The 72089-nt window shown below is 40.9% G+C and overlaps 2 pseudogenes; both read right to left on the minus strand.

Annotated features, from left to right (window-relative positions):
• Nucleotides 1–22675: 22675 nt before the first annotated feature.
• LOC146548558 (Ig kappa-b4 chain C region pseudogene) lies at nucleotides 22676–24730 on the minus strand (annotated as a pseudogene).
• Nucleotides 24731–40422: 15692 nt separating this feature from the next.
• Nucleotides 40423–44903, minus strand: LOC146548559 (Ig kappa-b4 chain C region pseudogene; annotated as a pseudogene).
• Nucleotides 44904–72089: the final 27186 nt, after the last annotated feature.

Here is a 72089-nt window from a genome sequence, read left to right on the forward strand (position 1 = left end):
GCATGAAATGGGATGTACCAGAAAACATCACTTTGTTGCAAAGGGAGGATGAAACGTTGAAAGTTTTCTTTGCTAATGTGACTGAAGGGGGAACTGGGAAATGGGGAGGGAAAGAGAAGTTCATTGTTGACAAAAATGTGTTGTATGCAGTTGACGGTGACCACCAATGGCTTGTGATACCTTCTAGTTGTAGACCCCTCATTATGCAATTAGCACATACCTCCCCTGGGCAGGTCATCTGGGTCGCCAAAAAACCTATATGTGAGTTAGCTCACGTTTCTTTTGGCCATCAATGTACACAGACATACAAAAATATTGCCGTACATGCCCTACCTGCCAGAAAACTTGTCCAGCTCGCAAGTCAGACAGGGCCCTGCCACAGCCACTTCCGGTCATCTCCACCCCCTTCCGTAGGATAGCTATGGACATTGTGGGTCCTCTGGTAAAAAGTAGTCGGGGTCATCAGTACATTTTGGTGGTGTGTGATTATGCGACTCGTTTCCCAGAAGCGTTCCCCCTGCGTGCGTTCATGGCACCCAATGTTCTGCGTGCACTAGTACAGCTGTTCTCCCGGGTGGGGATACCAGATGAGATTTTGACCGACCAAGGGACTAACTTTACCTCTAGGTTGATGCAGCTCTTCCACAACCAGCTAGGCATCTCTGCCATCAGGACGTCACCCTACCATACACAGACAGATGGGTTAGTGGAGAGGTTCAACCAAACTCTGAAGAGGATGCTGCAGAAGTTTGTGTCAGACACTGGGAAAGACTGCGACCAGTGGCTACCCTTCCTGCTGTTTGTGTACAGAGAAGTTCCCCAGGCTTCCACTGGTTTCTCACCATTCGAGCTACTCTATGGTTGGGATGTGCAGGGGCCATTGGATCTCCTCCGGAAGGGTTGGGAGTCTCCTGCTTCTGCTCCAAATGATAAAGGAGTGGTGCAATTTGTGCTGGAAATGAGAGATCGGTTGGGGAGATACCATGGAGAGGTCAACCTGCGAGACGCTCAACGAAGCCAGAAGACCTGGTATGACCAACAGGCCCGGCAACGTGAATTTCAACCTGGTCAAAAGGTGTTGTTACTTCTCCCGTCAGCCAACAGTAAACTTCTGGCGAAATGGCAAGGGCCATACACAGTTCTTCGCAGAATGGGGCCAGTGACCTATGAGATTCATCATCCTGAAAAGAGGAAACTGAAGCAGACTTACCATGTGAATCTCCTGAAAGAATGGGAAGAGCGTGCCCACCAGGCCCCTGCGAAAGCTCTGATGGCAAGAGAAGTGCCAAGAGAAGGGAAGACAGAACCCGAGCAGGGAGCCGATCCGATGTCTCCGGTGCTGACTCATCTTACCCCACAGCAGGCTGCTGAGCTATTCCAAGTCCTTTGGGAGACTCCATCTCTGTGTTCAGTTAACCCCGGCAGGACCACCCTTGTCGAACATGTGATACGCCTAAAGGATGGACATCCCATCCTCCAACGTCCATACCGGGTTCCACAGCACCTAGTGGATAAACTGCGACAGGAGGTGGAGAAGATGCTTGCTATCACTTGGGGTGATAGAGCCGTCCTGCTCAGAGTGGTGTAGCCCGGTGGTCATCATCTTCAAAGATGGCTCCCTACGCATCTGCATTGATTTCTGGAAGCTTAATTCCATTTCAGAGTTTGATGCCTACCCCATGCCTCGAACCGAGGATTTGCTGGAGAAGATCGGAGCGGCCAGGTACATCACCACCTTGGATCTTTGCAAAGGTTACTGGCAAGTGCCACTGGAGGAGTCTTCTCGACCGTACACCGCCTTCAGGACACCTGCCGGCCTGTTCCAGTTCACGGTGATGCCATTTGGCCTACATGGGGCACCGGCCACCTTCCAAAGGCTGATGGACAAATTACTACAGGGGTGTGACCCCTATAGTGCCGCCTACCTGGATGATGTAATGATCTTCAGCAACACCTAGGAAGAGCATCTGCAGCACCTGTCCGAAGTCCTGAGAAGAATCCATAAGGCAGGGTTGACCCTCAACCCCTCTAAATTCGAGTGGGCACGGCAGGAGACCCGCTACCTTGGCTACCAAGTGGGCAGAGGTGAGGTGCGCCCGCAGATGGATAAAATGGAAGCTATCCAGAACTGCCCTCGGCCTCGCACCAAAAAGGAAGTCCGGTCTTTCCTGGGGCTGGTTGGCTGGTACCGAAGATTTGTGCCCCAGTTTGCAACTATTGCGGCCCCTCTTACTGCTTTGACCAGCAAGGACCAACGGAATCCTGTCACATGGACAGCGGAATGTGAACAAGCCTTCAAAGGGCTGAAAACCTGCCTGTGTACGACCCCAGTTCTCAGGAGCCCAGACTTCAGGAAGAGATTTCTGGTCCAGGTGGATGCCTCCAAAAGTGGCCTGGGAGCAGTGCTGGCCCAAGGGGACCCTGGAGAAGAGCATCCGGTCCTATACCTAAGCCGCAAGCTGCTACCACGGGAGACCAACTACTCAACGGTGGAGAAGGAGGCCTTGGCCATTAAGTGGGCACTGGAGAAACTCAGGTATTATTTACTTGGAAGGGAGTTTGAGTTGGAAACTGATCATCGAGCGCTCACCTGGATCCATTCCATGAAGGACCATAACAGCCGACTGACACGCTGGTACCTTTCACTGCAGACTTTCAGATTCACCATCCGTCACAGACCAGGCAAGCTCAGTGTAGTGGCAGATTATCTCTCCAGGTTGCCGCACAACGCCAACCTCTGGGTGGAAGGGGATGATGTGACGGAGTTACACCATCCCGGGCCGCAGACAGCTGATCTGGGCGAATACACGCACCACCACCATTAGTTTCTACAATTACTGCGCGTCTTTTCGTCGACCGGGCAGATAAACAAAAAGGGGTGAGAGGTATATTTTGAGCAGCGCAGAGGGTGGCCAACATATTTTCCCACTTACCTTTAATAAAGCCGGTCGCGGAGACTCGCTGTGATCGCCGATTATACGGGGGTTATGCAAGCCGATGGTATGGTGTTCCGGGGTTCAAATAGTGGGTTCGCGCGCGCTTGAAAGGTCACGTGAACTGCATTATTTTTTTTGTTATTGTGAAACACTGTAGGCTTCCTGGAATTGGCCATAAATGTCTGTATATACATATATGTATTGTAGGAATACAGCTGGAAATAAGCTGAGGGGGAAAGATTGTTTGGTGAAAGAAATAATAAAGAGATGACTATTATGCCTAGTGGGAGGGGCCATGGGGTATAAAAGAAGGCTGTCAGGGCCTACCTGGGTTCTTTCAGTGAGATGTTACAGAGAGGGTAACATGCAGACTGTGTTTTGTATATAGATGTTTGTTTTGTGTTGACTTAAGTTAGTTTCCTATTTTCTTTGTAAATAATCTTTTGTGCACCTGGGAGGCCGGCAGAATAAATTATCCACACTGAATGCTTCCTGACTACGCCTGCATTTGTTCGGGAGAAGTTTAGGAGAGGACCCCGCGACACCTGTGCTCTTTTTAATCCAGCTGCTGAGGGATCCATTGCCTTTCATAGCCTCACACAGCTCCCTTGTCACTGTTTCCTCCTCATGTCCTTACAAGACATGTTTGGACATGTTGCAGAATCAATATATGTTATTAGTGCTTATTTTCTGATTATATTGTTTTTTGTACTTTTTAATAAAGTCTTTTATAAAGCAAGGCCAGCTGTGAGAGAGAATTAGGTCAGAGGGTGACAGGTCGCCTTAGCAACCGAGGCTTCAGTAAGGGGAAGTTACGAAACAGGAAGTTTAGTGCAGAGCTGCAGAGGCATATTAATAAAATACAGGAAACCAGACAGAAAAAGCGGAACTAGTAACACAGAAGGAGATGTTTTTATCGAAACTATGTGTGACGTGGAAAGGACCAAAATAACACCTATATGAGACACATTGTTGGCTTCTAGAGATTTTGCAACTGGCTTTTGGGCTGTGTGGGGTCTCTCTCTTCTGGAAGATGATTGAATAAAGAATTATAAATGTTTGGACCACTCCTGAGTTGGGTTTTCTCTGTTCTATCATGGGGATGAAAAAATCAGGTTTAATAGACAGTAATATATGATGCGTAATAATTTAAAAAATCCATACACATAAAACACACACACACACATACGGTGACATTTTATACCTTCTCCAGAATACTGTATATACTACGGCCACAAGTTTTCATCATGATGCTGATCCAGAATCCTTCCCTTATTATTTAATTCTAGTGCTATAAGTGTCATGGTCCTGGGTCATGTGACCCAGTGCTTTGTGTTAATTATTATTATCTTATGCTTTAGGTTATTCTGGTTATGTCTTTTGCTATGATTTCTAGTTCCTAGGTTTGGTTCCCATGCTCCCTCTGTTCCAGTTCAGTCAGGTCTCTGTGTAAAGCCCGTGGCTGTGTCCCAATTCAGGGTCTGCACGCTTGAAGTACGTGCACTACGGTGCGTACTATGAGTACGAGAAGTGCGGAAGTGAGAGGCTTGTGAAATGGGACGGTCTAGCCTGCGTCGCGCTGTTCAGGTTGCCTAGCAACCATGATACTAACCGCGAGAAACATTTCATACAGCTTTGTGTGACAGAAATGAAGGAGAAAAAATGTCTTGTTGGTCATTCATTTTTGTCATGACATCACTTTGATTAGTTGAGTATCTGAGGACTGGAATATATATATATATATATATATATATATATATATATATATATATATATATATATATATATATATATGTGTGTGTGTGTGTGTGTGTATATATATATACATATATTACAGCAGTGAGCTTGAACTTGAAAGATTCAAGTTGCAGTTATTTATATTTCCTATCACCTTAAATCTTCACTCAAAAGTGTATATACAGATGTATTATACATAAGAGACAAATATTGTTCGTTTAATATGTTGGCATTATTAAATTTGGCTCAATGCTTACATACATGTGTAAAAAGAAAATGTACGAGCTGTGAAAACTGTGTCTGATAGAATGAAGAGTAGATTGATATATGAAATATTCCTTTATTGGGTGAGAAAATCAGACCATGTCATAACTGCTTTAAGTCATACAGAATAGATATTAGAGCCTTAAACAGCCTGACTTCTGCTAAATGGGTCAAACTGGGCAGAAAGTAAACAAACACATAACATCCTTATAGAATATGATGTAACACTATAGATCAACTTAGCTCAGAATATATAGAGCATATAAACAAGTACAGCAATATGATGCAACAAACACAGCAGCTACTGATCCAAAATACTCAAAGCTTCATAGAACTGAAACAAACATTTATTTTTACATACTTTAGGTTTCTGAACATTAAACTTGTTGCTGCCTTTCACAGTGTGTAACTTGAAGGCCTGAGTACTTTCTCCCACACTGAAAACACTGGGATGATGAAATTATTTGAACATTACCTAATAAGACTGATTCAGGACAGACAGTTAGTTATGTTAAACTTTCCTAGCAGTCCTTCACAAACAGGGAACAGTCTGACTATTCTCTCCATCTGTCAGCAGACAGGGTCAAAAAAATCGGATTTGATGAGCTTTCGCCTGCAGTGTGAACGTAGCCTTAGTTCTATCTTCGCCATCCTCACTTTTTTTGTGTGTTTTCACCTGTTGGAATAAAAGCTCACTCGCATCACAGCCTGTGCCTGAATCTTGGGTCCTTCATTCATAACACCATGCAGCTTGCCTCAGAAACCGTGACAATGAGAATAAAATGAGACTAAAAAGTAAGTAATAGTAATAAATATAAAATAATGTATTTGTGATGATTCAATTTTTTTGACTATCCACTCTGTGCATAAGAAATGTTTAAACTGTAGAGATACAAACATTTTGCTGCTGTAAGATCAGCATTTTGTCATGTTTGAAATATTAATCTAATATAATGTGTTTCTGGCACTTTTCCCCCTGCAACTTTGTGTCTTTGTCTCATTTTCTCTGTATCTCTTTGTACAACTTTATAGTGACAAAAAAAGGCTATTCTATTCTAACTTGCATGTTTCTGTCAGTCAGATGATTTCCATAGAGAGGCACTTTGCATCAGCAGCACCATGCTCCAGTGCTCTGGGAGAGTTTATAGTCCTGAGAGTTGAACACTGGGTGACTGACAGCTGTCCTTCATCACAACAGAAGCCACAGAAATCCTCCTCATCAAAAACATGACTTTGATCTGCGTCCTCATCTGGACTCTCCTCTGCTGCTGCTTCACAGGTAAAGTCCAGAGAATCAAACTCCTCTCCTCTATCAACATCTGTCCCTCTGAAATGAAGCCCACAAAACCATGAAGCTGCTTTATGTTTTTGTCTCTGTGTCCTCAGAGTCCAGAGGACAGATCACAGTGACTCAGCCTGGAGCAGTGAGCTCTGCTGTGGGAGCAACTGTGAGCATCAAGTGTACGACCAGTCAGAATGTTTATAACAACAACCATTTAGCCTGGTACCAACAGAAAGATGGAGGAGTTCCTAAACTGCTCATTTATGTTGCTAGCACTCGAGTATCAGGGATTCCAGCTCGTTTTACAGGCAGTGGATCAAACTCTGACTTCACTCTGACCATCAGTGGAGTCCAGGCTGAAGATGCAGCAGTTTATTACTGTCAGAGTGTTCACTATCCTAACAGTCAGTGGGTGTTCACACAGTGAAAAACAGTCGTACAAAAACCTCCCTCAGTCAGACTGAACAGAAACTGAAGTGACTGCTGCAGCTGGAAGATACTGCAGAGACTGATACAGTTCACTGAGGACACACACACACACACACACGCACACACACACACACACACACACTGTATATCTCTTCAACAAATACCATCATTTTTTGCTCTCATCTCTCATCTTGCAAAAATTATTTCTCTGAAATGAAGCTCCCAAAACCATGATGTGTACGATTATGATAAAGAAAGCTGAGCAGTGTATTGAAAAAAGCTTGGCTATGACCTTTGAGCTCAGCTTGAAAATAGATCTGTGAAGGTTCGCAGTCAGTTATTGTGTGGATGCTTTAAGCATGGGAAACTTCTGCAATTCTGCTAAAATTTGCTTGTTTTTGAAACTTAACTACTTCCTCATATTTTCACATAGAACAACCATTCAAACTTTAAAATGTTCTCAAATTATTGGGCTATTCAGGTATAAATCAGCTTTTTCAAATCTTTTACCGTTTTACTTTTATGCCTCTTAAAGTTTTCAGTTGCAAAATTGTGATTTTTCACAAAATACATACGTTGTTACGGTTGCTATGCACTTGGCTTCCAGTGTGCCACTGAAGGTTTTGCAGTCTTCTCTTCATGTCCGAACAACTTCTTGCTACTTGCTCAATTTTCACTCAACTTCCACAAATTATACATCAAAACGTAGGTATTCTTGCTGGCTTTCCGAAAATGTCACTATCATTGTTGTGGGACTTATAGAATTTTGGCAAATCTCCTCAGACCAACACAAAGTCGCAAAACTCTCCATAGAAAGTCAATGGAGAGCTTGTTCAAAATCACCGCTTGATTTCTGTAATGAGAGGCATATTCGAATCGTCATACCTCCTTAACAAAGCAAAGTTAAGACATGAGGCTTGTCCCAGTATATCTTCAGACACTCCTGACGCTCACAATTCAAGAATTATTTTCTCACCTATTACCGTTCTGAAATGAGTTAGACTTGTTTGAGGGTAGGAAATTTGTCCTTTGCTCAGATTTCTTCAGATTTCAAACTCTGGAAATGAACCACTTTTTTCTCTCGTCATATCTTTTTAATGGATTTCAACAGATACCTGAAAATTTCTTGATTGTTCACCAAAGCCTGCTGTCTCTTACGGTGAAAGAATGATATTGATACTCCAAATAGATTTAGAGTTAGAAAGCGTTGTTTGAGGGCAAGTCAAGGCAGTTTTTGCTTTGCTCTACTCAGTTATGGTGCATTAGAAGTCAAATATCTTTAATAATTCATATTTTAATGATAAATTGTCAACACTTTAAGATTCCCCCATCTCTTCTGAACAAAACGGTGTAAGAATGACCGTTCTAGCCCCTACGGTATATTATAATCATACTATTTCCATATATTACTGCCAGGTCCCCAGGCAGCCAATCCTCTGTGAGGCCTGAGACATTCAAATTTACATATCAGGGCCTCCACGGCTTCCCAGCCAGCCAATCATATATGTGGGCTGAGGCATTCAAATTTGCATGTTGGGGCCTTCGTGGCTTCTAAACCAACCCGTCATCCATGTCATATATCTCTAAAAATTCATATTTTAATGATAAATTGTCAACACTTGACGATTCCCCCATCTCTTCTGAACAAAACGGTGTAAAAATGACCGTTCTAGCCCCTACGGTTAGGAAATTATGGTCATTTGTTTGAGGGGAATCCTCACTATGAGAAATAGACTACAAAAATCCTATCTCTGTGCTGCGTGTGTGCACCTGTTTTGGCGGGAAAAGTACACAGCCTCTCTGATTGGTGGATTCAAATTTATCAGCTCCCAGGCTGCTTGACTGACCTAGAAACTTGCTTCTCTCCCTGTGTGTGTGTGTGTGTGTGTGTGTGTGAGAGAGAGAGAGACAGAGAGAGAGAGGGACAGAGAGAGAGAGACAGAGACAGAGAGAGAGAGACAGAGAGAGAGAAAGACCCTCTTTAGGGCAGCATCTCATTGTTTGACTTGCATAGACCCTGTGTGTGTGTCTCTCTCTTTACATTTCTGTATTTATTTATTTGCATTTCTTTTTTTCCCCACAGTTGAACAATAATTAGTTTTGAGACAGCTTAACCATGTTGTGTTTTTTTCTCAGCTTGTCATTTTAGTTTTCCAGTATTTTCACTTAAGTTATAACTATTCTGCTCAATCATAGTATTTGTTCTAAATCATTGTTATTATGCTATATTGTAGTATTTCTGCTAAATCATACTATTTCTACTATATTATATTTTTCTTTCTAAATATAGCATTTCTGCTATCTTATAATATTTGTGCTAAACCAGAGTATTTGTGCTGAATCATAGTATTGCTGCCAAATGATAGTATTTCTGCCAAATTATAGTATTTGTGCTAAAACATAGTATTAATTTAAAATTACAATATTCATAGTTCATCACAGTGTCTCTGGTAAATCACAGTATTTCTGCTATGTTGTACTATTTTTCTAAATCATAGTGTTTCTGTAATGTTTAAGTATTTTTGGCTAAATATATTCTTTCTGTTATCTTATACTATTTCTCCTAAATTCTTATATTTTTGAGAAGTTGTCATGTTTCTGGTAAGTTACAATATTTCTGCTAAGTTCTGCTATGCTATTGTATTAAAGTATTATGTTTCCTCTAAGATATTGCAGTTCTGCTAAGTTATTACATTTTAGCAAAGTTCCTTTGCTTCTGCAAAGTTTTTACAATTTCTGAAACTTTTCAACTTTTTCAGCTAGTTTTTGCATACAGCTTCAGCTTTAAAGCATCCACACTGCATTTTCGCAGGAAATGCAAATTTTTCTAGTTAATACTAGTCTTCTATCTGGGTGTTGTTGGGTCTGTGTTTCCACAAGCCCCGCTGGTTTAGAGACTAATTCATCATGAAGAAAACGAGACAGTCAGCGATCGATCGATTTATTTGCAATGGAGGCCTCGTCGGTGTCTACCACAAAATGACCCCAACGACGGCCTCCGCTTGCTATTGGGAAAACAGTTCACACAATACAATAGTACCTCCCCTCGTAAAACCCCCTTGGTTACAAAGACAAGGCACTGTATGTATGTGTGTGTGTGTATGTGTGTATCAAGATATGGCCCTGTGAACGTCTCCTTAAAAGCTGGTGCCAGGAGTCCAGCGGTCCACCTAAACAAAAGGCTCTTATACTTAAACAGATACAGAGTAGGTGTCCTCCCATACTATATAAAGAAGGTACGACCTCACTCATGACCTTAGGATGTGTGTGCATGCCAGAACACTCTGGAATAGTCTTTGCAGACTACCAAGGATCAGACCTCTATCATTATACAATTGATACCTCTAAGCATATATGATTATATGATAGAGCCCTTTTTTATGGCCTCTATCAACCCTCATCGCCTCACTTCAGGCATTCTTCCTGTGGGGGGAATACTTATGACTCCTCTATTGTCCTTTTTATCTCTGCAGAAAACCTTTCTCGGAAAGGGTATTGGATCCAGTTGTTTTACTGCTGTTATGATCCCACCTGTTGAATCACTTTAGCAGTCTTGTAGAAGTGGTCATGATGCAAATGACAACAACAATGACACAAAGGAAGACCCTCTTCAGATTGTCAAAGTATGCTTAGCACAGTGACACAGCATTAGGTGATGTTCATAGGAAATTGCCGTCGGTCATTCCCCATCACCACCCTAGCTTCTGGTTTATGTGCTGCTCACAGAATCATGATGCCATCATTGAACTCGACTGTGCTGTCGATTGGAGCTTGGCACGCTCCCCTCACCCTCAGATGCCCGTCTGTAGTATTTTTTCTCTCTTACTTTCTTTGCTAAATGTACCTGTATATTGTTTATATGATCTAAATATATTAACAATGAACAATTTCTTTTTGTTCTCAGATCAAATAAAACAATTCCATCTCAAATACTTTTTTTCCACATAATGAAAGTATTTGTGTAGAAATTAAAACTCTTTGCAAGTAAATTATTGTTTTATCATATATCCTGCGTAATTTAAAATACGAAAATATTAAAACCATACTAAATATAGAAGAATGTATTAAAACTATCACAGTAAAGCTCCTGTTAAGTAAAGGTGGTATGAATAATTTGTTTTACAGAGACGAGTAAAACTTTGATTTTCAAGTCCTTTCACTCTAATTACCACTGGAGCAAAGGTAAGGTAGAAAATTTAAATGTAATGCAGGGCTGTAGAGTGCAACCAATTTGGTCGCAAGTGCGATTAAAAATAATCTCAAGTCGCAGCGGTACGACCAACTATTCGAGTAAAAAATAAATAAATAAAATACTCTCTGCAACTCTGAAACTCTCCCTGTGGTCAACAACCGACACACATTATGCTCCTATCGTGGTCTAAACCAATCAGAGATAATCAGGGGTGGGACCTCTCTGATTGGTCGTAGTTCAGATATTCATGTAGTCCGTCTGTACGTTTGAAAGTACAGGCAGATAGAGAGAGGTGAGTAGCTTGAATAAAGCGACATTGATTCATTAAATCCTAAATCGAGTTTTAAACATAAATATATTCTCCCAGAAACGCCGGAATCTCAGGTTAAAGATCACAAAAGTATTTTATCAACCACCAAACAGTAAATGAGAGCAGGTAAACGGATTCCACACAAAGACACACAGCGTAAACACACAGAGGGACCCGACGCATCAGAATCAGCTTTCTCTGCTTTCTCACACGACGGCACGTAGACGGACACGCCATCGGGCTGAAAGCCGACAGCTCACTGATTCTGATGCGTCGGGTCCGCGCTGTTTACGTCTTTTTTGTGCTGATTCTGAGCTGCAAGTTTTGTCTCTCTCCAAGCAAAATTGACTGAACCAGCAGCAAAAGAAGCAACAAACTATTCACATCTGATAAACATCGTCATGAATTCCCTCTTACTTTACTGTTTTGTTTCCACCAAGATAAAAATCACACTTCATGCACAGCTCTCTCTCTCTCTGTATTCAAGAACAGTTTCCCGTCTCAAATCTCTGTTTTCTGCATTATTCCTTTGCTTATTACCCACCAGTCTACCGTTGTTTACAGCGCTGTCAGCCTCTGTGTTTTTTTCTTTTTTTCTTTTACGTCAATGACCTCGGACAAGAAAGCCTATTTTCTGCTGTTCAATACTGAAGAAATGTAAACTTTTTAAAATTATGCAAAATTGCAAAATAGTTTTAAGATTATCTGCTATAAAAAGCCAGGCCAGGAATATCTCCTTCATGTTTCTGTTTTTTATTCTCAGTTACTTTTACACATGGACATTGTTAGGATTGATATTTTTTATATTGTCATTTGTGCTAAAATATATAGATATATAACCATTGCCTTTATGTGTCCTAATATGGCTATCATTATGAAGAAAAAGCCAGACAGTCAAAGGGGCTTTCTTTTGTTTACATTTACATCATGTACACTTATATAAGTTGGTTGGAGTTTTGAGCCATGGGTGGACATGACTCAAAAATGGGGGAGAAGATCATAAACAACTTGATCCAATTTCCTTTAAAAAACTTTTTCTGCAGTGACAACAGGAAAGGAGAGGAGTTGTAAATGCAGATGATTCACCAGGTGACTCGATCACCCCACAGGGTGTCTACAGTGAGAAGATTTGGGGGTTTGAAAGGGGTCATAAAGAGGAGTGTTGACCAGGCTACAGCTTTGAAGATAGCTGGAAGCCACATGGACAAACCAAAAACCAACGGATGTGTTTGAATGCCTATGTCTGCATACATTTGGATTGTAGTGCATATTCTTTTGAGAACGTTGATTCTTGTTTTTGACTGTTGACATTCATTTGTTTCCTTGCAGGATGTAGTTTACTGTGTGTGAGATGAATGAGAAGTAGGACAATTGTTAAGCACGTTTCGTACATGTATTAACTGTGAACTTTTGCAGCAGTAGGAAGTGAATGATGTGAGGAGCTGTGTGTGAATGAAGCCTATACTGAACTGTCAAACACAAGGGTGCATAAGTGGAAATTTATGTACAAAGTTGACAAAAAGGGGGGACTGTTGGAGTCAAATTGTTAAATGTTGTCATTGTGTTACTTAAATGTGTAAGACTTAGTTCAAGCAGCATGGTCAAAGACATTCCTTTGTCTCTGACCACCTCTCCAGCCTGTTTGTTGGTGGGGGAGGCTGTAGTGTTTCATTATAGGGACATCCTATGTGAGGGTTCTGTTTTCTTGGTTAGTAAGCTTCCTGCTTTTATGACCCTTTTGATAAGCAGGAGGTCACACAAACGCACCACCAAACAAGCATACACACTCACATACACACAAACACACATACTCACACACACACACACACACACACACACACACACACACACACACACACACACACGCAGTGTTTTAACCCTTTGTGACCATAGGGGGGTTTTACAACGAGTGGTGTTTGTGTTCTCAGAATAAAAAGCTGCAAGGAAGGCTGTTTATTTGATGCTGGCTAGCAGACAGGTGAGGAGCGTTTAGCTCCAAGAGCCTGGTTCCAACCAGCCTGCCTTGCTAGCAAGTAAAATTGCTGTTCATCTTGCTTCCTTGTCGTTAACAGGAATAAGTTTCTAAACCAGCGGGGCCTGTGGAAGCGCAGAGCAGCGATCGCGGCGAAGCTGCTCCTCCGGCACCGATGCCAGAGGCGGCGGGATTCCTCCAGATCGCTCGCTAACACTGTGGAGCATCAGCAGTGAGTCACGGATGTTAAAAAGCGTCTGTCGCTCATACACCAACAGGGAGTGGGTTTTCAAAGCTAGCAGGGACACCACTAAGAACATAATACACAAACATTGCAGAACCGAGAGAAAGACGGCGTGCCATAACACTCGGTTCCATCTCTGCATTCTTATGGCCAAAGAGTGCCAAAGCACTTTAAGCACAAGAACAAGATTGTTAGTTAATCATTTACAAGTCAATATTGTCTGTATGGACAGCAATTTCCCCCCAAAAAAGGGCACATGTAAAACCGCGGTGTTAAGCGATGCGGTTGAAAAAGTGGCGCACCAGTGCAACCAAGGCAAAAAGTTATTCTAGAGCCCTGTAATGTTAAAGATAATTAGAACATGAAGCCACTGCTTAGCTTAACTGAAAACAATTCTGGGATTTGTTTTTTGAACTTTAGCATCACAGTTGAACAAATGAAAGACCAGGAGAATAACAAAGTGAAAGATGAAACATCGACCAAATCATTTTAACAATGTTCAAGTTTGAAAATATACAGCTTAATAAAAACAGGATGACTTTATTTGCACAACAATGTGAGTTGATAAGAAGGTTCGTTTTGGTATAGAGGAGTTTATTTGTTTTGGATGTGAGCAATGCCAAAACAAGAAAATAGGTCCTTATGTTCCCCAATCTTCCCAAACAGAAAATGAAAAGTAAACCAAAGACGAGTTTCTAAGCAATGCTCTTAACCAGGAAACAAGTGTTTCAACAAAAATGGCCTTTCACTCCTTAACTGCTGCAAGGTTTACATTTTACTGTTTGACTATTTACACTGCACAAGTTTACTCTCACAAATTAAACCCTTTTTGGGTGAAAGAAAGATGGAGGACCTGTACTAGTGTGTGTGTGTGTGTGTGTGTGTGTGTGTGTGTGTGTGTGTGTGTGTGTGTGTGTGTGTGTGTGTGTGTGTGTATGTGTGTGTGTGTGTGTGTGTGTGTCCTCAGTGAACTGTATCAGTCTCTGCAGTATCTTCCAGCTGCAGCAGTCACTTCAGTTTCTGTTCAGTCTGACTGAGGGAGGTTTTTGTACGACTGTTTTTCACTGTGTGCTCACCCACAGACTGTTAGGATAGTGCCAACACATACAGTAATAAACTGCTGCATCTTCAGCCTGGACTCCACTGATGGTCAGAGTGAAGTCAGAGTTTGATCCACTGCCTGTAAAACGATCTGGAATCCCTGAATATCGAGTGCTAGCAAGGTAAATGAGCGGTTTAGGAACTCCTCCATCTTTCTGTTGGTACCAGGCTAAATGGTTGTTGTTATAAACATTCTGACTGGTCGTACACTTGATGCTCACAGTTGCTCCCACAGCAGAGCTCACTGCTCCAGGCTGAGTCACTGTGATCTGTCCTCTGGACTCTGAGGACACAGAGACAAAAACATAAAGCAGCTTCATGGTTTTGTGGGCTTCATTTCAGAGGGACAGATGTTGATAGAGGAGAGGAGTTTGATTCTCTGGACTTTACCTGTGAAGCAGCAGCAGAGGAGAGTCCAGATGAGGACGCAGATCAAAGTCATGTTTTTGATGAGGAGGATTTCTGTGGCTTCTGTTGTGATGAAGGACAGCTGTCAGTCATCCAGTGTTCAACTCTCAGGACTATAAACTCTCCCAGAGCACTGGAGCATGGTGCTGCTGATGCAAAGTGCCTCTCTATGGAAATCATCTGACTGACGCCAGCACGACTCGTTTAAAAAGAGTTTTTCACAGCATATTTGGAATGTGACTCAACTGAACACTGTAGATTCATATACAGGTAACAAATAAAGAAAAACTCGACCCCTACAATGAAGTGATGTGAAAGCTGTGTAAATTTGAGCAGATGTGTTAGAGCTCACGTTTATCCTCCAGTATCATCACCATCATTGACACTGAATGTGGGGACATAATCAAAATCGTAATTATAAAACTTTTAAATAAAAGAAACCTGGAGAATCCGTACCAAAGAGCACTGAAGCTTTTATATTCGGTGTTAACTCAACAATGTAAACAAACACTTTTTCAGTTTTCGCTCCTTTGTTGTGACATATCTCACTTTGTCACTGCAGAATAATGTCATGGAAATATAATCAACAAAGTCTGCAGACACGATGAGCCAACACCTTTTTAATTCCCAAGCAGTTGAGGGAGAGACGACATTCAGTGGGGCACTGATGCGTGTGTCTAAAGATGAATAGCAGCCCTCTTTAAATACAGTCAAACAGAAGGCATTTCCACAGCTGTTGTCACACCCTTGACCCCTCCAAGAGAGGGAGAGAGTTTACAACTTTATCTCCTCTTCCAGTGTCACATAGAGACTGCTCCTTGCCTCTTCCCCACATCCTCAAAGACCTGATTAACAAAAGACTTCACCACCTGTTGAATTCTCCCCCTCTGGGTGTCACCAACTTTCTCACGATGCCTGACTTTGTGCAATAGAGTAAAAGCTGAATGCTTCCCCACATGTGAACCTTGAAGTGACCCAAAAGTGATATTACTAAAACATGTGACAAATTCATAAAATAAAAGATATTTCCAGCACATTCCCACTCTTTGGATTACTCTGCTAATCACATCAATTCAGATTACAATTACTTTGTTGAAATAAATGGATTACACGTCTTCTCCTGTTTCATATGTTAGGCTGTGCACTCTCTATGGTAATTCCACGCTGATTGAAACTCAAAGAAAACATTAAGAGGCTCTAATGTCTGTGTCTCAATCTTGCGGCCCATGTCATCTCTACTTGCTGCCAGCATTATGACGTGAAGAAATATTTAAAAATATTTAAAAATTATTATTCAAAAAATGATTTAATATGAAGGCAACAGGCAGAGTGTTACAGGCATCGCCCTAAAGAATGCAGCCTCATGGGCAGTGTAGTCCGCGCTGCAGGGAGAATGGACTGCTGTACCTGTTATGTGTCTGTGAGTGCGAAGAGGGAGAAAAAGTAGGAGCTGTCACTGAGCAGAAACGGGAGCTGGAAGCATGTAAATATACTAATAACCACAGCAGCCAAACAGAGAGCCTGACGAGCCCAGCTGGAAGTAAGCTGTTACTGGACACTGTGTTCGTGTTTTCCTCCGAAACAATAAGTTCTGCTGGAGCAGCCTTTCAACGCCTCTCTCTGTCTCTTACAAACTTGACCCAGACAACAAAGTAAAGCTAGTTTTCAGCTACGAGCCCGACACGAACCCGAAGGATTAGCCAGAGGTCCCTTTACTACGGTTTGGAGCCGCGGACCTGTTTTATATATGCGTTTGCAGATCACTGCAAAAAGTGCAGCCTTACCTAATGTCCACCTACTGTTACTCATTTATATTAAGATGTAAAAATCGAGTTGTTATTGGTACGGCAAGTAGCCTTCAGTAACAGTAATAAATCAAACAGCAATAGTACATTCATGTAGTTGTAAAAAGCATGATCATATATTAAGTAATCCAAAGTATTCAGAATACGTTACAAAATACATTTTGGGGCATGTAATCTGTAATCTGTAGTGGAATACATTTTAAAAGTAACCTTCCCAACACTGCAGACACTACATCACAAAACAGAAAGTGACCTGTTCAGGGCATGAAACCGAAGTCTTTCCAGCCTCACAGGTTGTCCTGTTATAAAAATATCAAATTAAAACAGAGATGAATGATTCTGCGCTGTGGGCATGTTTAACTTTTGCATCCTGTGGTCAGCATCATGCATCAATGTGAATCACTGCAAGTTTTTTTGTACTGAGTTTTACAAAACTCTAAAATAGGTTTTGCAAATTGTACCTTTCCTCTGATTTTTTTTAATGTCTTTCATTTTTGACGCCATGTTCAAATGTGCAGGTTCTTTTTAGGGGGAAATCTTTTCTATTCTGTCCTGTTGCTTACATGTAAGCGGTTCTTTGATTTGCTGACAGGTAGGTTTCTAAAACCTCTTTCAGGGTGAAGATTCTCTGAAACTCTGTTCATGTGTTTGAGTAGACAAGTACAACATTTCTTTTCTTCTTCTTTTTTAAGTGAACAAGAGGAAATCAGATTTTGTCTTACAAGGACGAATGTCTGAGCCTTTATCTTCAGACATTGTTTGCATGTTTTGTTGGCATTTGGCAACACTTGGGGTTATATCACAAAGTACTGCTCTGGTTTGATCATGAAACATTTTCTTGCCTCTCTCAGTCAATGAACATGTTTTTGTAAAAGATTGCAGAAAATACCCAAATTTAAAAATCCCACACATCCATCAATGTCTGGATGTGTCCTAAAACACAAGAAAGAAAACATTTTCATAAACTGACTGATTAACTGATAAACAGCATCGACTATTTGATCCAACTACTTGTTGTTTTCAGTCAGATGATTTCCATAGAGAGGCACTTTGCATCAGCAGCACCATGCTCCAGTGCTCTGGGAGAGTTTATAGTCCTGAGAGTTGAACACTGGATGACTGACAGCTGTCCTTCATCACAACAGAAGCCACAGAAATCCTCCTCATCAAAAACATGACTTTGATCTGCGTCCTCATCTGGACTCTCCTCTGCTGCTGCTTCACAGGTAAAGTCCAGAGAATCAAACTCCTCTCCTCTATCAACATCTGTCCCTCTGAAATGAAGCCCACAAAACCATGAAGCTGCTTTATGTTTTTGTCTCTGTGTCCTCAGAGTCCAGAGGACAGATCACAGTGACTCAGCCTGGAGCAGTGAGCTCTGCTGTGGGAGCAACTGTGAGCATCAAGTGTACGACCAGTCAGAATGTTCATGTTTATAGCAACTATCACTATTTAGCCTGGTACCAACAAGGTGATGGAGACGTTCCTAAACTGCTCATTAGGCGTGCTCATGAGAGAATATCAGGGATTCCAGCTCGTTTTACAGGCAGTGGATCAAACTCTGACTTCACTCTGACCATCAGTGGAGTCCAGGCTGAAGATGCAGCAGTTTATTACTGTCAGAGTTTTCACTATCCTAACAGTCAGTATGTGTTCACACAGTGAAAAACAGTCGTACAAAAACCTCCCTCAGTCAGACTGAACAGAAACTGAAGTGACTGCTGCAGCTGGAAGATACTGCAGAGACTGATACAGTTCACTGAGGACACACACACACACACACACACACACACACACACACACACACACACACACACACACACACACACACACGCACGCACACGCACACACACACACTTATCTAAGACAAAGTGAGACAATGTGTGATATGTAACATGTAATCCTAATGACTTTCTACCTCACCTACACCGCTTCTCTGAGATTTTAAGCACTTTCGGTCCCTAGTTAGAACATATAGTTATTAAAGTTACATAATTTTCTCAAAGATCAGTAAACTTTTTGGCTGACGAAAACAAAAAATGTGCATGCTTGCACTCTCTGTAATGTACAGATTTCTGTACACAGTTTGGGAACAGGAATCAGTCAACCCAACCACTCAGCAGGCACCTGTGAGGGACGAGAGAGAAACACCCACACATACATCCTCTGATGGGAAGAGTCTGTCACGGCGGGGTGCGCCGGTGTGAAGAATGAGGTAGACCCAGATGCAGACACGGTGGAGACAAAACGTAGTTTCAAAAATAAAGCGAGCCTTTATTGCAGAAGAAAAAACATCAAACTAGGGAAACTAAGGAGACGATGAACACTGTGTTAACAGAAGGCCGTGACACTCAGTGAAAGAACTACAACAAAACTATGAACACTGAGTAAACTAGGACACACAGCGAAACAATGAGGTAAACCCATGAATACTGTGGTGAGGTTAACAGACCATCTGACACCGACTGAGCAGAAACACACGGATTAAGTACACATAAGGAATGATCAGGGGAAGCGGAATCACATGGGAAACAGCTGACAACAATTAACATAATGACAGGACAGGGGACGTGAAGCTAAATACAATAAACACAAAACACAAGGATCCTTCAAAATAAAACGGGAAACATAACGAGACCCAGACATGACTGGAAGTAGACAAACAAAGAAAACTTGGACATGAAACATGACAGATAAACACACGAAGACTTAACACAGAAAACTTCACACAGGGATGAGACAAATGGGGAGCTTTAAAAATCATGAATTAAAAGTGTAACCCAGGCGTGACAGAATGTAACTCGATAAACTGAAATGAAACTAGACTGAAAGGAATAAGAAAACATCAAGAAACTCAGAATACTGGGTCACATGACCCAGGACCATGACAGAGTCACCCAAATAAACACACACACATATGACCCACATGATTTTCGATCATAAGAGGGGTAGAAACGTGAAGGCCACAAGTTCAGTCTGTGGATTTTACCTTCAAATCCAACAGTATTAATTACTATTAATTACTCTCAGTACAGTCAGGCTGACACAGCTGATGACTTGGACTGGGGGCTTCCCAGAATCCCGGGATGGAATGAAACTAACAGCTGGTCCGTTGTCCGAATCGAGTGGGTACATGCAACATACAGTGCCACAGCTCGGACGGGCCACAGAGCCAGCAGCCTCTTAGTCCAAACCTTCAGTGGGAGCTGAGTGCAGCTCAACTGAATGAGAGAGGTGGAAGTCCGAGAGGGCTTTCTTCAAGAAGGCAGGGTTGGGCCGGAGGACCACCCCCTTCCCATCTGGCAGCCACCTACAACAGTCACTGTGGACCGACAGCACCTCCAGCTCACTAATTCATCTGGTGGAAGTTAGGGCCAGAAAGAAGGCAGTCTTAAGCGATAGCCACTTCAACTCAGCACTTTCCAGGGGCTCAAATGGAGGGCGCCAAGGACAAGGTCCAGGTCCCAAGGGGGAACTGAGGACCCTGGCCTTGAAGCTGTTAGGTGCAAAGCAGTGTCAGCGTCACTGAGTGCTGAGCGACCAAGGCGAACTGCATCCAAGTTTTCCAAGGGAATGTTTTTTTTTCTTAACTAAGCATTCTGTCATTATCAGTTTTAGTTTTCTTCTGTGGTTTTTCAGGCCTTTTTAGTATCGTGCTGTCCAATGCATTTGTTCCTTTTACGAATGAACCAGGTGGTTGATTCGGACAGTCCTAAAGTTTCTGCTCTTATGTTTATTTTGTTATTTCCTGTGGTGATGATCTCTTTGGACCTCATATGGAGAGTAATTAATTATCAATACATGCAATTATTTTACTTAAAATCAATCAATGATCTGTTTAATTAACAGGTCTTATCTGTCCATGAACTGGCTTTAAAAAACAAAGACGTATCCTTGTGGCAGTCTGTTCAAACACATTCCAGATTTTAGAAAACTGACTTTGAGACCTTTATTCAGTGGTATGTTAATTTGATTGATCCATTATTAAACAGCATTATGAGACTGGTCCAAGTCTGTGTTGGAGTCAGTCTAGGAAAAAAGTCACACCAAAAGGTTCATTGCCTCAATGGTGTCATTGATCACTTTTATAGCAGTAGCTGAATGAATGTTTAATTCTGCTTTTAATCCACATTACCAGATTGTGTATCAGGAGAAGGCTTAAAGGTCCTGGATAAAGTAATAAATAGAATAATAAAAAGCTACCAACCCAATTACATCTCAAAACATGTTGAAAACCTGTGAATTCACATTGCAAAGACTAATTATGCAGTCCTGCTGGAGTCAGTTCATTTCCATAGAGGCACTTTGCATCAGCAGCACCATGCTCCAGTGCTCTGGGAGAGTTTATAGTCCTGAGAGTTGAACACTGGATGACTGACAGCTGTCCTTCATCACAACAGAAGCCACAGAAATCCTCCTCATCAAAAACATGACTTTGATCTGCGTCCTCATCTGGACTCTCCTCTGCTGCTGCTTCACAGGTAAAGTCCAGAGAATCAAACTCCTCTCCTCTATCAACATCTGTCCCTCTGAAATGAAGCCCACAAAACCATGAAGCTGCTTTATGTTTTTGTCTCTGTGTCCTCAGAGTCCAGAGGACAGATCACAGTGACTCAGCCTGGAGCAGTGAGCTCTGCTGTGGGAGCAACTGTGAGCATCAAGTGTACGACCAGTCAGAATGTTTATGTTCATAGCAACAATCACTGTTTAGCCTGGTACCAACAGAAAGCTGGAGAAACTCCCAAACGTCTTATTTACTACACTAGCACTCGACAATCAGGGATTCCAGCTCGTTTTACAGGCAGTGGATCAAACTCTGACTTCACTCTGACCATCAGTGGAGTCCAGGCTGAAGATGCAGCAGTTTATTACTGTCAGAGTTTTCACTATCCTAACAGTCAGTATGTGTTCACACAGTGAAAAACAGTCGTACAAAAACCTCCCTCAGTCAGACTGAACAGAAACTGAAGTGACTGCTGCAGCTGGAAGATACTGCAGAGACTGATACAGTTCACTGAGGACACACACACACACACACACACACACACAAAATGAAGTGATTCATCACAAATTTGTGTCCTACATCGCATGTATGTTGTGTTCAACTTTCAAATATATATTTAACTAAAGAACAAACGTGGGCCATTAACAGATACCAGGAGAAGTCTTGTTCATCAAGATAAAATAATCTGAATCCAAAAATCTGAAAATGTTCCTGATCAGTGAGGCTCAAAATAAAAACAACACACCTGTGAATTTAAGTGTAAACATATCATCAAACATGAACATGAGTGAAAAAGCTGTTATTGAACCGAAGGTGTTTTTTCATAGTTTGTTCATGTCATCATTCATTTAATCTTCTCCGTGTTCGTCAGTGAAATTAAAACTTTGTTCTTCAGATTCTTTCTAATCACTCCTTGCATTCGTTGACTCTCCTGTCTGTGAGTTCTCCTCAGAACAAACAGCTCATTAGAGACACTAAAGACTCTTTCTTCTTTAGACTTGCTTTGTAGTCTGGTGAGACTGTTTCCATGGTAACCAGGTCCCAGCATTGCTTCATGAACCAGTCTGTCTGGTACAGGTGAGCAACACCACCAACAACCTACCACACACATTTAAATAAACATAAAAATAACCTGAACAACTTTAAACTTCTTTTTGCCAAAATGCAGATCTCCTTAATGGTTCTTTCAGCCTGTGTTTTATTTTACCAGTGTAAAATAAAGACATCATGTTGGAGTGCAGAGTTGGTCTGAATTCTTCTAAATGAAACATATATTCATCAAGTGCAGGTTTGTAGATTTGAATAAAATTAAATGTCTGATTCAACCAAAATTCACTTTGCAAAACATCTTTATTACCTAAAACATGAATGTTGTCATTATGAGAAAGAAAATAACAGTTTTAGTCTTTATTTGTTCTTAAAAAAGAAAGATGGAGAGACAGTTACAGAGTTGAGAATGAGAGCATTAAACCAGTATCAGGTTGAGTCAGGTCAGGACTGGGGACACTGGTCTCTCATCAGTGGCTCTGAGACCAGAGCCTGGCAGCCCTGGGTGGCCTCACAGGTCACAGAGCCCACCTTCATCCAGCGGTCTGCAGGGAGCCTCAGGGTGCTGCTCCAGCTGTAGAGGCCGTCGTTCTGCAGCACCACGGGGCTCCTGCTCTCCTCCCAGCTGATGCTGCCACTGCCATCCACCTTCCAGGACAGACTCCAGTCTGAGGGGAAGCCCTTGTTGGCCAGACATGTGATTGTTGCAGTCCCCTGCTGTAGCTCCTCACTGGAGGGGGGCAACACTGTCAGGACGGGACGGGTATCACCTAGGAGACACCAATCAGCTTAGAGCACAGGGAGCACACAGCTGTCAATCAAACCACAGACAGTGGGACACCTTTACTGTAAGAGCTGATTTTCTCCGTTAAGAAGTTTCTGTCAGGTGTTTTTTCTGCTCCACCAGTCATTCACTCACACATTGTTTCACTTCCCTTTAAGAAACCTCTCATGCATATCAGCACAGAGAGAATCATCACACAGTTTGAGCTGAAATATGTTCAAACTACACTGGAAATAAAAGAAGCAGATGTGGAAACATTTGCAAAACAAGTTTAAAATCATCAATATTGTACATGACTGACATTAATATTAACTGGAAACAAATAAATAGAATAAATTAATTAATTCAGCGAAACGAAATCCACTTCCTGTATATCTAAAACAATTTTTAAAATTCACACAAACTCAAAGTAATTTCAAACAATACTTGAAAGTTTTTCTTCTTTATATTATTGTTAGATTTTTTTTTTCGGTTTTAATTTGACTGAAATGTAGACATAATATTTTGACAGAGCAGATCTGAATTATCCTCCACGACACAAGAGGATGATAAAAAATTCCAGGATCAAACTTATTGTAAAGCTACGTGCTTTTCTCTTAAAATCAGAAGAGAAATTGTTAAATGCACTTTAATAAAAAGACAGTATTTGATAGTAAACCAGAATAAACTTACGTCCAACATCCAGTCTGGTTCCTCCACCAAAAGTCCACCACAGTGATACAAACTCATTGAGGCGCCGTACAAAAACCTCTGACTGTAGAGAGACACGGCTCTCTGACTCTGAGACAAACAAACTCAACTAAATAATTCACTGTTTGCACAGCAGCCATGACTCAGCTGATGTGACTTCTTCAAATACCATCATACAATGTTAGTTTAAATACAGTTCAATCCATGAGCTTTTGGACGATCACATTTTTTTGTCCTGTCCCGTTCGGCACTGAAGCAATCAGAATTATTGTCTGAAGGCCAAGAAAAATTCTCAACAGATTTATTTTCTCAAGTGAATCAGTGCCATACTGGTCCACTTGATTGATCTTCATTATTTTTTTATTTTTTTATTTTTTTAAATGATTAGAATTGGAACAGATATAACCGGGGGATCGTAAAGACAAAGACAGATAAGAGAAGTTTAAGAAAAGGAGAGGGAAAGAAAAACAGAGGGGAAGAGGGACAGTGAGAAAAGACAATGAAAACCCATGAGATCACCTGCTGGAAGAAAAAGAAGAAAACAAGCAAAAAGAGAACAACACAGTAGGGAGACCACAGCAACAACCTAGATAAGCATAAGTAAGAGTAAATAATAAAGACTGAATGCTACTGAGCAGCACAAAAGACCGACAGCAGACGATATGCTTAGAGGCAGCATCCAAGGAAGACGGTGAGTGTCTGTGCACACCTGTGTGCGTGAGTGCGCTTGTTTCCAAAAGGTTTCTCCATGTAACTATCTAATAGTAATTGCGGGGAACCATAGCACTGCCCCCCAGGACATGGAGCAAGCACGGAGGACATCCAGGACCCAGACATCTAGATTCCCCCCAGAGCACAAGAGCCCAAGCAGGACCACTGGAGGGACAGCCGCCTCCCTCCTAGAACAAGCTGGGGAGAGCCCCAGACGGGTGTGTGTGGGGGGGCGGTGAGATGGAGTCTAAGACCCAACCAGACATATAAACATAGACAAAGCTCTTCATAAAACATGCCTCATCCACAGACATTCGTATAAACACTAAATCCTATGCCTGAGTGCTTTCTATCTAGCATTGAGACAAATGTTCAGCATTTTACTCTCACCAGTCAGAGTCTAAAATATTTGAAACTGTAGCCTTTTGTGTTTGTCACTGATCAATATCTGAGTAATATTATTCATAATTGGGCACATGGTGTCTTGATGCACGCTCAATCATCCAGGTAAGTAAAACCCACAAGGTTGATTCTGTTCATCTGGACGCAGCGTTTTCAGGGGAGAAACGTTTCGTCACTCATCCAGGTGACTTCTTCAGTCTCAGCTGACTGCAGGTTTCTCCAACCTTAGAAACAGTGCATTTGCATAATGACTGAAACCAGCCCACTGAAGGAACAATGGGCTGGGAGGTCAGTTCCTTGATCATTAATATGCAAATTCTCATGACCATTAATCAACAGCCACTGATCAATGGCCATGAGTAACACACATGGTCTGGTGCAAAGATTCAGTATAAGTTCTGACAATGTGCTGCTTATGTTTTTATGCTGTAATCTTTATAGTGTAGTACAGAGCACGATGAAGAAATGATGACTTTTCTTCGTGCAAATATTTACCATCTGTATTACCAGATTTTAAGTACGTCACAGAATAGCCTGCCCAATCCTCACAACCAAAGCTTGCTCAGCATAAGATGCACAATGTAAAACTTTAAAAAAATGCTTTTAAAAATAATCAACAAAACACAAATTGTTGAGTTTATGAATAACTCAATGGATTAATTAAAAAGAGAAAGAGGAAAAAAAAGATGAAATTACAGCAGACAGAAATACCAAATCACTGATTCTTGAACACAGAGTAAACCTTTTATAATGGACAAGGGCATTTCCATGATTTCCATAGAGAGGCACTTTGCATCAGCAGCACCATGCTCCAGTGCTCTGGGAGAGTTTATAGTCCTGAGAGTTGAACACTGGATGACTGACAGCTGTCCTTCATCACAACAGAAGCCACAGAAATCCTCCTCATCAAAAACATGACTTTGATCTGCGTCCTCATCTGGACTCTCCTCTGCTGCTGCTTCACAGGTAAAGTCCAGAGAATCAAACTCCTCTCCTCTATCAACATCTGTCCCTCTGAAATGAAGCCCACAAAACCATGAAGCTGCTTTATGTTTTTGTCTCTGTGTCCTCAGAGTCCAGAGGACAGATCACAGTGACTCAGCCTGGAGCAGTGAGCTCTGCTGTGGGAGGATCTGTGAGCATCAAGTGTACGACCAGTCAGGATGTTTATGTTCATAGCAACAACCATATTTTAGCCTGGTACCAACAGGGTGATGGAGACGTTCCCAAACTGCTCATTAAGCGTGCATATGAGCGAATATCAGGGATTCCAGATCGTTTTACAGGCAGTGGATCAAACTCTGACTTCACTCTGATCATCAGTGGAGTCCAGGCTGAAGATGCAGCAGTTTATTACTGTCAGAGTTTTCACTATCCTAACAATCAAGATGTGTTCACACAGTGAAAAACAGTCGTACAAAAACCTCCCTCAGTCAGACTGAACAGAAACTGAAGTGACTGCTGCAGCTGGAAGATACTGCAGAGACTGATACAGTTCACTGAGGACACACACACACACACACACACACACACACACACACACACACACACACACACACACACAAATAAATGCTTTTTATACCTTAGTGAGGACATCTAGTTGACATAATGCTTTCCCCAGCCTCTTACCCTAACCTTAAAAATGAATCCTGAACTCTAACACCTAGCTTAAATCTTAAATTAACTGTATCCCTGACACTAAACCCACATTTTGAGCCTTGTGGCTATTTAATAATAGGAGACCAAAAAAAAGGTGACTTGACCATTTCTTCACCTGAGAAAGTCTTGGGTTGTCAGTGTTCTTTGGGTCATTATCTATTTGCACTGTGAAGTGCTGTCCAATGACTTTCCAACTACTCCAATGAGTAACATTGGCTCCAACATCTTTGACAGATGATGTGATATGCTTCAGATCAGTTTTCCTTCTTCATCATTTTCTTTTCCAATTATGCTGATAAAATTTCATCTTGGAACTGTTCCTGATTTTTCTGTGTTTTTCTGGCAAAGTCTAATCCAGTCTTCCAGTTCTTGAGTGTAACCAGCAGTTTGTAACTGGTAAGAGTTTCCTTTCATGAAGATGACTCTTGATCTCTTGGTAGTAGACTTAGACTATGATACAGCCACCTGGGGCTACTGTAGCTCAGAAGCATCCATCCAATGCATCCATCTCAGTCTAAATGTGTTTGAATGTTGTATAGAAAGCATTCCAGTAGGAAAAGCATACAAATTGTTCTTGTATTTCTTTATGGGTGAATGAGCAGAAAAGCACTATAGAAAAACCAGTCCATTTCCCCCTTAGAGAGTATTTTAGACTAATGAATATGACGTGTAAAGTACTCAAAATTAAGCTGTGGTAGAGTTTTTTTCCTTAAACTATGAATTCTGTCCTCATTCGTTTCAGCTTTCTTCTGTGGTCTTTTAGGCCTTATTTTTGTTGTGCTGGCCAATACAATCATTCCTTTTAAAAATGAACCAGGTTGTTGATTTGGTTTTTTTTTTTTTTTTTTTTTTTTGCCTGTCCCATTTGGTTCTTTAGCCATCAGAATTGTTGTCTGAAGACCAACAAGGATACCCAATGGATTTACTTTGCCAAATGGATCTTCGTGGCATTGCCGTATTGGTCCATTTGGTCGATCTTTGTTTTTATTATTTATTATATTTTATTTTCAGATGTTACAGACGGGACAGACATCAGTGAGGGATAGGAAAGGGAGAAAGAAAGAGGAAGGAAAGGAAAAACAGAAGGGGAGAGGGACAGTGAGAAAGGGGGGGAGAAAAAAAATAAAAATCTCCTGGATCACCTGTTGAGAGAAGAATAGAAGACAAAAAAACCCCAAAAAAAACAAAGCAACATACTAAACACAACACCATCGCATTAATCTAGCTAAGTGTAAACAGCAGTAAATACTAAATATTCAATGTTGTTGTGCAGCACGCAGGACATATGTGCTTCGAAGTAGTAGCCAAGAAAGGTGTAATTTAAGTCTACGAGCAGTGAACACCCGTGTGCATACCTGTGTGGATCAGCGCGCTTGTATTCCAAAGGTTTCTCCATGTAACGATCTGCTAGGGAGTGTGGGGGGGGGGGCCACAGCCCCGTCCTCCAGGGTATGAAGCAGGTATGGAGGAGATCAAAACTCCAGACATCCAGAGGCCCCCAGAACACAAGAGACCATGGAAAACCAACAGAGGGGCAGTCGCGCCACTGTCCCAGCAAGAGCTGAGGAGAGTCCCAGATGAGGGTTCACTCAGCAGCCGCAGAGCAGAAGCCAGGGGGAGTTGCAGTGACGTGCCCGTGAGCTCCGCCGGCAGCCAGCTGGGCCCGAGCGAGCCCCAGGCTCCAGGCCCCGATAAGCGGCCGCCAAGGAGTGAGCCGGTGTGTACCTGGACGCCCACCCCCAGACACAAAGAACCACCAACGCACCGACACCTGAGGGAGTCCGCCACTGGCAGGGGAAGTGGTGGTGGGTGGAGATAGGCCTCCAAACCTTGGAGGGCCTGAGGTGTCCCCAGAGAGGTGGCGTCTGATACCCAGCCTGACATATAGACACAGACATACAGGCACACACAGACACAAACATCCATTCCCCCCCTCATGCTCTCATATGCACTCACTCCACACTCAACCAACGTGGAGACAGACATAAAGAGACGCTGTACACACGATCACACTCCCCAAGCGTACTCTACAAACCGGGTCTAGGTACCCTTGCCCCTGGAGGGGGGAACTGCACCCAGACCCAGGTGGTGTTACCCTTTTCCCTGCGGTGGGGGGAGGCAGACCACCCCGACTCCGTAGCAGCAGGGAGGCCCCACATTCCAGACCGCAGTCGGACGGCCAACTCCTCCTCCTAGTCCTAGCCCTCCCGCTCCAGCAGGCCGCAGAGAATGGGGGTGGGAGAAGACTCCAAACCTCCCTCCACCCGCTCATTGTAGTGTTGATGCATGTGTGTTCTAAGGTGCAATTAAAACCCAGGAGGGCATGGAGCTACCTGCCAGAGAGCAGCAGGTAAGCGCATAGTCCCTCCTGATAGCCCTCAATGTCTAAGTGTATTTAAAATTGAGAGGTGGGCAACGACACCAGGGGTGGGGTGTACACCCTGATGGTAATATGGACTCCGTGATTGTGCCCACCCCCAAGATCCTATATGTATGTGTAATGAGAGTGTGAATAATGTGAATGTCTAAGTTGTGGGATAAAATTGAGGCAGAGGCAGCCGGAAGGGGACAGAGGGGGGGTTGGTGATTTTGATAGTTCATTTGACCTCATATGCAGGGATCTAATTAACAACCAATAAATGCAATCAGATAATTTGAAATCAACTCATCTGTTTAATTTGTCTTAGAAAAATGACAGGACAGGCTTTATCTGTTGATGAAATGGCTTGAAGACAATTGCTCAGTTATTTTTGAGCCTCTGAAATTAAATAAATAAAAAAAGGAGTATCCTTGTGGCACAGACGTCCACATGTTATCTGCTCCAATACAGGACCAAATTTAGAGAACTTACTTTGAATTTCAGTAAAATGTTAATTTGATTGATCCATTACTAAACAGCATTATTTGACTGATACAAGTCTGTGCTGACTTAGAGCCACAGCAACCAAAACAAAACTAGACCAGGGGATGTTAAAATATACTTTTCTGAATAAGTATGACTCATATCATTTAGATGATTTTGCAAATGACTCTCAAACCATGTTGACTGATCGGAATGACACCTGTGAATTCACAATGTGATGACTGCTCGCGATGTAATCCTGTTGAAGTCAGTCAGATGATTTCCATAGAGAGGCACTTTGCATCAGCAGCACCATGCTCCAGTGCTCTGGGAGAGTTTATAGTCCTGAGAGTTGAACACTGGATGACTGACAACTGTCCTTCATCACAACAGAAGCCACAGAAATCCTCCTCATCAAAAACATGACTTTGATCTGCATCCTCATCTGGACTCTCCTCTGCTGCTGCTTCACAGGTAAAGTCCAGAGAATCAAACTCCTCTCCTCTATCAACATCTGTCCCTCTGAGGATACAGAGACAAAAACATAAAGCAGCTTTATGGTTTTGTGGGCTTCATTTCAGAATCCAGAGGACATGTCCTTGTTACTCAGCCTGGAGCAGTGAGTTCTACTGTAGGAGGATCTGTCACCATCAGCTGTACGACAAGTCCAAACGTGTATTACAGCAGTCCAGATCATCGTTTAGCCTGGTACCAACAGAGATATGGAGAAATGGCCAAACGTATTATTCATTATGTAAGCAAAAGAGATCCTGGGACTGTGGGTCGTTTCACAGGCAGTGGATCAAACTCTGACTTCACTCTGACCATCAGTGGAGTCCAGGCTGAAGATGCAGCAGTTTATTACTGTCAGGGTGGTTTCAGTGTAAACAGTCAGTGGGTGTTCACACAGTGAAAAATCGTCATACAAAAACCCTGAGACTGAACTGAAACTCAACTGACGCATTTCAACAAGGAAACACACACACACACACACCCACACACACAAACCTGTCATGCATATCAGCACAGTCAGAATCATCCCACATTTTTACCTGAAGAATGTTCAAATGACATTAAATAAAAACATGAGATGTAGTAACATTAACATTACAAAATCATCTCCATAATCACATCACATTCTGTATTTAGAGGAAACAAGTAGAGAAAATATACAGTGGTTAAAATAAGTACTGAAAATGTCTTTTTTTTATGAGTATACATATTTCGAAAGGTGATGCTGACATGAAATTCTCACCAGATGTTGGTAACAACCCATCTAATCCACACATGCAAAGAAATCAGTGCTTTATATCCATCAGCTCTGGGGTGGCTGCGAAAGTCCATAAAAAAGGCCAGAAAGGACCACAGGGACAAAGTGGAGTCCAGCTACCACAGCTTTGACACCAGGCCACTGTGGAATGGACTACGCTGCATCACTACGAGAAGGAAAACAAAGACAGGGTTCAGCCCACCGTATCTCTCGCAGACGAGCTTAACAACATCTATGCTTGTTTTGATGCAGACAACAGAGAGCAGATCCTGTATCCTCAGGAGCACAGGGAGGCTGTAACTCTAACTCTCAAAACAGAAGCTGTGAGATGGCCTTTCAAAAAGGTCAATCCTCACAAAGCTCCAGGAGCAGAGTGTGTGCAGACCAGCTGGCAGGGGTGTTCACCAACATCTTCAACCTCTCTTTGTGGCAGTCGGTGGTCCCCACATCCCTCAAAACATCCACCATCATTGCTGTTCCTAAGAAATCATTGGTCTCCTGTCTGAATGACTACCGTCCTGTTGCACTGACATCCCTCATCATGAAGTGACTTGAGCCGCTGTTCAAAGGTCAGATCTGTTCCTCCCTCCTTGACACACTGGACCCTCTTCAGTCTGCCAATTGGAGAAACAGAGTCACAGAGGATGCCATCGCCCTGACGATGCACACCACCCTCACTCATCTGGAAAAAGGGAATACATATGCAAGAATGCTCTTCATCGACTACAGCTCAGCTTTAACACCATCATCCCCTCAAACTTGCCTTGAAGCTCGTCGACCTTGGGTGACACCGATCTGCAGATGGATTCTAAACTTCCTCACAAACAGGCCCCAGGTGGTGAGAGTTGGTAAGACACCTCCTCATCACTCATCCTAAACACAGGAACGCCACAGGGTTGTGTGCTTAGCCCCCTCCTTTATTCCCTGTTCCCACACGACTGTGTTGCTAAACATAAGTCCAACACCATGATCAAGTTTGTGGATGACACAACCATCATAGGCCTCATCACAGGCAACGATGAGACGGCCTATAGAGAGGAGGTGATGGTGCTGTACGAGTGGTGCCTGGAAAATAACCTGACTCTCAACATCAGCAAAACTAGAGAGATGATAGTGGACTACCGGAAACGACCAGTCAGGGAACACCAGCCCATCCACATCAACGGTGTCAAGGTCGAAAGGGTCAGCAACTTCAAATTCCTTGGAGTCAACATCACTGAGGACTTCTCCTGGACCCATCACACAGACACTGCTATCAGGAAAGCTCGCCAGCGACTCTACTTCCTGAGGAGGCTGAGGAAGTTTGGCATGAATGCTAAGATCACCTCAAATTTCTACAGGTGTGCGATGAAGAGCTTGCTGACGAGCTGCATTACAGTTTGGTACGGAAGCTGCTCTGCCAGCAGCCGTAAATCACTACAGAGGGTGGTGAAGGCAGCAGAGCACATCACTGGCTTGAGTCTTCCTGCCATTCAGGACATTTATTTTCAACGGTGCCTCCGCAAAGCACACAGCATCATCAAGGACCACAGCCACCCAGCACATCAGCTGTTCTCCTTGTTACCATCTGGAAGACATCACAGGAGTCTGTCTGCTCGGACTACAAGACTTAAAAACAGTTTTTACCATCAAGCCATACGACACCTCAACCACAATACAAACACACCACATTTCACAGGATGCACTCAGAAGCTGTCCTAGAGTTTCACGAGTACATTGTACACTATGCACGGGTCACTTCACTCTTATTAGGATTTAAAACAAATAAAAAAACTTACTCTGTGCAATACTATACTAACTGCCACTCAGAATTTTGTACTGTTCAGTTTGTACTGCTGCTCACTCCTGTCACTTTATCTCATGTGCAATATCCCAATGGCTTCATGATGCCTCCTGTTTGGAGAAATTAAGCACATGCATTGCTCAGATGTAAATTTTGGCAATTCTTTGACACAGTCTTCAAATCCTGAAAGTTCTCTGGGCCCCTGCTATAAACTCTGATCTTTAGTTCTCTCCATAGATTTTCAGTTGGGTTCAGATAAGCTGTTTGGCTTGGTGACTCTGGCAGCTTCATTTTCTGTCTCAAAAGCCAGTTGAAAGTTTCCTTGGCTGTGTTTGGGATCACTGATTTGCTGAAAACCCACCCTTGTTTCATCTTCATCATCCTGGTCGATGACAGCAGATTATTATGAGGAATACCTCGGTACATTTTCCATTCATACTTCCTTTAATTAAATAAAGCGTGTATGTGCCATATGCCGAAAAGGCCAACAACAGGATTTTATCCCCTCCAAACGTCACTTTTGGTATGTTTCTCAGGTGATATGCAGTGCTTTTTGACCTCCAAACATGGTGTGTATTATTGCATCTAAATACGTTTTTGGTCTCCATCCCCCATAGATGTAAAACCAATCATAGGGTAGATTAAGATAATGATATGTTCTGCCACCAACAGAAAAATGGTGAAACTTCTGAAATGCTCATTTTTAATGCCGACACTCAACGTCAGGGATTCCAGCTCGTTTTACAGGCAGTGGATCAGAAACTGACTTTACTTTGATCATCCACATGACTTTATTGATTCTATATTGAAAAATTCAGTAATTTTGTAATTGAAAAGAAAAATACATCATCAGCATCTAGTGAACATTTTTATGCTTGGTCTGCCCCACTGTCATTCTATAAATAAATGACTGTGATCATGTAGCTACTGAAAGAAATTTTATAGATAGTGCTATCAGCATGAACAGCTCTGATAACAGCCTTGTTTAAAAGATCCAATCCAATTTTATTTATAGAGCACTTTAAAATACCCGGCACAGGACCAAAGTGCTGTACAGAAAATAAGCTAAAAACAATAGAATAACAGAAAACAGCAAAAATAAATAAATAAAACACATAATACATAAAAATTCAAACAGCCCTATATTAAAAAAGAAAACAAGATGAAACAGCATAGAATCAGCTACAAACAACTAAAATAAAATAAAAAAAATAAAAACCAACATCTCACATGGTGGCAAAGGTCAGGGTAAAGAGGTGGGTTTTCAGGAGTGTCTTAAAAACAGGTAGTGAAATGGCCTGTCTAATCTTTAAAGGCAGATCGTTCCACAGTCTTGGAGCTGCTACAGCAAAAGCACGATCTCCTCTAATTTTACGCCTGGTCTTGGGTAAATTCAGGAGCAGCTGATCAGCTGACCTGAGAGAGCGGGTGGGTGCATAAGGCTGTAGCAGCTCAGAGAGATAAGATGGAGCTAGGCCATGGAGAGCTTTAACAGCAAATGAAAGAATTTTATGGATAGCCAGTGACGTGAAGCTAAAATAGGGGAAATGTGCTCAAACCTTCGAGTGCGAGTTAAAAGACGAGCTGCGGCATTTTGCACCCTCTGTACATGAGTAATATATAATGGGCTGACCCCTATATAAAGTGCATTACGGTAATCCAATGCTGAATGCTAAGAAAGTCCTGGATCACTGTCTCAAAGTGCTGCCGTGAAGGAATTGGCTTTATTTTTGCAGCTGCCTGAGCTGAAAGAAGCTAGATTTTACCACTGCCTTAATCTGATTATCAAACTTCAGATCACAGTCCACTTTGACCCCAGGTTTGTGACAGTTGGCTTAACATACTGGGCCAAGGAATCTAAATACACATTGGGGTCTCAGTGGGGCTACCAAAAACCATCACCTCGGTCTTTTTATCATTGAATTTTAAAAAGTTAACAGACATCCAAGCCTTAATGTCATCGAGACACTGAAGTAATGGCTGTGTGAGGTATCTGCCTTTTTTCTTTAGAAAAGTCATCAGCATAAAAGTGGAAAGCAATGTTGTGCTTTCTCAGCACAGAACCGAGGAAGCAGATATAAAGAGAAGAGGAGGGGGGCTAGAACTGAGCCCTGTGGGACACCACACAAGAGAGGGGGGGAGGACAACACATGTTCACAGAGACTGACACAGAAAGTTCGCCCCGCCAAGTAGGGCCTGAACCACTCCAGTGCCGTGCCCCTAATGCCCACCCAGTGCTCCAAATGAGAGAGTAAAATGCTATGATCCACTGTATCAAACGCAGCTGTCAAATCTAAAAGCACCAGAACAACACAGTCCACAGCATCAGTAGCTAAAATATGTCATTAAAAACTTTTAAAAGGGCTGATTCAGTGCTATGAAAAGGTTTAAAACCAGATTGGAAAACCTCTAAAACAAAAGATATTTAAAAGAGATCAAAAAGGAGTCATGAAACAAAACATTCAAATAAAAGAAGACAAATTGAAATAAGATGTATTCTGAAGAAAAAACGTAGATTCTTCCTAAATTTATTATGAAATGTCTTTGTTCAGTATTATGATGAATTGGCTGATTCAGTTATAAACAACACCATGAGCCTGATACAGGTCTTTGATGGAGTCAGTCAGATGATTTCCATAGAGAGGCACTTTGCATCAGCAGCACCATGCTCCAGTGCTCTGGGAGAGTTTATAGTCCTGAGAGTTGAACACTGGATGACTGACAGCTGTCCTTCATCACAACAGAAGCCACAGAAATCCTCCTCATCAAAAACATGACTTTGATCTGCGTCCTCATCTGGACTCTCCTCTGCTGCTGCTTCACAGGTAAAGTCCAGAGAATCAAACTCCTCTCCTCTATCAACATCTGTCCCTCTGAAATGAAGCCCACAAAACCATGAAGCTGCTTTATGTTTTTGTCTCTGTGTCCTCAGAGTCCAGAGGACAATACACAGTTACTCAGCCTGGAGCAGTGAGCTCTGCTGTGGGAGGATCTGTGAGCATCAAGTGTAGGACCAGTCAGAATGTTGGTGTTTGGAAAAACAACCATCTTTTAGCCTGGTACCAACAGAAAGATGGAGGAGTTCCTAAACGTCTCATTTACCTTGCTAGCACTCGACAATCAGGGATTCCAGCTCGTTTTACAGGCAGTGGATCAAACTCTGACTTCACTCTGACCATCAGTGGAGTCCAGGCTGAAGATGCAGCAGTTTATTACTGTCAGAGTGTTCACTGGCTGAACAGTCAGGATGTGTTCACACAGTGAAAAACAGTCGTACAAAAACCTCCCTCAGTCAGACTGAACAGAAACTGAAGTGACTGCTGCAGCTGGAAGATACTGCAGAGACTGATACAGTTCACTGAGGACACACACACACACACACACACACACACACACACACACACACACACACACACACACACACACACAAAATGAAGTGATTCATCACAAATTTGTGTCCTACATCGCATGTATGTTGTGTTCAACTTTCAAATATATATTTAACTAAAGAACAAACGTGGGCCATTAACCCTTTAAGACCTACCATCAGTGGCGTGTCTAGAAAATTTTTGTTGGGTGGGCCAGGTAGGGGCACAGATTTGGAGAAGGGTGGCAGATTTAATTGGTAGATAATGTTTTAAAAAAAAATTCTACCAACCCTTAACCATAATTCAATAATCCTATAAACCTAATAACCAAATGCACTTTTAACTCTTATTAGAATGAGATTTTAACCACTACGGTGCAAAGTTGTTAGATACTGTGTTGATAAAGTACAAGAGATACAATCAGTGCTTTGTCAGTGTTTACTCAGCATTCAAGGACAGCAATATTTACATAGTATTTTTACTGACATATAGTGCACATATGTTTTGGGCAAAAACATTTTTGAAAATTAAAATACGAACATTTGTAACAAACAATTGACAAATTAGCCAATGCCAATGCAAAACTTTATCTGCCTGTTAAAAAAAGAAGATAATCTTCTCACAAACTGGTGTTTGATTTTGAAACAGGAAAAAAGTGGAGAAACAACTGAAAAGACTAACATTTGAATGAAACCTGAAAGCAAGTAAATACTTTCTATGCTGCCTTATGGTAAACTTTGGTAATATTGATAAAGAACAACACTGGCTGATGATAAAATACAGTCAGCTGGCATGGTGACACTGCCAGTATTAACCTGCAGGGCTGGACTGGGACAAAAAAATTGGGCATTTTTACTACAGACCGACCCACCAGGTAGTAAAGCCATAAAGACTTTGACTGAAAACAAACCCTGTTGTGACAGTGATGTACAGTCTTGTTGGTATATGTATGATTTCTATACATTTTACGTCAGATAAAAACTTTGGTTGTAAGATTTAGATAATTATTTAATAAAAACTAGGTATTTTAAATGAGAATAAGAAAGAAAAGTATTTCTTTGTGCCCCCCTCTCCCTGTTAATGCCCTACCTGGCCCCCTGGAAACACTTTGCTAGATCCACACCTGCACAGTTACCAGCTGTCAGCTACATAAAAAAGGATCCTGGTGTTATTTGTCTCTCAGAAACAGTTCATAACTTCAACTCATCCATGTCACCTAAAAGGTAAACCTGTTTCTCCATCACCTGTTCAGCTCTGATGGTTCAGTAAGGACATCTCCTGGTTTCATCTTCATGTTTCCCTCTCACCACACATCCAAACCGACATCATGACCAGCAGCTTTACAGCTGTGGCTCCAGCAAACATCAGCTGATACTAGAAATTAATATTAAATAAATTCTAACAACAGCTGATCAAGCTTAAACGTGCTGCTGTTGTTTAGCGCGACATCCGCTGGTTTCCTCTTTCTGGCGCAAAGTGGGCGATAAACAAGAGAGAAAAGCCGATCAGCTGATCATTGATCAGTTTCATGACTGAAGTAGAAACGGGAGAGGCAGGGGGAGAGAATGAGAGAAGAAGAGCCAGCTGTGCAGCATAACGACAGAATAAATCCAGTTTTGTGTCTTTTTCCCATTCTAGCTAAAGTCCGGGACAAACTGCGTCTCTTCTCAGCTCAATACGAAACGTGTAATATTTTCTCTGAATGAGGGACCATTCCATTTTTTTAAGGAGCCGTTGGCAACTCTACTAACTAACCTTATGAATAAAATAAAGTTCACTATCAGTAACATCATAGCACCACCCAGCTGTATAAAAACTCCGTCAAACTGGCTAGAACGCAGTATGAGTTATTGCAACTGACAGTAAAAAGTCAGCAACATGAAAATAAACTGCACCTAAACTTGGTTTATATCTGACCCAGATAGACTGCAGGTCATAACTTCTTACCTGAAGTTCAGTTCACCTGACACTCGGACTGGTGGCTGCTTCGGGTCTCTCCTCCTGCCTCCCCTTCCCTCATCCACCTGTTGCCTCTGTGGAAGCTCCGCCATAGCCACCACCAAACAACGGAGTTATTTCTACACATCGACCTGCATCTGGCCAATCCACCACCTCTCATTGTTCATGCCATTACAAAAAAAATAAAAAATAAGTCACTGGGGATATGCCCGGTATGCCCGATGGCCAGTCCAGCTATGTTAACCTGCAACCAAATCTGCAGCTCCATACAGCAATGTTACGACTTAGATTATATCTTATAACTCATAACTCTTATGTTAGCTGCCCTCAGTAGCATACTGTCTGAAATATTCCACAGCTGCAATAATTCTTTAAGTGTTATTTTTTCCTTGGTATTCTAATTTCACCGAAGTTTACTAAACTCAACAAACTTGATATTACTTACCGGGACATTTATTCTGTCCTCATTTTCTTTCACCGAAAAATTGTTTCCTGCAGTGCCATCTTTCGTGCTTGGCTCTCCTACCTTTGCTAACGTGATGCGCATTATGTTTCTTTTCCAAATATTTATTTATAAGTGACTTATGTATGTATGTATGTATATATATGTATATATAGTACTATTCTTAGTTAGCGTATTGTCTGTCTTGTCTTAATGTTGGTTTAAAATGGAGCACTGTAACAAAAAATAATTTCCCCCAGGGATCAATAAAGTATTCTGATTCTGATTCTGATTCTGATTCTGATAGCGCAGAAGCGATGCTGCATTCACTTACACTCGGATATCTGAGCGTCACCGTGAAAACATAATCGGACATTTGATATTTGATTGAATTTTATTGTTTTGCCTTTGGGGTGGCACCTGGGGTGGCCAGTCTGGTTTGGGGGGTGGCCTGTGCCCCCCCAGGCCACCCCGCTGGACACGCCATTGCCTACCATAGAACCAAGTCCGCCAGAGCTTATATTATATTTTTACATGCTGTGGAGCCATTTTTTGGAGCATTTCAAGTTGCTATACATCAATACAACCATTATAGCCCATATTTTAATAATATGTCTGCATTAAGTGCATAGTAATTACATAAATTGCAAAAAAGTGCAATAAACTACAAAAAAATTTAAAATCGTTTTTGTTTTTTTAACATATATTTCTAGTTAGAGAAATTTAAGAGGCTTATCCCTCAAAACTGTAAATACAAAAAAGTTGCACAAACTAGTTTCCCAACAAAGGAAATTTATTTTGAGTGTTTTCATAGTTTTATTTTTGAGATACACCAATTTTCATATACTACAGGAAAAACGAAAAAATATATTATAGTGCAAATTTGCAAAATAACAGCATGTGCATCAAAATAAACTATTTCCAGCAGTGCAGTATGAGTCCTCAGCATCCCAGAAACGACACAGAAAGTCATGAAGTCAAACATAACTTTTAAAAACACAAGTATAAGCTCATGAGGCCACGATGGTAAAAAAACTACATTTCCGCAAAATGACGTCACTTCCGGTTTCGGGCAGGTCATGCGGTCATGTGATAGTTCGCGCTGATGGACGTAGGAAGTGTTACAAACAGCTGATCGGATCGGCAAAGCTGTTTCTGTAATATTATGTTTTTGTTGCTACAAGCGCTTTTTATGCAGTTTTTGCAAAGCTGTATGTGGAAGGAAACTGTGACTGAGGACAAGCTGATGGCATCAGATGTAAGTACAACTCCTCCGGTTTCATATGCAAAAAAAATTATTGCGCTAGCTCACGTGGTTGCAGAGCTACCGGGATTTAAAAATAGTTACGCAAAATGGAGCGTGTCCGCTCCTACCGGTTCTAAAGGGTTAACAGATACCAGGATAAGTCTTGTTCATGACCTTTGACCTTAGAGCAAACACTGAATCTATATCAAGATAAAATAATCTGAATCCAAAAAGCTGAAAATGTTCCTGATCAGTGAGGCTCAAAATAAAAACAACACACCTGTGAATTTAAGTGTAAACATATCATCAAACATGAACATGAGTGAAAAAGCTGTTATTGAACCGAAGGTGTTTTTTCATAGTTTGTTCATGTCATCATTCATTTAATCTTCTCCGTGTTCGTCAATGAAATTAAAACTTTGTTCTTCAGATTCTTTCTAATCACTCCTTGCATTCGTTGACTCTCCTGTCTGTGAGTTCTCCTCAGAACAAACAGCTCATTAGAGACACTAAAGACTCTTTCTTCTTTAGACTTGCTTTGTAGTCTGGTGAGACTGTTTCCGTGGTAACCAGGTCCCAGCATTGCTTCATGAACCAGTCTGTCTGGTACAGGTGAGCAACACCACCAACAACCTACCACACACATTTAAATAAACATAAAAATAACCTGAACAACTTTAAAACTCCTTTTTCAGCTTTTGCCAAAATGCAGATCTCCTTAATGGTTCTTTCAGCCTGTGTTTTATTTTACCAGTGTAAAATAAAGACATCATGTTGGAGTGCAGAGTTGGTCTGAATTCTTCTAAATGAAACATATATTCATCAAGTGCAGGTTTGTAGATTTGAATAAAATTAAATGTCTGATTCAACCAAAATTCACTTTGCAAAACATCTTTATTACCTAAAACATGAATGTTGTCATTATGAGAAAGAAAATAACAGTTTTAGTCTTTATTTGTTCTTAAAAAAGAAAGATGGAGAGACAGTTACAGAGTTGAGAATGAGAGCATTAAACCAGTATCTGGTTGAGTCAGGTCAGGACTGGGAACACTGGTCTCTCCTCAGTGGCTCTGAGACCAGAGCCTGGCAGCCCTGGGTGGCCTCACAGGTCACAGAGCCCACCTTCATCCAGCGGTCTGCAGGGAGCCTCAGGGTGCTGCTCCAGCTGTAGAGGCCGTCGTTCTGCAGCACCACGGGGCTCCTGCTCTCCTCCCAGCTGATGCTGCCACTGCCATCCACCTTCCAGGACAGACTCCAGTCTGAGGGGAAGCCCTTGTTGGCCAGACATGTGATTGTTGCAGTCCCCTGCTGTAGCTCCTCACTGGAGGGGGGCAACACTGTCAGGACGGGACGGGCATCACCTAGGAGACACCAATCAGCTTAGAGCACAGGGAGCACACAGCTGTCAATCAAACCACAGACAGTGGGACACCTTTACTGTAAGAGCTGATTTTCTCCGTTAAGAAGTTTCTGTCAGGTGTTTTTTCTGCTCCACCAGTCATTCACTCACACATTGTTTCACTTCCCTTTAAGAAACCTCTCATGCATATCAGCACAGAGAGAATCATCACACAGTTTGAGCTGAAATATGTTCAAACTACACTGGAAATAAAAGAAGCAGATGTGGAAACATTTACAAAACAAGTTTAAAATCATCAATATTGTACATGACTGACATTAATATTAACTGGAAACAAATAAATAGAATAAATTAATTAATTCAGCGAAACGAAATGCTCTTCATGTATATCTAAAACAATTTTTAAAATTCACACAAACTCAAAAACTAATTTCAAACAATACTTGAAAGTTTTTCTTCTTTATATTATTGTTAGATTTTTTTTCAGTTTAATTTGACTGAAATGTAGACATAATATTTTGACAGAGCAGATCTGAATTATCCTCCACGACACAAGAGGATGATAAAAAATTCCAGCATCAAACTTATTGTAAAGCTACGTGCTTTTCTCTTAAAATCAGAAGAGAAATTGTTAAATGCACTTTAATAAAAAGACAGTATTTGATAGTAAACCAGAATAAACTTACGTCCAACATCCAGTCTGGTTCCTCCACCGAACGTGTACCACAGTGATACAAACTCATTGAGGCGCCGTACAAAAACCTCTGACTGTAGAGAGACACGGCTCTCTGACTCTGAAACAAACAAACTCAACAAAATCATTCACTGTTTGCACAGCAGCCATGACTCAGCTGATGTGACTTCTTCAAATACCATCATACAATGTTAGTTTAAATACAGTTCAATCCATGAGCTTTTGGACGATCACATTTTTTTGTCCTGTCCCGTTCGGCACTGAAGCAATCAGAATCATTGTCTGAAGGCCAAGAAAAATTCTCCACAGATTTATTTTCTCAAGTGAATCAGTGCCATACTGGTCCACTTGATTGATCTTCATTATTTTTTATTTTTTATTTTTTTTAAATGATTAGAATTGGAACAGATATAACCGGGGGATCGTAAAGACAAAGACAGATAAGAGAAGTTTAAGAAAAGTAGAGGGAAAGAAAAACAGAGGGGAAGAGGGACAGTGAGAAAAGACAATGAAAACCCATGAGATCACCTGCTGGAAGAAAAAGAAGAAAACAAGCAAAAAGAGAACAACACAGTAGGGAGACCACAGCAACAACCTAGATAAGCATAAGTAAGAGTAAATAATAAAGACTGAATGCTACTGAGCAGCACAAAAGACCGACAGCAGACGATATGCTTAGAGGCAGCATCCAAGGAAGACGGTGAGTGTCTGTGCACACCTGTGTGCGTGAGTGCGCTTGTTTCCAAAAGGTTTCTCCATGTAACTATCTAATAGTAATTGTGGGGAGCCATAGCACTGCCCCCCAGGACATGGAGCAAGCACGGAGGACATCCAGGACCCAGACATAGATTCCCCCCAGAGCACAAGAGCCCAAGCAGGACCACTGGAGGGACAGCCGCCTCCCTCCTAGAAACAAGCTGGGGAGAGCCCCAGACGGGTGTGTGTGGGGGGGCGGTGAGATGGAGTCTAAGACCCAACCAGACATATAAACATAGACAAAGCTCTTCATAAAACATGCCTCATCCACAGACATTCGTATAAACACTAAATCCTATGCCTGAGTGCTTTCTATCTAGCATTGAGACAAATGTTCAGCATTTTACTCTCACCAGTCAGAGAGTCTAAAATATTTGAAACTGTAGCCTTTTGTGTTTGTCACTGATCAATATCTGAGTAATATTATTCATAATTAGGCACTAACGCACATGGTGTCTTGATGCACGCTCAATCATCCAGGTAAGTAAAACCCACAAGGTTGATTCTGTTCATCTGGACGCAGCGTTTTCAGGGGGAGAAACGTTTCGTCACTCATCCAGGTGACTTCTTCAGTCTCAGCTGACTGCAGGTTTCTCCAACCTTAGAAACAGTACATTTGCATAATGACTGAAACCAGCCCACTGAAGGAACAATGAGCTGGGAGGTCAGTTCCTTGATCATTAATATGCAAATTCTCATGACCATTAATCAACAGCCACTGATCAATGGCCATGAGTAACACACATGGTCTGGTGCAAAGATTCAGTATAAGTTCTGACGATGTGCTGTTTATGTTTTTATGCTGTAATCTTTATAGTGTAGTACAGAGCACGATGAAGAAATGATGACTTTTCTTCGTGCAAATATTTACCATCTGTATTACCAGATTTTAAGTACGTCACAGAATAGCCTGCCCAATCCTCACAACCAAAGCTTGCTCAGCATAAGATGCACAATGTAAAACTTTAAAAAAATGCTTTTAAAAATAATCAACAAAACACAAATTGCTGATTTTATGAATAACTCAATGGATTAATTAAAAAGAGAAAGAGGAAAAAGAAGATGAAATTAAAGCAGACAGAAATACCAAATCACTGATTCTTGAACACAGAGTAAACCTTTTATAATGGACAAGGGCATTTCCATGATTTCCATAGAGAGGCACTTTGCATCAGCAGCACCATGCTCCAGTGCTCTGGGAGAGTTTATAGTCCTGAGAGTTGAACACTGGATGACTGACAGCTGTCCTTCATCACAACAGAAGCCACAGAAATCCTCCTCATCAAAAACATGACTTTGATCTGCGTCCTCATCTGGACTCTCCTCTGCTGCTGCTTCACAGGTAAAGTCCAGAGAATCAAACTCCTCTCCTCTATCAACATCTGTCCCTCTGAAATGAAGCCCACAAAACCATGAAGCTGTTTTATGTTTTTGTCTCTGTGTCCTCAGAGTCCAGAGGACAGATCACAGTGACTCAGCCTGGAGCAGTGAGCTCTGCTGTGGGAGCAACTGTGAGCATCAAGTGTACGACCAGTCAGGATGTTCGTGTTTGGAGCAACTACCATCTTTTAGCCTGGTACCAACAGAAAGATGGAGGAGTTCCTAAACGTCTCATTTACTATGCTAGCACTCGACAATCAGGGATTCCAGCTCATTTTACAGGCAGTGGATCAAACTCTGACTTCACTCTGACCATCAGTGGAGTCCAGGCTGAAGATGCAGCAGTTTATTACTGTCAGAGTGATCACTACATTAACAGCCAGTATGTGTTCACACAGTGAAAAACCATCATACAAAAACCTCTCTCAAGTGCAGAGACTGATACAGTTGACTGAGTACACACACTCAAAGAAATACACTGGGTTTCATATCTTAGTGAGGATATCTAATTGACATAATGCTTTTCCTAACTGCTTACTATAACCTAAACCATCAAAAGTGAATGCCTAACTATAACCTAACTGTAACCCTGACACTAAAACCACTTTTTGAGACTCAAATGCCTTTAAACTCGTTTGGGACGAGCGTTTTTCCCCATAAGTGACTGTTGTTCTCCACAGTATAGTGGCATGCCACACGTGTAACCCACATTACAAAAAAAACAAAAAACAAAACATGTGGGGAACCTCCTCCAGATGTCACTGTTGGTGTTTCTGGAGTCAACAAACATAGTGTGTATTATTTCATCAAAAGAAGTTAATTGGTCTCCATCACCCTCAGATTTACAACCAATCCTGGGGTAGATGAAGGTAATGACGTGTTCTGTTACCAACAGAAAAATGGTGAAACTCCTAAAAAGCTAACTTATAATGCTGACACTTGAGCTTCATGACCTTTGACCTCACTCACACTTCACAGAGGTTTTAAGTTTCTTGGAACCTTATCCCAACTTCACATAAAAAGGATTGTTAGAAAGGTGTAAAAGTACACAACACACACGATGATTGTGCTCACTATTATTGCGTTTTACTGACAGTTATGAACTCAAGGAACACAGTCTGTTCCAGTCCAGCTCTCCCCGTCCCCGCTCGACTCTGTCTTCACTATATAGAGAAACAGAAAGAGACAGCGTCATCAGTCAGTCGCCACCACCTGTGGCTCACCTGCCTCCCGGTACCGCCCCCTTGAGCTCACTGTACCACTCCTCCCCTGCAGATGAGCCAAGGACCACACCTCCGCCACAGAAGGCAAATCAAACATACCCATTTTGGCTCTCTCTGTTATGGACACAGATGTACAGATTTGTATACAGAGTAGCATGAAAGACTCAAATGTAAGCACTCAGTAAGGTGCAGAAAAGTGCTGAACAATCATAAATTCTAAACAATCAGTTGTTTGTTTCTGCTCATTAAATTCTGTAAGAATTAGAAATGTGAAGGTCCCAAGTTCAGTCTGAGGATTTTACCTCCAACAGCAGCTTTTATCCAGGTACATGTTCTTGAACTTAAAGTGTCCGTGATGATAACAGAGATTCTATCATGATGGGTTTTATTACTTAGTTTTATTCATTTGAATAAAGCTGGAATTCAGTTGTGTAATTGTTTGTAATTCGTGATTAAAAAAACATCAACAGCAGTGAACAACGATGCTTGATCTGCCCCGCTGTTACATGTCACATGGTTGTGATCATAGCTACAGAAAGAGGTGTTATAGGTAGTGCTGTCAGAGATAACAGCCTCGTTTAAAAGATACTGATTGTGTCTGTTTGTGTTTTATAAGAAGTCCTTTGAAGCAAAGAGCAGTGACTGTACCTCCACATGTCTGAGCTCCTCACTCTCTGAGACTAAGCTCAGCTACTCTACAGCATGAACCTGTGACCTCGTTAATTCATATTTTAAATTAATCCAGATATATCCTTACTAAATATTATGATAAACATGTGAATCCATCAATGAACCATAAAACAAAACATTTAAATAATAGAAAAAATTTTGGAATAAGAATATTCTGAAGAACAAACTGATATATCTGCTCAATACTATGATGGATTGAATCATTCCTGATAAACAGCATCGTCAGATTGATTCAAGTCAGTCAGATGATTTCCATAGAGCAGCACTTTGCATCAGCAGCACCATGCTCCAGTGCTCTGGGAGAGTTTATAGTCCTGAGAGTTGAACACTGGATGACTGACAGCTGTCCTTCATCACAACAGAAGCCACAGAAATCCTCCTCATCAAAAACATGACTTTGATCTGCGTCCTCATCTGGACTCTCCTCTGCTGCTGCTTCACAGGTAAAGTCCAGAGAATCAAACTCCTCTCCTCTATCAACATCTGTCCCTCTGAAATGAAGCCCACAAAACCATGAAGCTGCTTTATGTTTTTGTCTCTGTGTCCTCAGAGTCCAGAGGACAGATCACAGTGACTCAGCCTGGAGCAGTGAGCTCTGCTGTGGGAGGATCTGTGAGCATCAAGTGTACGACCAGTCAGGATGTTCGTGTTTGGAGCAACTACCATCTTTTAGCCTGGTACCAACAGAAAGATGGAGGAGTTCCCAAACGTCTCATTCACTCTGCTAGCAGTCGAGAATCAGGGATTCCAGCTCGTTTTACAGGCAGTGGATCAAACTCTGACTTCACTCTGACCATCAGTGGAGTCCAGGCTGAAGATGCAGCAGTTTATTACTGTCAGAGTGAACACTATCCTAACAGTCAGTGGGTGTTCACACAGTGAAAAACAGTCGTACAAAAACCTCCCTCAGTCAGACTGAACAGAAACTGAAGTGACTGCTGCAGCTGGAAGATACTGCAGAGACTGATACAGTTCACTGAGGACACACACACACACACACACACACACACACACACACACACACACACACACACACACACACACACACAGAGTGAAAATGTCATTGTTGCTAAAGGAAAAGAAAGTTGGAAATATATCATTTATTTTTAACAAATCATTTATGACCTTTGACCTCTGCTTCATACCAGCTCAAATAAATCTCAATTTCTAAATATCGATCATTATCAAAAATCATATTTCTGTAAGAAAAAAAATCTAACACTAAATGAACTCAGCAAAAGTCAGTGAGTCATAATTATCTGCACAATTTAGCAAATACTTCAAATAGAAACTTTAAGTCCAAATCAATCAAATGATCAAATTTCCATCTTTTCTTTCTCAGGTTTTTAGATGTTCTCTTTTTTGCTCTTCAACACTGCCATGGTCCAAAGACCTGTTGACTTCCTATTCATGTTTTTGATTATTAATATGATTCGTTTCATTTATTTTCTGTTTTCCAGTCGCATCTCTTCGTCCCTCTGTTCCTTATGTTCTGTCAACCCGTGTCTCAGAGCTATTCTCTGGTTCCCTGTTTTATTTGGATTCTGCGTTCTGTGTGAGTGTATTCGTCATGTCTGATGAGGTTCAGCTGTGTCTGCCTTCTGTGGTGTATTCCCTCGTTACCCTCTGTGCATATTAGTATGTGTTCTAATAATAGCACTGACACATGTTCACATTCCTCAAATTGAGTTATTAATATTTAAACAGGTTATAGTCAAAGGTCAGCTGCCAATCTCAGAGTTAACCAACTCTGACTTTAAACTTAGGAGTTAAAACTGCTTTGTTCCTGAAAGCAGTTGAACAAATTGAGTTGAGCTGGAATCTTGAGCTCTCAGTTTGAGAACAGATGAAGGTAAATTTATTGAACCGTTTACCTCGACTTAAGCACATACCTGTGTACTGAACAGCCCTCGTCAGTGGATCCCAACACCAGTATTTGACAGTAACAGGTGAGCCTCAACTTTAATTGGTAAAGAGACACCATGAGAACTGACATTACAATACTTTTATTTTACAAAAGTCAGCGTCTTTCAGTTCAAAGTTTGTTAGGCAGCTATTGCACATTTAAAACAACAACACAAACACAACGCAGCAACAAGAAACTATGCAGTATATTATAACCGAATACTTAAACATGACTGCACAACAACCTTTCAAAAGAACATTTGTAGATGAATTGTTATTTTCCTTCCAATACTTGAAGCATTTTCTGAGCATCACTTTTTGGTGCATGGCTTGTTGCATGCATACCCCACCTGTCTTAACGGGACTATAAATACAACTATATACAGTCACATTTGTAAAAACAAACAACTTTTATACTAAACACTTTTAAAATGTACAATTTTGAAGAAGCCCAGGAGCAATCCCATTTCAGAACACTTAGAATAACACAACTTCCTCCCAAAAGGCCAGAGGTTTCAACCACAGCTTTCCAGCATCAGTTCATGTAAATGCAGCTACAGCTTTCCAAATCCCAGGAATCCTTTTAATGCAGTGTTCATAAGATCTTTAAATTGATCCTCGTATGCAACACGTCTCGGAAGATACAGGGATAAGCTGCACATCGATGCGTATCCCCGACTCCTGATCATAAAAGTCTATGTTGCAGGACCCCAGTGGTGGAAGTAAGTCAGCCCCAGTTATAAAGACCAGCAGCTCTTCAAACGTGTGGTCCACCTCTTGCTCTGTTAAAATACATACACCTAGTAAATAAACCGTAATGTGTAGGTTCATGAATAAAAGATTTCTAATCAGTTACACTGACTGTTATGTAGAGCGGTTGCATTAATGACAATTTAGGAGTCAAAAACAGGTTGTCAGGCAAAACTAATACTGCGAAGCATCGTATAAAGAAAAAGCAAAGCAATCCTGCCCTCCTAAGACACAGGACATTAATTTTTGTCCTCCGAGTCGGAGACCTGTATGTCAAGGACCCTTGACAGGTATTCATATACCTAAATGCCAAGAGAAAGAAAATATGTGTGTCGTCGTTAGGATAGGGATTTATGTTGGTGTGAGAGACTGTAGCCTACAAGTTCATATTGTTAAATGACAGTTATGACATGTTGTGTTTCAGGTGATTTTACAGAAAAAAAAACAGCAAAATAACGTACTGAATACTTTTAACAAAAAAACTCTGTATATTAAATTACTTCTTAAAATACCTACCCCAACACTGATCACGAGAATAGACTCATTCTTGTACAGCGCTTTTCTGCTCCACCTGTGCAGTCAGTGTTTCATACAACAAACTGCAACATGCTGAAACATTTCATTACACAGCATGCAATGAATTTGCATATATGTAATGTCTTTAATATCCTGCTTAGTAATGGCAGTGTCTCTCAATTCCCCTTCGCACTTACTCTTTAACATAAACTTTGCTTCATGTATTGAAAGTGGCTTAATTCTACTGACTCATATTGACTTTCTACAGATAGCACACTGGCTTCCAATTAGAACCCTGGAAATCATTATTTAGAGTTTAATATTGACATCACCACAAAAGTAAGACAAACACTCGATTCTTATTTAATATAGATATTTTTTTATTCTTTAAAACTTTAAACAAACTTTAAACTTTAAACAAAGCAATGAAAAATGAGAGAAGGAATTGGAAAAAAAAAAAAAGCAGTGTGAAAGTAAGACCAGCATAAAAGTCACATATAGTTCAGGACTGGGAACACTGGTCTCTCATCAGTGGCTCTGAGACCAGAGTCTGGGAGCCCTGGGTGGCCTCACAGGTCACAGAGCCCACCTTCATCCAGTGGTCTGCAGGGAGCCTCAGGGTGCTGCTCCAGCTGTAGAGGCCGTCGTTCTCCTGCACCACGGGGCTCCTGCTCTCCTCCCAGCTGATGCTGCCACTGCCATCCACCTTCCAGGACAGACTCCAGTCTGAGGGGAAGCCCTTGTTGGCCACACACATGAGCGTGGCCTTCCCCTGTTTCAGCTCCTCACTGGAGGGACCCAGCACCTTCAGGGCGGGGCGGGCATCACCTAGGAAACACCAATCAGCTTAGAGGACAGGAACCACAATTTGATTTTCTCCGTTAAGAAGTTTCTGTCAGGTGTTTTTTCTGCTCCACCAGTCATTCACTCACACATTGTTTCACTTCCCTTTAAGAAACCTCTCATGCATATCAGCACAGAGAGAATCATCACACAGTTTGAGCTGAAATATGTTCAAACTACACTGGAAATAAAAGAAGCAGATGTGGAAACATTTACAAAACTATTTTAGCTTCAAATTCATCAGTTATCTATAACACATCACTTGTTGGAGATAAGAAACTTGAATGATGTGGATTAATTTCTTTTACTGCTTACATGATTTTAATGACATTTGAAATGATATCTGCTACAACAGAAACACCAGACGTGCTGCACACTGTCAAATGCCCATCTTTAACTTCTGGCAATAAAAGAAGCAGATATGGCAACAATTATACAAGATGTTGAGCTTCAAAAACCTCCGTTCTGTATAATACACAAGTTTTCTACTTACCTCATGTGAGTTTCAGTCATTTATTGTAGTGCTTTTATGATTTCTAAGCAAATTCTACATTTTTACTGACTAAGTAAAAGACCAGAAATCTTTATCTTCACTCTGTTTAACTTGAGGACAGTTACATTTAATTCATCTTAGAAACAGTGACTGTGATTTCAAACTAGAAAATAATCACAGGCTGATGACAGTTTATATTATTTACACAATGCATCGTCTTTATGTCAGAAATGTCGACATAAAATCAAAATAAAGCTGATGGAGTCAGCCTCCAGTGTACAATGGTTATAATATTACCTCTACATGAATACTTCATTGTTATAAAGCTAACATTTAAACCTCGATGTAGTTTCTTTAAAAACATTATAATCTTACTTCCAACATTCAGTCTGGTTCCTCCACCAAAAGTCCACCACAGTGATACAAACTCACTGAGCCGCTGCACAAAAACCTCTGACTGTAGAGAGACACGGCTCTCTGACTCTAACAGACTAAATTAAAACCAAAAGCTCTCAAGAGTTAACCAGACATATATATATCTCAATAAATCCTCAAGTCAACTCTGATGTTTTATATTATTTGTTAATATTGATTTTAACATTTATTCTGAAGCTAACTTTGTGTCTTCATGAAAATTGATCTAAAAACTATTTTAATGATTTTTGTTTTCTCATTGAGGCGCCGTACAAAAACCTCTGACTGTAGAGAGACACGGCTCTCTGACTCTGAAACAAACAAACTCAACTAAATCATTCACTGTTTGCACAGCAGCCATGACTCAGCTGATATGACTTCTTCAAATACCATCATAATAACATCGTACAACATTAGTTTAAATATAGTTTTTGGACAAGGACACATTTTCACAGTTTTACTGTGTACACCAACACAGTGGAATCTGACTCAAAGAACTAGGATGTGACTGAAGTGCAGACCTTCAAGGCCCACCGAATGCTCTGCTCTGGTTTATATTTTGTCTTTCATTGTTAATAAACTTGCTCACAGCTACGCTGTCGTCCGTGCTTGCGTTTGGGTCCAAATCCTCCTCCAGACGATCTGCCTCCCAGATTGTGACATGCTACCTCTATCAGCAGTAACATTATCAGTAAATACTAGTGGCCCAGCTACACTTACAGCCAAAACCATCAGTGCCATAACTTTGTCTCCACCATCTTTGACAGATGTTGTGATTTGCGTCAGATCAGTTTTTCTCCTTTTAATTTTCTCTTACAGTCATGCTGAAAAAAGTTCATCTTTTAACTGTTTTTGACCTTTTAAATGTTTTACTGGCAAAGTCTAATCCAGTCTTCCAGTTCTTGAGTGTAACTTGACAGTAATAAAGTTTTTTTTCTCTATGTTTGATTTAGTTTGTCAGCTGATTGATGATTTCCTGGACCTCATGCTGATACATGCAAGCTCACCTCTTGAACTCAAAATACTTTGTTTCCTCATTATTCCAAGATGAGTTACAAAGATAATTTTGTTTCCCCATGAAATGGTTTGTAGTAGACAGTCATTCAATTACTTTGCACCATTTCCCAGCATCCAGTGTTTATTTCAGAATCCAGCTATCCTCTGTTTCCATTTGAAATTGTAGTTAACACCTTCAATCAGTAGCTCTTCTGTGTTGTTTTAAGTGCAGTACTGTACAAATGGCTGGTGAAATTCTCCAAAAGCTTTTCTGTTTTCAACATCTCAATAAAAATATGAATATTTGTATTAATTCAATGCTTTCATTCAATGAAGGCAGATGTTTTTGTGTTATTTATTTTAAAGAACTCAATTATTCTTCATCCCAGATAATCTATAAATTCTTCCTCTTTTACCAACTCTGCGTCATTATAAATTAAACAACATAATATATGTTTTCAATCAAAATAGCTTTCATTGGTCTGTGACCAAGTGTTCTGTGTTTAATTTATATTTCTTGATTATTGTTATTCATGGTTTTAGTTCTCTTGATGATGATTTGTTTTTCTTTTCAGAAGAGTGACCTTGTGTTAAGATGGACACTACGGATAATATTCATTACAGTTGATCATTTACTATTGACATTAATAAATGAATAAGCCGTTCTGTTAAACACTGAATGACTGATCATTCAGTTATGAGTCACCTATATAATTTCCTAAATTAGCTGTTGGGCCAACAAATTTATATATAAAAAAAAAGCATCAAATGAAAGTTATAAAAATATTGATGATGTCACACTTTCTATTTCAATCTGTGATCTTATCTGACAGGATTCTGGAGAGGCTGGAGCTTTACCCAGCTGCCCCAGGGTAAGGGGCAGGTTACACATTAACTGTAACTGTAAACCATAAACTGCAAATTAAATTTTGAGTAATTTTTAATATCAATTAATAGGAAACTAAGCAAAAACAGAAAAGACATCATTAATTCAGACAGAAAAAGCAGGAAGGATTTCATTGTGTCAGTCAGATGATTTCCATAGAGAGGCACTTTGCATCAGCAGCACCATGCTCCAGTGCTCTGGGAGAGTTTATAGTCCTGAGAGTTGAACACTGGATGACTGACAGCTGTCCTTCATCACAACAGAAGCCACAGAAATCCTCCTCATCAAAAACATGACTTTGATCTGCGTCCTCATCTGGACTCTCCTCTGCTGCTGCTTCACAGGTAAAGTCCAGAGAATCAAACTCCTCTCCTCTATCAACATCTGTCCCTCTGAAATGAAGCCCACAAAACCATGAAGCTGCTTTATGTTTTTGTCTCCGTGTCCTCAGAGTCCAGAGGACAGATCACAGTGACTCAGCCTGGAGCAGTGAGCTCTGCTGTGGGAGGATCTGTGAGCATCAAGTGTAGGACCAGTCAGGATGTTTATAACAACGACTTTTTATCCTGGTACCAACAGAAAGATGGAGGAGTTCCTAAACTGCTCATTTATCGTGCTAGCACTCGATATTCAGGGATTCCAGATCGTTTTAAAGGCAGTGGATCAAACTCTGACTTCACTCTGACCATCAGTGGAGTCCAGGCTGAAGATGCAGCAGTTTATTACTGTCAGAGTCAGCACTATCCTAACAGTCAGTGGGTGTTCACACAGTGAAAAACAGTCGTACAAAAACCTCCCTCAGTCAGACTGAACAGAAACTGAAGTGACTGCTGCAGCTGGAAGATACTGCAGAGACTGATACAGTTCACTGAAGATAAAGGCAGAGGTGGAAGAAGAACAGCACATAAGCAGCAGTATCTACAGAACAGTGTGGAATATTCCAAGGGACACAGGATAGATGTATCTTCTTCCATGAAATAATCTTCTTTTGTCATTTCTTAGTATTTGAACAAAAAGATAACAAAATGAACAAAGAACAAGACTGGATGTGCCTATAACTGAAGAAGAGGTCAGAGCTGCCATCTCATCAATGAAAAATGGGAAATCGCCAGGCTTGGATGGCTTCCCGATTGAGTACTATAAGAAATATATTGATATTTTAGCTCCAGTTTTGCATAAAGTTTACCTTGAGGCACTAAAAATAAGCTCCTTACCGAGTACATTTAATGATGCACTAATCTCTCTTATTCCTAAAAAGGATAGGGATATATCAGAGCAAGGGCGGAGTTTTGGTTTTGGCATTGGTGGGGACGAATAATTCAACCACCGAACTCTGCCCCGTTTCTTTTTTTCTCCTTTTTGTCTTTGCTTCTTCATAAAAAAAGGAGAAATATACTTGCCTACATATCCTATTCTGCATGCTTTTAAACCATTTAAAATTACAATTCATAGTTTTATATGTGAATTATATAATGTTAAATTACTATTAAACAAATGACTAAGTATTTTAGACTTTAGTTATTTCAGCCATATAACGTCTCTTATACATTAGCACTGTATAGGAATTTCTTTTACTTATGTATTAATCACATTATTTTATTGTATGATGCCTTGGCGCCACTAGATTTTAACAAGTCTCACACTCATACAGTAAGACAAATGGTGGGGGTCTAGTAAGGAAGTTGGGGGAAGCAGACACTCCACAGGAAGAATCTTTTGTCTCTTTGGGAGGCAGCAAGGGAGTGTGAACCTTAAGGTGCGAAACAGCTGTGTACTGCCTTTTGTTCCTGGAGAAGGTATTTAACTGAGAGCCATGCTGGGCTCAGGGAGACTCTGCTGACCGTCTGCCCCGCGGTCATGCAGGGACTTCATCAAACTTGGTTGTCTGTTCTTTGTGTGTTTGGATTATAGAATGTTAGCTACCGCTCACCGCTCGTCTGCAGGCTTTATTTAATGGGAAACTTCCACAACAGCACTAAGGGAACACTGAATGACCTGCTGGTTTTTGTCCATAAAACTACTCATCTAAGATTATCACAAAGTAAAAGATCTCTCAGCAAAATGACGCAACGTTTTAGGCACTGTTGCCCCGATCAAATCAGTGAGCTGGGATTTTCTAAACATGAACTACTGTTACAGCAACAGACATGGACTACTGGTTCCCCACACAACAACTCAATGTCCACTATGTGAAGGAGCCAAACACATGCCTTCTCCTCTCGTTAAAGTTAAATGTCACCACTATTATTGTCTGTCTGGAAACAGGCCGGGGGTGTCCAAATTCAAAGACTGCGTCCACCTGAGGACCCGGTGTTGTGTCTAGAAGTAACTGTCTGCCAAAAACTGACTTCTGGTATTTGCCAAAAAGTGATTGCTTGTATTTAAACTGCTATAAATAACTTGTTGGTCTATAATATGTGAAACATAAGTCAAATGTATCCCTCATGAATGATATCAAGTCATCTTTAGCAACAAACAACATTCCTGTAACAAGGTAGAAGCTGCATTCAGTTTTTGGCAGTGACTTTTATGTATCCTTTATTTATGCAGTTCAAAAAATTCTTGTTGACTTTAAAAATGTCTCTTTTAAGAGTAATCTGGCCAAGATGCTGAAATTGCAGTAAATGCAAAAATAGTTCTGTAAACATAATTTAAGTGGACAAAAGGAAGCTGATTCATTATAATGTAAGTAAAATAACACAGTTACAAAGATACTTGAGAAACAGGTATTTTTTTCATTTTATATATAACCCCTTTGTAATACCTGTTCATCAAAGTCTATTTAGCAACATACGTAACAACATTACATTCTTTCTATCGGGTTTGTTTTTCTTTACTCGAAGAGATCAAATTATTGGTGGGGACAATTCAATAATCGCTGGATATTGGTGGGGACATGTCCCTTCCATCCATGCCAAATCTACGCCCTTGTATCAGACCCAGCAAATTACCAGCCAGTAAGCCTTTTAGGAGTTGATTGCAAAATTTTGACAAAGGTTTTGGCCTTCCACTTAGATCAAATATTACCAGATATCATCAATGGTGATCAGGTTGGTTTTATTAAGAATAGGTCTTCAGGTGATAACATTAGAAGACTTCTATTATTATTTCAAGCTAGCCCCGGTTGCGGCCTTCTCGCTTGATGTCGAGAAGGCTTTTGACCGGGTAGAACGGGGCTTCCTTATGACAACCCTTGCAAGGTTTAGGTTTGGGCCTGGATTTTGTAACTGGGTCAAAACTGTATATTCAAGTCCAAGGGCAGCAGTTTTGACAAATGGATTGGTGTCAGAGTTTTTCCATCTCACTCGCAGGACCCAGCAGGGGTGTTCTTTGTCCCCGCTGCTCTTCATGATATTTCTGGAACCACTGGCCTTAGCTATTCGAGCTAACAGGGGTATCAGAGGTATTCACGCAGGGGGTATGGAGCACAAGTTATTTCTATATGCTGACGACATCTTAGCAGTATTAACGGATCCCATCCAGTCTCTACAAGCGCTACTCGCATGCTTTGAGTCATTTTCAAGGTTGTCAGGTTACAAGATAAATTGGTACAAATTGGAAGGCACGCCACTATCAGCATCATGTCACTCTAGATCCATTACTGCATTCAATTTTAAGTATTTACCTTCAGGTATGAAGTATTTAGGAATATTATTAAACCCAAAATTAGAGGATATTATGCTTATGTGTTTATGTTTAACAATCTAAAAACAGAGATATGTGAAAACTTGAGGACTATATGGCAGAGATATATATATATATTTTTTTGCGCCTGTCCCGTTTGATTCTTTTGCCATCAGAATTATTGTCTAAAGGCAAAGAAAGATGCCCAACAGATTTACTTTACCAAATGGACCATCCCAGCCTTACAGTATTGGTCCATTTGATTGACCTTTGTTTTTATTATTTATTTTATTTTATTTTCACTTGCTGCACAGACATGACTGGGGGAAAGAAAAGGGAGAAAGAGAGAGGTAGGGAAAGAAAAACAGCGGGGAAGAGGAACGGTGATAAAGGGCAAAAAACAAAAACCAACAAAACAGACAAAATATAACAGTAAATACTAAATATTGAATATTATTGTGCAGCACGTAAGATCGACAGCGCACAGTGTGCTTTGAGGTAGGAGCCAAAAAGGGTGTAGTTTGTGTGTGTGAGCACCTGTGAGCGTGAGCGCGGCAGAGATATTTCAGTCGTGTAATTTGTAAAGAAGATTGGTGTAGAATTTTGTCATTCTCTGATAAATATATAAGAGAGGCCAGGGGTAAATTTACTCAGTACAAATTAATAGATGCATGGTACTTCACTCCTTCTAAACTTTATAGAATGGGAATCAGTCCCAATAATATATGCTGGAAATGTAGCTCAGATCCAGGGACATTTATGCATGTTATTTGGGAATGTGGGAAAGTTGAGAGTGGAGTATCGGAGCCCCTCGTGGCCTCACAGGTCACAGAGCCCACCTTCTCCCACTGGTCTGCAGGCAGACCAATGCCGCTGCATCTGCGGCCGTCAACGATCCAGGACAGACTCCAGCCTGAGGAGAAGCCCTTGTTGGCCAGACATGTGAGTGTGGCATTCCCCTGCTCCAGCTCCTTACTCGAGCACTGTCAGGGTGGGACAGACATCACCTAGGAGACACCAATTAGCTTAGAGAACGGGTAACAGGTAGTTTCTGTCAGATGTTTTTCTGCTCCAACAGTCACTCACACATTGTTTCACTTCCCTTTAAAAAACCTCTCAGCACAGAAATAACAGCACAGAAATATGTCCAAACCACATACAGAAGGAAAAAAGTGCAACATTTTACAAACCAGTGTCAAAGTCACAAAAATGCAACACACACATGATTTTAAGTGTTACATGAGTTTAGAAAAATAATTAATCACTAAAACTATTTACTTGATAAACAGAGATATTTACTATACATTTAACTTTAATCTGAATATGTCTTTAAGTTTAGTCTGTTTAATTTTATTTGAAGAATTTTTATTCAAGTAAAATTGTGTTTAACCACAACTTACTGTGAAGAACATAGAGAAAAAAATCATTGAAGGAACTGTTTTATTGACAGGAAGTAGGTAAAAATTTCAAACATAAATTTAGACGTAAATTTCTGTCACCCATCCATTCGCTTCCGCTTATCCTTTTCAGGGTCGCGGGGGGCGCTGGAGCCAATCCCAGCTGTCATAGGGCGAGAGGCGGGGTACACCCTGGACAGGTCGCCAGTCTGTCGCAGGGCCAACACACAGGGACAGACAACCATTCGCACTCACATTCACACCTAATGGCAATTTGGATTATCCAATTAACCTATCCCCACAAGCTGCATGTCTTTGGACGGTGGGAGGACGCCGGAGTACCCGGAGGGAACCCACGCAGACATGGGGAGAACATGCAAATTCCACACAGAAAGACCCCGGCCTGATGGTGGAAGTGAACTCAGGACCTTCTTGCTGTGCGGCAACAGTGCTAACCACCGTGCCACCGTGCTGCCCTAAATGACCACCCAACAGTCAACAATTGAAGCAAACAAAGGGTATAAACTTACATCCAAATTCCAGTCTGGTTCCTCCACCAAAAGTCCACCACAGTGATACAGACCGACAGACCACAGTACGTCAGGCTGAAGGACATCACGTCTGACACTGTGGTCAGCAGCACAGGAGCACCACAGGGAACTGTGCAGTCCCCTCTTCTCTTCACCCTGTACACCTCTGACTTCTGCTACAACTCTGAATTATGCCATATTCAGAAGTTTGCAGATGACACGGCCATCATGGGGTGTATCTGGGATGATCAGGAAGAGGAGTACAGAAGTCTGGTGAGGAACTTTGTCGCATGGAGTCACACAAACCACCTGCAACTCAACACCTCAAAGACTAAGGAACTGGTTGTGGACTTCGGGAGGTCCAGAGAAGGTCCACTGCCGGTTCAGATAGAGGGGGAGGAGGTGGAGGTGGTCAACAAGTACAAGTACCTCGGGCTGTGGGTGGACAATAAACTGGACTGGTCATGCAACACAGAGCACCTGTATAAAAAAGCCCAAAGCCGACTGTACTTCCTCAGGAGGCTGAGGTCTTTTAACATCTGCAGGAAGCTCCTGAGGATGTTTTACCAGTCGGTGGTTGCTGGAGTACTTTTCTATGCTGTGGTGTGCTGGGGGAGCAGCACAGCAAAGAAGGACTCATCCAGGCTGGAGAAACTGATCAGGAGGGCTAGCTCTGTGGTCGGCATGAAGCTGGACACTCTGGTGACAGTGGCAGAGAAAAGGACATTAAAGAAACTGCTGGACATTATGAACAATGCTGGGCATCCTCTGCACACGGCCATTAACAACCAGAAGAGTCTGTTCAGTGACAGGTTGCTTCTCCCCAAGACAAGAACTAACAGACTTAAAAACTCCTTTGTCCCACACGCCATCAGACTGTTTAACTCCTCTCTGGAGGGGAGAGGGAGGGGAAACAGGAGGACAAAGGAGGGGGGAACAACTAAGCTGTAGTGCCTCTTCACCTCACTGTGCAATACCTTTTGTGCAATACTTTTGTTAATAGTCAACGGTGCAATAGACTCCATACTTGAAATGTGCAATTCACTTGTATTTTATTTTTTATTCCTATTTATTCTATTTATCCCCTTCGTATATTTTATTTATATTTGTCTCTGTATTTATATTTGTCTCTGTATTTATATATGTGTGTGTGTGTGTGTGTGTGTGTGTGTGTGTGTGTGTGTATATATATATATATATAACAATTCTGTAACTGTAACTTCGGTCGTTGCTGTGCTTTTTGGAAGTCGAATTTCCCAGAGGAACCCACCCGAGGGATTAATAAAGTTCTATCTTATCTTATCTTATCTTATCTTACAAACTCACTGAGTCTGTCATGGTCCTGGGTCGGTGACCCAGCGCTTTAAGTTTATTATTATCATTTTCCAATTTATTATCATGATTATTATTATTGTTTGAGTTCTACGTGTTATATTCGGTCTGCCTCTGAGTCTGTGTCTGTATCTGTCTGTCTATGGTGTCACCCCGTCTGTTTGTGAATCTGTCTGTTTAGTTCAACGTCTTGTCTGGTTCCATGTGTCTGAGTTTCCTGTTTTATTGTGAAGGTCTGTGTCGTATGTGAGTGTGCTCAGTTTACGTTTCCCCTGTCTCGTCAGCTGTGATTTCTCCCAGGTGTGTTCCCCTCCTGTCTCTCATCCCTTGATTACCGCCATCTGTGTATTTAAGCCCTGTGTTTCTCTGTGTCAGTGTCGCGTCGTACCCTCAACTTGCTGTGTGTTTGTAATGTCCTGTCCTCCAGCACCTTGGTTTAGAGTTTTGTTTTTGTAAGTTTTATTTCGTGAGTCATTCCTCCAGCAATAAAGCTGCGTTTTCAGTTTATTCCCATCTCCAAGAGTCCTGCAATTTTGGGTCCACCACTTCTGCTTGCCTGCCACACAGCCAACCATGACAGAGTCGCTGTAGAAAAACCTCTGACTGTAGAGAGACACGGCTCTCTGACTCTGAAACAAACAAACTCAACAAATCATTCACTCCCTGTGTAATTCTGACAGCTGATGAATCATTCTTTAGTAAAATTACACAGCCTTTATTTTAATTTTTCCATATTGTTTACTCATTTTAATCCTACGTATAAAAAATGTTAACACGTGCAATATTGTAAAAAATAAAATCTGATCCATCGATCAACCATATGACAAAAGTAAGTAAGTCAGATTTTATTTATGTGGTACCTTTCAAGACAAGGATCACAAAGTGCTTCACAACAAAATAACAGAGCATTAAAGAACAAAGTTTACTAAATTCAAGTCTAATAACATGACATTTGGTTGTGTCTGCGTCCACAGATCTCAGACTCAGAGGGAGAGAGTTCCAGAGTCTGGGGTCACTGTGGTAAAAGCTCTGTCTCCTTTAGTTTTCAGCCTCGTACGATGTACAGTAAGCAGACCCTGATCACAAGAGCTCAGGGACCTGCTGTGGCTGTATGGCTGAAACAGTTTAATGATGTAAGCTGCTGCTTGCCCAGGAAGAACTCATGAAGACAGAGTCCACTTCAAGAGTCTGATTCTGAGTTCAACAGGGAGCCTGTGCAGCTGGATGAACAACACTGTGGACATTGGAGCGACTTTATTCTTACAGATGTGAACAATTAATTACAGTGATGAAACAAATGAATAACAATTTCCAGTTCAGAGGATGACATAACGGTCCTTAACTTAGCAATTTAAGGGAAGAAACAAGACAGAACGAGAGATTTGAGATTTTAAACTAAATCAATGCAGAGTCAAGAGTTACCCCAAGAGTCCAGACTAGTGATGGTAAGTTTGATTCTTTTTACCGAATCGAGCTTGAATGAGTCACTCACCAAAATGAATCGGGTTTTTTGAGTCACTGAGTCAGTTGCCCAGAGAGTGCAAAAAATGTACATTTTCACTCAAACTTAATTTGTTTCTCTTTTCATGTAAATCCTACTGCTAAGATGAGTGACTGAAAAAGAAAAACAACTATTTTTATAGAGCAAAAAAGAGCAAAAAAAATTAAGATTTCTAAAGGGAACATTTATTTTATTTATTTTTATTTTATTTTATTAGTATTTTCCTCAAATGTGTCAAATAGCTATGGAGAGCATCCTCACACAGAACATCACATCCTGGTTCGGGAACAGCTGTGTGAAGGACCTAAAAGCTCTCCAGAGAGTGATCCGTACAGCAGAACGCTGCTGCAGGATTGCTCTCCCCTCGCTTCAGGACACCTACACCAGGAGATGCCGGACTAGAGCAGCGCAGATACTGGAGGACCCGTCCCATCCTGGCAACAAACTGTTCCAACTTCTGCAATCTGGAAGAAGGTTCTGCATCATCCGGGCAAGGCCAGAGAGACTCAAGAGGAGCTTCTATCCCTAAGCCATCCGGGCCCTAAACCATAACTGGCTGTTGTTTTTTTCCCACAATTTTAATTATAAGCTAGATATATTTCTACTAATGAAATTAGTTTGCAAACAGCAACAGGGATGAGTCAGTGAGTCAGTTGGGGTTGTGAATCATGATTCACGAGGCAGTAAAGTGATTCTCGAGTATTGAACGATTCGTTCATGATTCGCACATCACTAGTCCAGACAGACAATTTAAATGTGATTAAATGGTGCAAAGGACTTTCATTTCACTGGGCACAAATCTGTCCAGGTTAAGTTAAGTTCAACCCCAAACCATTCTTCAAAAAATACTTATATTCAATAACATGTGAGGTGATAGATCCAAGTCCCTGTGTGAGTCAGTCAGTTCATTTCCATAGAGAGGCACTTTGCATCAGCAGCACCATGCTCCAGTGCTCTGGGAGAGTTTATAGTCCTGAGAGTTGAACACTGGATGACTGACAGCTGTCCTTCATCACAACAGAAGCCACAGAAATCCTCCTCATCAAAAACATCACTTTGATCTGCGTCCTCATCTGGACTCTCCTCTGCTGCTGCTTCACAGGTAAAGTCCAGAGAATCAAACTCCTCTCCTCTATCAACATCTGTCCCTCTGAAATGAAGCCCACAAAACCATGAAGCTGCTTTATGTTTTTGTCTCTGTGTCCTCAGAGTCCAGAGGACAGATCACAGTGACTCAGCCTGGAGCAGTGAGCTCTGCTGTGGGAGGATCTGTGAGCATCAAGTGTAGGACCAGTCAGAATGTTCATGTTTCTGGCAACAACCACTTTTTAGCCTGGTACCAACAGAGAGATGGAAGCCCCCCCAAACGTCTCATTTACCATGCTAGCACTCGAGCATCAGGGATTCCAGCTCGTTTTACAGGCAGTGGATCAAACTCTGACTTCACTCTGACCATCAGTGGAGTCCAGGCTGAAGATGCAGCAGTTTATTACTGTCAGAGTCTTCACTATCCTAACAGTCAGTATGTGTTCACACAGTGAAAAACAGTCGTACAAAAACCTCCCTCAGTCAGACTGAACAGAAACTGAAGTGACTGCTGCAGCTGGAAGATACTGCAGAGACTGATACAGTTCACTGAGGACACACACACACACACACACACACACACACACACACACACACACACACACACACACACACACACACAGAGTGAAAATGTCATTGTTGCTAAAGGAAACGAAAGTTGGAAATATATCATTTATTTTTAACAAATCATTTATGACCTTTGACTTCTGCTTCATACCAGCTCAAATAAATCTCAATTTCTGAATATCGATCATTATCAAAAATCATATTTCTGTAAGAAAAAAAATCTAACACTAAATGAACTCAGCAAAAGTCAGTGAGTCATAATTATCTGCACAATTTAGCAAATACTTCAAATAGAAACTTTAAGTCCAAATCAGTCAAATGATCAAATTTCCATCTTTTCATTCTCAGGTTTTTAGATTTTCTCTTTTTTGCTGTTCAACACTGCCATGGTCCAAAGACCTGTTGACTTCCTATTCATGTTTTTGATTATTAATATGATTCGTTTCATTTATTTTCTGTTTTCCAGTCGCATTTCTTCGTCCCTCTGTTCCTTATGTTCTGTCAACCCGTGTCTCAGAGCTATTCTCTGGTTCCCTGTTTTATTTGGATTCTGCGTTCTGTGTGAGTGTATTCGTCATGTCTGATGAGGTTCAGCTGTGTCTGCCTTCTGTGGTGTATTCCCTCGTTACCCTCTGTGTATATTAGTATGTGTTCTAATAATAGCACTGACACATGTTCACATTCCTCAAATTGAGTTATTAATATTTAAACAGGTTATAGTCAAAGGTCAGCTGCCAATCTCAGAGTTAACCAACTCTGACTTTAAACTTAGGAGTTAAAACTGCTTTGTTCCTGAAAGCAGTTGAACAAATTGAGTTGAGCTGGAATCTTGAGCTCTCAGTTTGAGAACAGATGAAGGTAAATTTATTGAACCGTTTACCTCGACTTAAGCACATACCTGTGTACTGAACAGCCCTCGTCAGTGGATCCCAACACCAGTATTTGACAGTAACAGGTGAGCCTCAACTTTAATTGGTAAAGAGACACCATGAGAACTGACATTACAATACTTTTATTTTACAAAAGTCAGCGTCTTTCAGTTCAAAGTTTGTTAGGCAGCTATTGCACATTTAAAACAACAACACAAACACAACGCAGCAACAAGAAACTATGCAGTATATTATAACCGAATACTTAAACATGACTGCACAACAACCTTTCAAAAGAACATTTCTAGATGAATTGTTATTTTCCTTCCAATACTTGAAGCATTTTCTGAGCATCACTTTTTGGTGCATGGCTTGTTGCATGCATACCCCACCTGTCTCAACGGGACTGTAAATACAACTATATACAGTCACATTTGTAAGAACAAACAACTTTTATACTAAACACTTTTAAAATGTACAATTTTGAAGAAGCCCAGGAGCAATCCCATTTCAGAACACTTAGAATAACACAACTTCATCCCAAAAGGCCAGAGGTTTCAACCACAGCTTTCCAGCATCAGCTCATGTAAATGCAGCTACAGCTTTCCAAATCCCAGGAATCCTTTTAATGCAGTGTTCATAAGATCTTTAAATTGATCCTTGTATGCAACACGTCTCGGAAGATACAGGGATAAGCTGCACATCGATGCGTATCCCTGACTCCTGATCATAAAAGTCTATGTTGCAGGACCCGAGTGGTGGAAGTAAGTCAGCCCCAGTTATAAAGACCAGCAGCTCTTCAAACGTGTGGTCCACCTCTTGCTCTGTTAAAATACATACACCTAGTAAATAAAGCGTAATGTGTAGGTTCATGAATAAAAGATTTATAATCAGTTACACTGACTGTTATGTAGAGCGGTTGCATTAATGACAATTTAGGAGTCAAAAACAGGTTGTTAGGCAAAACTAATACTGCGAAGCATCGTATAATGAAAAAGCAAAGCAATCCTGCCCTCCTAAGACACAGGACATTAATTTTTGTCCTCCGAGTCGGAGACCTGTATGTCAAGGACCCTTGACAGGTATTCATATACCTAAATGCCAAGAGAAAGAAAATATGTGTGTCGTCGTTAGGATAGGGATTTATGTTGGTGTGAGAGACTGTAGCCTACAAGTTCATATTGTTCAATGACAGTTATGACATGTTGTGTTTCAGGTGATTTTACAGAAAAAAAACAGCAAAATAACGTACTGAATACTTTTAACAAAAAAACTCTGTATATTAAATTACTTCTAAAATACCTGCCCCAACACTGATCACGAGAATAGACTCATTCTTATACAGCGCTTTTCTGCTCCACCTGCGCAGTGTTTCATACAACAAACTGCAACATGCTGAAACATTTCATTACACAGCATGCAATGAATTTGCATATATGTAATGTCTTTAATATCCTGCTTAGTAATGGCAGTGTCTCTCAATTCCCCTTCGCACTTACTCTTTAACATAAACTTTGCTTTACTTCATGTATTGAAAGTGGCTTAATTCTACTGACTCATATTGACTACAGATAGCACACTGGCTTCCAATTAGAACCCTGGAAATCATTATTTAGAGTTTAATATTGACATCACCACAAAAGTAAGACAAAGACTCGATTCTTATTTAATGTAGATATTTTTTTATTCTTTAAAACTTTAAACAAACTTTAAACTTTAAACAAAGCAATGAAAAATGAGAGAAGAAATTGGAAAAAAAAAAAAAAAGCAGTGTGAAAGTAAGACCAGCATAAAAGTCACATATAGTTCAGGACTGGGGACACTGGTCTCTCATCAGTGGCTCTGAGACCACAGTGTGGGAGCCCTGGGTGGCCTCACAGGTCACAGAGCCCACCTTCATCCAGTGGTCTGCAGGGAGCCTCAGGGTGCTGCTCCAGCTGTAGAGGCCGTCGTTCTCCTGCACCACGGGGCTCCTGCTCTCCTCCCAGCTGATGCTGCCACTGCCATCCACCTTCCAGGACAGACTCCAGTCTGAGGGGAAGCCCTTGTTGGCCACACACATGACTGTAGCCTTCCCCTGTTTCAGCTCCTCACTGGAGGGACCCAGCACCTTCAGGGCGGGGCGGGCATCACCTAGGAAACACCAATCAGCTCAGAGGACAGGAACCACAATTTGATTTTCTCCGTTAAGAAGTTTCTGTCAGGTGTTTTTTCTGCTCCACCAGTCATTCACTCACACATTGTTTCACTTCCCTTTAAGAAACCTCTCATGCATATCAGCACAGAGAGAATCATCACACAGTTTGAGCTGAAATATGTTCAAACTACACTGGAAATAAAAAAACAAAACAAAGATGTGTCAACAATTTTAAAAGATGTTAAGCTTCAACATCATCAGTTCTTCATAATAAACAGCTTGTTCTGGATAAGAAACTCAATACCACTACTTACCTCATGTGTTTTTTTATTGCTTACATTGTTTTAAATGATATGATACAATAAGAACACCAGAGATCTTTATCTTCACTCTGTGCAGTTTAACTTTTTTCATTGGAAATTGTCCTGAGTGTCTGAATAATCATTTCCAAAGCTGACGTTGTTTCTTAGGACAAAATTTATGAATAAAATATGTAATCAGTTACACAAAAAGTTTCCTAACCTTTCATATTAAATGAAATTAAAGAAAAGAAAATTACATTAAAAAAAAAAGCTCTAAGTCTGACTTACTTCCAACATCCAGTCTGGTTCCTCCACCGAACGTGTACCACAGTGATACAAACTCATTGAGGCGCCGTACAAAAACCTCTGACTGTAGAGAGACACGGCTCTCTGACTCTGTCAGACTGGATTAAAAGTAAAAGCTCTCAAGACTTAACCAGATGTATGTATATGTAAAATATCCTCAAGTCCACTCTGATGTTTTATATTGTGTTTAATATTGATTTTAACATTTATTCTGAAGCTAACTTTGTTTCTTCATGAAGATTTATCTAAAAACTATTTTCCTGAGGTTTTTTTTAGGCGCATTGAACAGAAAAGTTAAGATAATCAAAAGAAAGAAATTTGCTAAAGTAAATGAGGTTTAAGTCTGACTTACTTCCAACTTGCAGTCTGGTTCCTCCACCGAACGTGTACCACAGTGATACAAAGTCATTGAGGCGCCGTACAAAAACCTCTGACTGTAGAGAGACACGGCTCTCTGACTCTGAGACAAACAAACTCAACAATATGAATTCTTTAAATCATAATTTCATAACATATTAAAATTATAATTTTTACATAAAAAACAACGAAACACAATAAAACTATATTCCAAAAATCCAATTTGGTCATTTACATTTAACAACTGTTAAGATACATCACTTTAATGCTTCCACCTTCTTTCTCATAACTCTAAACATTAAATTTAATTTTCAAGCTACAATCACAAAACTTAAAACTCATCAGGTAAAACCTCACAAATGCATCAAAACAGTTTTATGTTCTCTCACAAACACTTAGTGTCTTCAGATCGCGCACAGAACCAGTTAAAATGATAATACTGCTGAGCATTACACACTACGTCACAAAACAGAGCATGAAGCTCAAGTCTTTCCAGTCTCACAGTTTGTCCTGTTATTCTACAAAACATATAAAATGTCAACCTAAAACAGATGATGATTCTGAGCAGGGCCGTGCAGAGATGCTGGAAGGGACGGGTGCTCAAAGTTCAAAAGGGGCACGTAGAACCAGGCTGAATAACAACAACACTGTTGCTGTTGAGGGGTTGCTGCTGCTCCTGCTGCAGATAGTGATGGAGGTCTGTGTTGCTTTGAGACTGTAGACAGTAAAAAGTCCACAGCAGAGATGGTAGCTGATTAAAGAAGTGTTATGAGATGATAATAAAATGCAAAGATTGGTGACAGCGCTCGGAAGCATTAAACAACAAAACTGTGGGAAATGAACTCGGCTCTGCCTGTGAGTCACTCTTCCATCTCCTCATCTCATCTGTCACTCTCCACTTGCTGTACATCTCAGAACAGGGCACACTCTGGTGTTTCATTAATCTATTATTTAATTATCCATACTTAAAAGCTCATGCACCTAATCCAAAATAAAGTAATGATAGAAAAATGTTATAGAACCAAAGCATTGTGTTTATTATTGTTTTTATACTTGAGCACCTCTGCTATACAACAACTGGTACAGGCGTTATTGTTACCTGTTGTGACGGAGTTACACCGTCCCGAGACACATTTTTGGCTTCTAAGCCAGAAATCTTGCAACTGGCTTTTGGGCTGTGTGGGGTCTCTCTCTTCCGGAAGATGATTGAATAAAGAATTATAAATGTTTGGACCACTCCTGAGTTGGGTTTTCTCTGTTCTATCATGGGGATGAAAAAATCAGGTTTAATAGACAGTAATATATGATGAGTAATAATTTAAAAAATCCATACACATAAAACACACACACACATACGGTGACATTTTATACCTTCTCCAGAATACTGTATATACTACGGCCACAAGTTTTCATCATGATGCTGATCCAGAATCCTTCCCTTATTATTTAATTCTAGTGCTATAAGTGTCATGGTCCTGGGTCATGTGACCCAGTGCTTTGTGTTAATTATTATTATCTTATGCTTTAGGTTATTCTGGTTATGTCTTTTGCTGTGATTTCTAGTTCCTAGGTTTGGTTCCCATGCTCCCTCTGTTCCAGTTCAGTCAGGTCTCTGTGTAAAGCCCGTGGCTGTGTCCCAATTCAGGGTCTGCACGCTTGAAGTACCCGCACTACGGTGCGTACTATGAGTACGAGAAGTGCGGAAGTGAGAGGCTTGTGAAATGGGACGGTCTAGCCTGCGTCGCGCTGTTCAGGTTGCCTAGCAACCATGATACTAACCACGAGAAACGTTTCATACAGCTTTGTGTGACAGAAATGAAGGAGGAAAAATGTCTTGTTGGTCATTCATTTCTTCACTCAAAGACAAGTATGACAGTGTGACAGTGTATATATAGATGTATTATATACAAGAGACAACTATTGTTCATTTAATATGTTGGCATTATTACATTTGGCTCAATGCTTACATATATGTGTAAAAAGAAAATGTACGAGCTGTGAAAACTGTTTCTGATAGAATGAAGAGTAGACTGATATAGTAAATATGACTATCCACTCTGTGCATAAGAAATGTTTAAACTGTAGAGATACAATCATTTTGCTGCTGTAAGATCAGCATTTTGTCATGTTTGAAATATTAATCTAATATAATGTGTTTCTGGCACTTCTCCCCCTGCAACTTTGTGTCTTTGTCTCATTTTCTCTGTATCTCTTTGTACAACTTTATAGTGACAAAAAAAGGCTTTCTATTCTAACTTGCATGTTTCTGTCAGTCAGATGATTTCCATAGAGAGGCACTTTGCATCAGCAGCACCATGCTCCAGTGCTCTGGGAGAGTTTATAGTCCTGAGAGTTGAACACTGGATGACTGACAGCTGTCCTTCATCACAACAGAAGCCACAGAAATCCTCCTCATCAAAAACATGACTTTGATCTACGTCCTCATCTGGACTCTCCTCTGCTGCTGCTTCACAGGTAAAGTCCAGAGAATCAAACTCCTCTCCTCTATCAACATCTGTCCCTCTGAAATGAAGCCCACAAAACCATGAAGCTGCTTTATGTTTTTGTCTCTGTGTCCTCAGAGTCCAGAGGACAGATCACAGTGACTCAGCCTGGAGCAGTGAGCTCTGCTGTGGGAGGATCTGTGAGCATCAAGTGTACGACCAGTCAGGATGTTCATGTTTATAGCAACTATCACTATTTAGCCTGGTACCAACAAGGTGATGGAGACGTTCCCAAACTGCTCATTAAGCGTGCTCATGAGAGAATATCAGGGATTCCAGCTCGTTTTACAGGCAGTGGATCAAACTCTGACTTCACTCTGACCATCAGTGGAGTCCAGGCTGAAGATGCAGCAGTTTATTACTGTCAGAGTCTTCACTATCCTAACAGTCAGTGGGTGTTCACACAGTGAAAAACAGTCGTACAAAAACCTCCCTCAGTCAGACTGAACAGAAACTGAAGTGACTGCTGCAGCTGGAAGATACTGCAGAGACTGATACAGTTCACTGAGGACACACACACACACACACACACACACACACACACACGAGGTGATAGAGTGAAAATGTTATTGTTGCTAAACAAAAAAGAAGTTGGAAATTTGTAACTCAGTCAATCAAATTTTGACCTTTGACCTCTGCTTCATAGCAGCTCAAATACATGTGAACCAATTCCTGAATATTGCTCATTATGAAAATATTTCTTAAAGAAAGAGAAAAAAACACAAGTAAATCACCAAAATCAGTGAGTCACAATTGTCTCCATAACTTATATAAATACTTCAAATAGAAACTTTAAGTCCAATTTTCTCAGGTTTGTAGACTTTTTTCTTTTTTGCTGTTCAATACTAGTCTGATAACTTTGTCTTTGACATTATGTTACAAATACCTATCTATATTACACCTGGCAAAATAGCACAATTAATATACAATGTGAAAACTACCACAGTACATACCAAAGTTCACTATCAGTCCATTTACTGCACTCTTCATGTAATAATGCAAATATTTATTGTGATGCTTTCAGCAATAAGGGAGAAACAAGTTAAACCTGACAGACAGTTTATGTTATGATTAGAGATGGACCGATCCGATATTATGTATCAGTATCGGTCTGATACTGACCCAAATTACTGGATCGGATATTGGTGAGAAATAAAAAATGTAATCGATCCATTAAATATCAAAAAAGCACCTCACAAAACTTGCTACATGGCGTAACTCGGCTCATAACCATAGCACTCGCAGCAGTATGTATCACGTGATAGAATGGCTGTGTGTATTTGTAGCCTCACCAGCATTTCATCTCTGAGGAAATTATCCCAGAGAGAAGTAAAGCAAGTGTGTAAGTTCATCTCTGAATGTCTGTAAAGCATTCCAGGGTTAAGCTTAACAACAGATATATGGAGCGACTGCCTCTCTCTCTCTCTCTCTCTCTCTCTCTCCGGCTGCTACTTCAATCATGAAACTGCTCATTGATCAGCTGATCGGCTTTTCTGTCGCGACTCCGTCTCTCTTGTTTGTTTTTGGCCCACTTTGCACCAGAAAGAGGAAACCAGCGGCTGAACAACAGCAGCACGTTTAAGCTTGATAAGCTGTTGTTAGAATTTATTTATTATTACTTTCTACACCAGGATCTTTTTCTACGTAGCTGACGCTGGTAACTGTGCAGGGGCGGATCTAGCAAAGTTTAGCCAGGGGGCCGATAGGGCATGAACAGGGAAAAAGGGGCACAAAGACATACTTTTCTTTCTTATTCTCATTTAAAATGTTGAGCTTTAAATAAATAATTATCTGAATCTTACACCCAAAGTTTTAATCTGATGTAAAATATATAGAAGTCCATTACTGTATATATAACTGTTAAGTCTAATATACCCTAGTAAGCTATAGTACTTTTTCCTTTGGGAAGGTACCATCTGTGAATTCTGCAAATCTGTAGAAGAAAGATGTTGAATCTATTTAATTATTCTTGAAAAATAATTTATTTCTGTGCATTTTTTTCACACTGCATCAAATTAAAGTTGATTACATCGATTAGGCATCATAAGGTGGAGGGTGGTTCCCTATTTTTTTTTTTTTGCTGGGAGTTTGCAACTCTATTACTTAGGTTGCTTAATATTTCTGCTAAGTACTCTTTAAAATACCAGAATAGGGAGGATGGAGCAGGTTTAAGTTTATTAGATTGATCAGTGTTGCTGAACTATGAAATATTTTGGGCACAGTGTATTTTTTACATGCAGGTATAACAGAATAGCTTTAGTGTTGTTTATTTAAACTTGAGTATGAACTTGTACAAAATGCAGCAAGATATTAAAAAAAGTTTTATTGATTAAAAAACCACTATCGGATTCATATCGGTATCGGCAGATATCCAAATTTATGATATCGGTATCGGACATAAAAAAGTGGTATCATGCCATCTCTAGTTATGATTTCATTACATATTAGGATTACAGTTGATTTTACAGTTGATGATTACAGATGATTACAGATGATTACAGTTTATAATATTTACACATCACCTTGTTTTCATTTCAGTTTGACAGAAATATTAATATAAAATTTAAAATTTATGCAAACCTGGTTTAGTAAGTTTCCACTGGGAATATTCATATTACTATATGAATACAACATCTTTGTGATGTTAACATTCACCCTTATGCATATTTGATTTTTACAATCAGTGTAAACGTAATTTCAAATTCCAGTCTGTTTCCTGCACCAGTTATGTTGGTTACAGTGCTCCAGTACAAACAGTAACAAAAGCAGACAACACAAAAAGTAAGGAATAGCACAATATATATAATCTATACATATATATAAGTCATGATCACTATTTACTCACTATTGTTTTGAACCAATAGTTCCATTATTTAACTGTAACACTGCAGCATATATTAAGAGGTACTTATTAAAGCACAGAGTAACTAAACATTATGCCGGTAACACACGTTCGATTGCTTGCAAGCTTCTGCACAGACAGCATGCTAATGCTAAACTAATCAAGAATCCAGGGTGATGTTAAGCTAAGTGAATGCTGGCTCCAGCCCAGCAGCCAGACCCTGAACTTCTACAGGTAACAAATGCACGAGCAGTCAGGCTGCAGCCTCTGTTCCTGCCTGTTTGTGGCTTAACAGCAGAATCACTGTGATGATCACTTTGAATTCTCTGTGTGCTGGTTTTAATCTTTACTTTGTGTTTTTGGCTTTGCATTCATATACCTAAATGCCAAGAGAAAGAAGATACAGTGGCTTGCAAAACTTTTCCACATTTTGTCACATTAC

This window comes from Mchenga conophoros, linkage group LG22 (assembly GCF_057382185.1).
Source record: "Mchenga conophoros isolate Kocher_MC1m ecotype Shallow Benthic linkage group LG22, M_conophoros_male_GT1.1, whole genome shotgun sequence".
NCBI lineage: Eukaryota > Metazoa > Chordata > Actinopteri > Cichliformes > Cichlidae > Mchenga > Mchenga conophoros.